Here is a 72,089-nt window from a genome sequence, read left to right as displayed (position 1 = left end):
CAATAATAATGAGACCTCAACATCACCCTATAAACCTTTAATAGGTCAAGACTGAAACTCAAAGAGAATATATTATCTCTGAAAGGAGAAATAAAAAAAAGTGGCCTAGTATACATATGCATATAGATGATGATGATGATGATGATAGATAGATAGATAGATAGATAGATAGATAGATAGATAGATAGATAGATGGATGGATGGATATGCACTTCTCAAATGCACATGGTTCATTCTCCAGGATAGACCAAATGCTGGCCTATAAAACATGCCTCCATAAAATAAGGAGGATATATATTGTATAGACAACCTTCTCAGTTCACAATGTACTGAAATAAGAAGTGAACTACAAAGGGATACCAAGAAAAACATGGAAATTAAATAGTTTACTACTGAACAACCAATGGGTCAGAGAGGAAATAAAAAAAATTCCTGAAAACAAATGCAAATAAAGATAAATTATCAGAATTTGTGGAACACAGAAAAAGCATTACTAGGAGAAATATTTATGGCTTTGTTAGCACACATCAGGAAAGAAGGGATGTACCTTGTTTAATGACACTGCTTATAAAATTAGAAAATCATCAACAGGGGCCAGGAAGGTGGTGCTAGAGGTAAGGTGTCTGCCTTACAAGCGCTAGCCAAGGAAGGACCGAGGTTCGATCCCCGGCATCCCATATGGTCCCCCCCAAGTCAGGGGCAATTTCTGAGCGCATAGCCAGGAGTAACCCCTGAGCGTCAAACGGGTGTGGCCCAAAAAACAAAAAAAAAAACACACACACACACACAAAAAAAAAAAATCATCAACAAAAGGACCCAAAAAAATATGTAGGCAGAAGGAAATAACAAAGCTTAGAGCAGAAATCATTGAAGTGGAAATCAAAAAAAAAAAAAAAAAAAAGAAAAAACAATTTGAAAGATAAACGAAAGAAAAAGTTAGTTATTTGAAAAAAAATAAGCAAGATTTATAAACCACTAGAAAAACTCACAAAAAAGGTGTGAAAAGGACACTTAATAAACTGAATTAGAAATGTAAAGGGGGTTTCGGAGCCAGAGAGACAGCATGGATGTAGGGCATTTGCCTTGCATGCAGAAGGATGGTGGTTCAAATCCCTGCATTCCATATGGTCCCCAGAACCTGCCAGGAGCGATTTTGAGTGCCGAGCCAGGAGAACCCCTGAGCGCTACCGAGAAAGAAAGAAAGAAAGAAAGAAAGAAAGAAAGAAAGAAAGAAAGAAGAGAAAGAAAGAAAGAAAGAAAGAAAGAAAGAAAGAAAGAAAGAAAGAAAGAAAGAAAGAAAGAAAGAAAGAAAGAAAGAAAGAAAGAAAGAAAGAAAGAAAGAAAGAAAGAAAGAAAGAAAGAAAGAAAGAAAGAAAGAAAGAAAAGAAAGAAAGAAAGAAAGAAAGAAAGAAGAAAGAAAGAAAGAAAGAAAGAAAGAAAGGAAGGAAGAAGGAAGGAAGGAAGGAAGGAAGGAAGGAAGGAAGGAAGGAAGGAAGGAGGAAGGAAGGAAGGAAGGAAGGAAGGAAGGAAGGAAGGAAGGAAGGAAGGAAGGAAGGAAGGAAGGAAGGAAGGAAGAAAGAAAGAAAGAAAGAAAGAAAGAAAGAAAGAAAGAAAGAAAGAAAGAAAGAAAGAAAGAAAGAAAGAAAGAAAGAAAGAAAGAAAGAAAGAAAGAAAGAAAGAGAAAGAAAGAAAGAAAGAAAGAAAGAAAGAGAGAGAGAGAGAGAAAGAAAGACAAAAAGAAGAGAAAGAAAGAAAGAAAGAAAGAAAGAAAGAAAGAAAGAAAGACAGACAGAAAGAAAGAAAGAAAGAAAGAAAGAAAGAAAGAGAGAAAGAGAGAGAAAAAGAAAGAAAGAAAGAAAGAAAGAAAGAAAGAAAGAAAGAAAGAAAGAAAGAAAGAAAGAAAGAAAGAAAGAAAGAAAGAAATGAAAAGGGGGAGATGATTACATCTACTACAGAGATTTAAAGGGTAATGAGAAACTACTTTGAGAAACTATGCCCAAAAAATTGAGAACCTAAAATAATAGATAAATTCTTGGACTCATAATATTTTATAGTTGTAGCAGGATGATCTAGAATATCTAAACAGATCATCACTATTGAGGAAATCAAGTCTTCCCTAAAACAAACGCTCAGGCCCATGTTGATTCACTGAAGAATTCTTTCAAATATTTCAATAAGAATTACTACCAATCTTTTACAAGGAGGAAGATTTGGGACATTAGTGGTGGGAATGTTGCACCAGTGAAAGGGGATGTTCTTTACATAACTGAAACCCAACTACAATCATATTTGTAATCAAGGTGCTAAAATAAAGATATTAATATGAAAAAAAACATTGTAATGCTATAAAAATAACAATATAACAGTAACAGACATATATATATACTTCATTAAATTAAATTTGAGAGCAAAACTGGATAAAGTAGCTTATGAGGGCTACAGTACACTGAGAATGCATAATTCTATATAAAAATATATTTATTGAGAATTCATTATGTATCAAAAAGTAAATTTATAATTAATATGTAAACATTATCAAATTTCAATTAGAAGCATAATAATGGAAAGTTAGATAACTTACCTACAGTAATTTAACTAAATTATATATACATATATATGAATATAATATCTATACGGTAGTCAAAGCCTGTTCAGTGTAAAACTAAACTCCATTCTCTTTTCGTTTTCAGAAAAATTATTTTACTAAAGGCTTCTGGAGAATTGATTTGAGAAGAAACTTAAGAAGCTGTGACTACAACTAAAGTGAGGGAACACAGACAGGCAGACTTATAAAAACAAAACTGTCTTAGTTGTGATTCCACAAATAACAACTCAATTTTGCACATCTTCATACACAGAAGAAATAAATCGACCACCATAATTTCTGCTTAGATATTTGTTTATATTGCTATAACGTATTAGAGATAGTTTATTTCTCCCCTATTAAAGAGAAGAAAGAAGAAAGGATAAGGAAAAGAACAAAAGACAGAACAAAGAAATTAAAAAAATAAAATAGACATAAACAAGATGAAAAAAGAAAAATTGATTTCTTGCTAATGAAAGCAAATGGTGTGAAAATACTTCCAGAAAGATGAAGTCAATATATTTTTTTTACCAACTTTCTACTAAATACAAAAGCTGCAGTATATATTATAAAATACAACAAGAATATTTGAAATGTTGAAGAGAAAAATGAAAAACTGGAAAGCGTGGTATCTAAGAAAATACATGGTGGTATTTCTTTTTGCTTGCAAATTGCATACTTAGAGCTAAAAAAGATAAATAATCTAGAAATGGCAATGGGCTCACAACCAAAAAGAAATATACGAATAAAGTGTGTGTAGGTATACTTTCAAGCAGAAAGACTAGAAAAAAAATGTCTAAAAAGATGGAAAACTTTCACATAGCAACTGGACTTACCTCAACCTAACATCAACACAAAAGAACTCTGGCTTCATAACCACCGAAGCCAAGAAAAGCTGACAGGAGAGCCAAACTTGCACCTTTGTTTGGCTGTAGCAAGTTGTCCCAATCTCCCCAATTGGTTATTTTAGAAAAAAACTGAGTGGAAAATCTTTACATTCACACTTACCTGGTAATTATGAAATCTTACACACGCTCTCCATTGGATAGATGCCTAAGAAGTCCTAGGAAAATTGAGGACATTAATTATTACCCTAAGAGAATAAGACTCTAGGCCTTACAGTATAAACCGTGAGTTATCAATGGAAGTCAATTGGGAAGAAAAAATTCACAAACTATTGGACATGAACAAAAAACATGGTATTGAAAAAAATTATGTACCAACTACATTTATTAGAAATGAATAAAGAGTTGCCGGAGATATAGCATGGAGGCAAGGCGTTTGCCTTTCATGCAGGAGGTCATCGGTTCGAATCCCGGCGTCCCATATGGTCCCCCGTGCCTGCCAGGAGCAATTTCTGAGCCTGGAGCCAGACACACTGCTGGGTGTGACCCAAAAACCACAAAAAAATTAAATAAATAAAAGAAAGAAATGAATAAGAATTCAAATTATTTTTAATGTATATATCTTTATTTAAGCACCATGATTACAAGCATGTTTGTACTTGGGTTTCAGTCATAAACAAAATACCCCCCTTCATCAGTGCAACATTCCCACCAGCAATGCCCCCCCCTTTCTCCCCCAACCCTGTCTATATTAGCAACAGGCATTCTACTTCTCTCATTCTTTAACATTGTCATGTTAGTTGTTAGTGTAGTTATTTCTCTAACAGAGTTCACCACTCTTTGTGGTGAGCTTCAAATTGCGAGCCGGTCCAAATTGTTAATCTAAACTACTCTTCACAAACCTGAAGAACTAAAATAAAGTGAACACAAAACAAGCAGAAGCATGCAATACTAAAGAAGAGAGAGAAAATATATTCAGAATATAAAATAGGAATGCCAGTAAAACAGCTGTTTTTTTAAATAAAATATTATTGACGTAAATTTAATGTTTTAAAGAAAACAAAGGAAAAATTATATACCCAAGAGCCAAATAATGATTGTTGTTATTCACCCTTAAAATATCAAAGAATAATGTGTAAAAGAAATGAATGTTACTACTTATAAATTAAATGATGTAGATAAAGTGATTATTTAACACCCATTTTTGATAAAAATAATATTCAGTGCGGAGTAGTGAGTATATTTCTCAACTTTATAAACAAGAGTATCAAAAATTTATAGCTAACAAGTTCATAATAATAAAAAAATGAATCACGTTTTTGAGATTAGACAATAACAAGATGGAGCCAGAAATATAGCATGGAGGTAGGGTGTTTGCCTCGCATGCAGAAGGCCGGTGGTTCAAATCCCAGCATCCTATAAGGTCCCTGAGCCTGCCAGGAGTGATTTCTGAAAGTAGAGGCAGGAGTAACCCCTGAGTGCTGCTGGGTGTGACACCCCCCCAAAAAAAAAAAAGAAATAACAGCCTCACCCACTGTACACAAAAATTTAAAATGGCTCTTTTGTAAGTGGCATCATTTAAAAATATTTTATTTAATCATTGTTATTTAAAAAGTTATTCACAATAAAAATTAATAATAAAAATTGTTTTAAAAAGGACAGAACTGTCACAAAAAAAGTTATTCATAGTTAGGTTTTAAATATATAATATTTCAAGACCAGTCTCACCACCAGTGTCAGCCACCCACCACCAATATTTCCAGAATCTATTTCATGCCCTCATCCCCAAACCCTAGCTTGACAGCATAACAGACCCATTTTTATTTATTTATATATTTTTCTTTTTGTTTTTTGGGTCACACCTGGCAGCTCTCAGGGGTTATTCCTGGCTCTAAGCTCAAAAATTGCTCCTGGCAGGCTCGGGGGACCCTATGGGATGCCAGGATTCAAACCACCAGTCTTAAGCATACAAGGAGAATGCCCTATCTCCATGCTATCTCTTCTTACCACCCCCCTCATTTTTAATTTTGGTGTTAAAAGTTTGGGTCCCATGATTTCATTATTGTTGACTCTGGCTTGGATATTTAGTTCTGTTCTTTCTATTTTTATTATTATTTTTTATATTTTATTTAAACACCTTGATTACATACATGATTGTATTTGGGTTTCGGTCATGTGAAGAACACCACCCATCACCAGTGCAACATTCCCATCACCAATGTCCCAAATCTCCCTCCTCCCCTCTGAACCCCACCTGTACTCTAAACAGGCTTTCCATTTCCCTCATACACTCTCATTATTAGGACAGTTCAAAATGTAGTTATTTCTCTAACTAAACTCATCACTCTTTGTGGTGAGCTTCCTGAGGTGAGCTGGAACTTCCAGCTCTTTTCTCTTTTGTGTCTGAAAATTATTATTGCAAGAATGTCTTTCATTTTTCTTAAAACCCATAGATGAGTGAGACCATTCTGCATTTTTCTCTCTCTCTCTCTCTGACTTATTTCACTCAGCATAATAGATTCCGTTCTTTCTTAATACCAATAATGCCCTTTAGCTCCTGTCCCCTTTTCTTGTTTATTTATTTTTTGTTTTTTTTTAATTATAATAATAATTTTTATTTTGTCAAAGTGGATTACATATCTTTCACAATAATATTTTAGGTATGTATTGACATTGAATCAGGGGAATTATCACCAATGTTGTCCTCCCTCCATCCCTGTTCCCAGCATGCATCCCAAATCCCCCTCTTTTACCCCTTGGGCTGCTAGTATAAGTGGTCCCCTCTGTGTCTAGCTTCTAGATTGGGTATCGATTCTGTTGTCATTGGCTTTGAGTTTGGTGTTCAAGTAAAGAAATATTTCAATGATAACAGCAAAATACTGAAGTTTCTAGAACTATGTTTTTTTAATTCATGCTCAACTTAATAATGATTCAAAAAGACCATGGCGATCCATTCACAGCCTCTGCCATATAAATGTTTCCACTTCACTACTAGAAACCAAACAGATGAAATTCTCAGGTACACCAGTCTTTGGTGTCTCATGATTACAGTGTTGTTTACTTTAGCTTAGGTGTTTATTTTTTTCTTAACACCACTAAAGCACATGAGACCCTTTAATTCCTATCTCCCATTATTTCATATGTGCTTTTCTCCTCTCCACTCAATATCTTTCCTTCTCTTCACTATATGTTGAGGGCAAGGTTGTTCTCAACAAGCCCCATTTAAGTTGCTGCATTTTTCATGAGTTAATTCTAAATTCCACATGTAAGTGATATCATTCAGTATTTATCATTTTTCTGGCTTACTTCATTTAACATGACATCTTTCAGTTTCATCCATGTTGCAGTGAATTGCATGATGACATCATTCTTTAGAACTATATAGTATTCCAGTGTATAAATATAACAAATATTCATGATCCACTCATCAGTTGTTTGTTTGTCTTCAGATTGTTTTCTATTATAATCTATTGTACTGAGTTTTGCTATAAATAATGGTGTGCATAAACACTTTGGATGAGTTTTTTTTCTGGGGATACCCAAAAGTGAGATTTCTGGGTTATATGGCAGTTTTATTTTGAGTTTACTCAGAATACTGTTTCTATAGAGGATGGACCAGACAGCATTTTCAGCAGAGGTAGATGAGAGTTTCTTTTTCACCACGGCTCTAGCAACACAAGTTATTCCCAGTATGTTTTATATGTGCCATCTCACTGGGGCAAGATGATATCTCATTATTGTCTTGATTTGGATTTCCTTAATGATAAATGATGATGATCATTTTATCCTGTACCTGTTGGCCCTCTGTTGATCTTACTCAGAGGGAATTCTATTCATTAATTCTCTCCATTTTGAATTTTATTTTTTTAGATTTTGTGGAATTGACCTTTGTGAGTACTTTGTATATCTTAGATATCAACCTTTTATCTGATATGTTGAATTAAAATATTTTTCCTACTTGGTCAGTTATTTTTAGTTTTAGCCCATGTTTCTTTTGGCATACAGAAAGATTGAGTGTGGGGCCGGGAAGGTGGCGCTAGAGGTAAGGTGTCTGCCTTGCAAGCGCTAGCGTAGGACGGACTGTGGTTTGATCCCCCGGCATCCCATATGGTCCCCCCAAGCCAGGGGCGATTTCTGAGCTCATAGCCAGGAGTAACTCCTGAGCATCAAATGGGTGTGACCCAAAAACCAAAAAAAAAAAAAAAAGAAAGTTTGAGTGTATGCTCGAGCTCTTGCCATTGGCATTCTATTATTGAGGACTCCGTTGAGGTCTAGGTCTTTGATTGTTCAGCCTATGTTTTCCTCTGTGTCCTTTACGGAGTCAGATCTAATCTCAAGGTTTTTAATACATTTTGAATTGACTCTAAGGTGTGAGATATGGATCCAGGTTTAATTTCTTACATGTGGTTATACATTTTCCCAACACCATTTAATGAAGTGACTATCCCATTTCAAGTTCTTGGCTCCTTTGTCAAAGATACATTGACCATACACTTGGGGGTTTGTGACTAAATATTCTATTCTGTTTTGATCACTGGCTTTGTACTAGAGCTTCAACATAGGTAATGAGATGCATCCCAAATTTTTGGTTTTATTGTATGGTTTGGTCTATCAATGGTATTTTATAGTTTCACACAAACTTTATAATTGACCATTTTAAGTCCCTTGAAGAGTGCTGTCTGAATTTAGATTCAGGAATTGCATTGAATCTGCATAGTATTTTTAGGTAAGATGATCATTTTGATACTACTGATTCTGCCGGTCCATGAACATGGAATGTTTTTTATTTACATAGTTCTTCATTTCTTAAGTGTTTTGAAGTTTTCATGATATAAAATAGGTATATCACCTCTTTTGTTAAGTTGATTCCTGGCTACTTGATAGTTTTGACACTATTTTCAATGGGGTAGTCTCTTTGATCTTTTTCTCCTCTGAAGCATTTGTATAAAGGAATGCAAACAATTGTTCTGTATTGAGTTTGTAGCTGGCCACTATGCTGTGTAGTTTATTGTTTCTAGAGATTTCTGTTATGAACTTTTTAGGTACTTCAATATATATCATCATGTCATCTTCAAATAGAGATAGTTTGACATCCTCTTTTCCAATTGAATCCCTTTGATTGCCTTATTGTTGTTTCTAGGTCTTCTAAAACTATGTTGAATAAAAGTGGAGACAATGTACTGTGTTCCTCATAGCACTATTTACAATAGAATCTGGAAGCAATCCAGATGCCCTTCAACAATTACATGGCTAAAGAATCTGTGGTGTAGCTACACAATGGAATACTACGCAGTTGTTGGGAAAAATGGAGTCATAAAAATTTGCTTCTACGTGAATGGTCATGTGAATTATTATGCTGAGTGAAATAAAACAGTGGGAGAGAGATAAACATAAAATAATCTCACTCAGCTCTGAAATATAAGTAAAAAAAAAAGAGTGTGGGGATCATATCCGGAGACAATAGAGATGAGAATTAGGAGTATCAGTCCATGGAAGGAAGTTTGACACAAAGAGCACAGAGTTCAGTTAGAGCCGAGAAGGTACTACTATGAAAGTGACATGCATTGCACCCCTTCCTTATCAGCAGTGCAAATCACAGTGTCAAAAATAAAAGAGAGAGAAGTTAAATGCCGTCCCCAGAAGCAAGCAGGGGCAGGTGGTGGGAGAGCAGATGGAATCAGGGAGATTGAGACAGAAACTTGAAAATTGGTGGCCGGAAATGAGCACCGATGAAGGTTGTTGTACGTTGTAGGACTGCAACTCAATCATGAACAATTTTATCTGTGGAAAAAAAAATTATAGTAACAACCTTGGAACCCTGTTGTTTAAATAAAAATTAAAAAAAGACGTTAGGACAAATGATAATGGCAAAAAAAAAACATTTTATCAAAGTAGAATTGGATTGCTGCCACAGTTTAGCTGTTATTGTAAATATTTAATCCAGAAAATCAGAAGGTCAAACACAGAAAGTGAGTTTTTACTATGCTTAAGGGACATTGTCACCTCTGTGTGGGTCATCCAGAAAAGAATCCCTACAGACAGAATACTTTCCTTAAGAAGATACACTAGGGGCCCGGAGAGATAGCACAGTGGCATTTGCTTTGCAAGCAGCCGATCCAGGACCAAAGGTGGTTGGTTCGAATCCCGGTGTCCCATATGGTCCCGCATGCTTGCCAGGAGCTATTTCTGAGTAGATAGCCAGGAGTAACCCCTGAGCACTGCCGGGTGTGGCTCAAAACCAAAAAAAAAAAAAGAAGATACACTGGTTTGCCTGGAGCCTAGAGTTGTTCTTAGACCAGGAAACTTCAGGGCTAAGGTCTCCTTGTATTTAGGCCAAGGCTTTTCCTTTCCATGTCCCTCATATTTTGGTGGGCCTATGCAAACAATAACTGCCACTCTAACACTGTTTTTACTGTGCTCCTTGGACTCTAATCCTTTAGAAAAACAACCCACTTAAACTTTTTAGGTTAACTTAAACTAATATGCATGTGCTTGGAAATGTAAAAAAGTACTTTGCCTTCAACATTTAAGGAGTTACATAAGTTTTATGGCTTTAGATTGCTTTGTGTGCTAAGAAATATTATGTACTACAATCTGGGGACTTGAGGGACAAAGTAATTGTATATGGGTTCTGTTTTATTTTTCTTAATGTTCATTAGCTGAAAGTTCAAAGTTAAGATATCAGCAATGGAACTACTGAGATTCTGTTTATGGGTGATTGTCTTTCCATTGTAGCTTTACGTTGTCCTCTTTCTTTGCTTCTTTGTTCTCATAATTAAAAATAAAAAATTAAAAAAAAAGAAAATATATTACTCTAAAAAAAAAGAAGGTACACAGCCTGCACTCTGGTCAGAACATTTGAATTTCACCACATTATTGTTTCACTTTTTCTTCAGTGACTGTTTATTTTGGTTCTATGCCAGGGACCCAGAACCATTGATCAGTAGTAATCAGTGGTCTTTGATAGGTGGCCAAGATCAACCAAGGATTTGCTATGGATGTCTTGCTTTAGGAGTACAATTTATGAATGAAGTTTTTTCTTTTTAAGAAGGCTTCCACTTAATCTTCCTTTTGGTCTGTGAATAGGAACTACACCGTGGAGGGAAAGAGCAATAACATATTTAATCAAAAATACATATTTGGGTAGAGTATAATGTTTATAAAAGGATCGATGATTCTATATTTCATCTAATCCTCTCTCTAGTTCTATTACTACCATATTCAGTCTGAAACTCATACTTAATAGTGAACATCTAATCGAAGCTTCCTAGGTAGATTGTGCTATACAATTTTACCATGCTTTGGTTTGCACTCTGAATGAAATAGTTTTTCTTTCTCTCTACTTAGGTTTGACTTGAAGTCTGAAAATTTCCCTTTTTCTCTCTTTTAAAGCAAGAAAATATCTTCTTCCTTATACAGTCCAAGGTATTTTTTTATTGGAATCATCCTTGCATCTTCTTTTTTTGTTTTGGCTTTGGTTTTGGGGCTACATTTAGTGACACTCAGGGGTTACTCCCGGTTATCTAGTCAGAAATAGTCCCTGGCTTGAGGGACCAGATGGGAAGCCAGAGAATTGAAACACAGTCAGTCCTAGGTTAGTGCATGCAAGGCAAGTGTCCTATGGCCTGAACCACGAATCTGGCTCCATCCTTGCTTCTTCTTCTTTTTCTTCTTCTTCTTCTTCTTCTTCTTCTTCTTCTTCTTCTTCTCCTTCTTCTTCTTCTTCTTCTTCTTCTTCTTCTTCTTCTTCTTCTTCTTCTTCTTCTTCTTCTTCTTCTTCTTCTTCTTCTTCTTCTTCTTCCTTCTGTTTGTTTTTGGGACGCACCAGTGATGCTCATAGGTTTCTCCTGGTTATGTACTCAGAAATTACTCCTGGCTTAGGGGACCATATGGGATGCCAGGGGATCAAACCGCATCTATCCTAGGCTATCCTGGATGTAACAGACGCCTTACCCACTTGCGCCACTGCTCTAACCCCAGGCCCCCATCCTTGCTTCTTAAGCTTTGTCTGTGTATCTATAGAATCCATGTGAGAATCAGGGCATATACTTCTTCATTAGTAATACTCAACAATCTTTATAGTAGGTGGAAAGAGCAATATAAATTAGGACAAAAAGATTTATTTTCTTAAAGCATGAAACATCCTTTCTTAAGAGGTATTGGTGCCTTTGGTTGCCTATTACAGATCCTATGGGTCCTTTTAGGTTAGGGAATCTTTCTCTAAAAAGGTTGAACACTGCTGCAATTCCACAGCTCAACTTATGATGCATTATTAAATTAAACCAAAATGAATCAAATAAGAGTTCCTCATTCAACGTGAAAACTAATATCAGATCTTTTCACTAATAAGCCTGTTCTGTGAAGTGCTAAATATATAGCATAGAATAGGAACAGACAAATCTGTTCAGTTTCTGCAAAGTAATTTAGATGAATCAATATTTCATTGATAAGCAACTTCAGAACAATTTATAAAGCATTAAATAGAGGTCACATTTTATTAAATCTTCTGAAGAAACCTTTAGAACTAGACATGGTATATCAAATTATTTGGGCTGAGAATAGTAAATGCACAATTATATGTGTCAACTTTTCATTTCCTAAGACCCCGGCCAACATCATTCATGAAACTAAGACTCATTTTGATATGAACCTACCTACATATACAGCAATATTTCTTAATGTTTTAAAAGTACATGCCATGTAGACATATTCAATATTATTGTGAAAAAGAAGAGCAATGTTTTATTAAACAACTCCAAATACAAAGAATGGGCATAAAAGGAATAAGGGGAAAAACTATGGCTAAATCTTAGTGGTAGTTGCTATATTGTTTTACCTATCTCTAAAAACTGTAAATAAATTCACTTCAGGACTATTTACAAAGATTTTTTGTAGCCAGTTAAGTACCACAGATATTTTACTAAATGTCTCAATATAGTTCTTCATTAATAATTTAGATAGAATCTTGGGGCCGGTGAGGTGGTGCTAGAAGTAAGGTGGTGCCTTACAAGTGCTAGCCTTGGAAGGACCGCGGTTCGATCCCCCAGCGTCTCATATGGCCCCCCCAAGCCAGGGGTAATTTCTGAGCCCTTAGCCAGGAGTAACCCCTGAGCATCAAATGGGTGTGGCCCAAAAAATTTTAGATAGGATCTTATATGAAGTATTAAATGTAGGAGTATAAAAGTTTGAAACTGGACTCAACCATGTGGAGATTCCAAATGGGACCATATGGAGATTTGGAATAAACATGTGTCTGATATTATTGGGTTCAATTATTGAGTGGAGAAATCAATGCTATTTAGAGAGGTTGGGAAAGAGAGAAAAACTGTTAATAAAGAGGCAATATTTCTTGTTATTGAAAACTGAGCAAAAACTTATGACTGGGAAGTAAGATTCCACTCAGAGAAAATTAAGAAGACCCAAAGTTAACAAACACTATCAGTCATAAACAAAACACAGCTGGGTAGATGTAGATGAATGAAGCTTTTAACACTGATAGAAAAAAGAGAGATTGAATAGGAGAGAAAGTTAAAAACAGAGGGATTCGGAGACACTAACATAAAAATATTTGTGGGGCCAGAGAGATAGCATGGAAGTAGGGCATTTGCCTTGCATGCAGGACGGTGGTGTGAATCCTAGCATATGGTTCCCCAAGCCTACCAGGAGCGATTTCTGATGGAAGAGCCAGGTGTAAACCCTGAGTGCTGCTGAGAGTGACCCCAAAACAAAACAAAACAAATCAAAAAAATTGTGACTCTCCAGAGTGTTTGTTTCCAACTATCATTGTCATAGTAGGCCCTTCTCTACCTGAACTGCACTTACCGCTTTTTGTGTCAAGCTTCTACTATGACTGGTCCTACTGGCGCTCATCTCTATTATCTTTGGCTATTATACTATTTTTTTATTTTTCTTATATGCTATAAATGAATATGATAGATGCTAAAAGGGGGAATATAGTGATATGCATGGTGCCATTCATTAACAATAGTGCAAACCACAGTGTCAAAAAAAGAGAGAGATTCAGAGAGAGGAGAGATAGAGAAGTAAATGACAGGGGGAGGAAAATTAGGGACATTTTTGGTGAGAAAGGATCACTGGTGAAGGGTAGTATCATTCTCTGACTAAAACTCAGTCATGAACAAGTTTGTAAACATAAAGCTTAAATAATTATAGAGTAACTTAGGAGCTGGAGTCATAAACTACCAGGGAGGGCAATGCCTTGCTTATAACTGAATGGGATTCCCAGAGCCTGAGAAGCGATTTCTGAGTCGAGTCGGGAGTAACGCAGAGTGCTTCCAAGTGTGGTCCCCTAACCAAAAGTATAGAAAAATACATAACTTTAAAAATATATAACTTTGTCCTTTATTTTATTTTATTTTATTTATTTATTTTGTTTTTGGGGCCACACCCCTCATTGCTCAGGGGTTACTCCTGGGCTGTCTGCTCAGAAATAGCTCCTGGCAGGCACGGGGGACCATATGGGACACCGGGATTCGAACCAACCACCTTTGGTCCTGGATCAGCTGCTTGCAAGGCAAACGCCGCTGTGCTATCTCTCCAGGCCCCTATGTCCTTTATATTTTTTTCTAGATAGTTTTAGAAAGAATGTTGAATTGCTCAAAGTCACCAGCTGGAAAGTGATGGATATACCTGGTATTCAAAATACATGTTTCATTTAAAAGCTGGTTCTTATTCTTTGTTGTCAACCAGCACTATGGAGATAAATGAGTGTTTTTTTTAAAGGAACTGATAGTGGTAGGTTCTAATATATTTACTTACTACTTAGCTCTTTGGAAGCACCTTCAGTGTTAGGTGTAGTTTGAAGAAAAAACTCTTCTGACTTTGAATTTTTTTTCCTGATTTGAAACCAAATGAAAGGACTTGTTTAAGAATATGCAACTCAATTGATGTGTATTGCATCCCAGTCTCAACTCTAATTAGACTTATAGACTTTGCAAAATTCTGAGCAATTTATGTCAAGGTTTAATTTAATAGAATTTAATAAAATCAGTGTTAGATAATTCTTAGGTAAGGAACATGTGTTAAAGTATAACAAAGATCTGTTTGAATTAATGCCCTACCACTTTCTCTTGAAATAATTTTACTGTTAACTAATGCTCTGATATATGAATTTTTCATTTATAGAGATGACCTGTTGTTGTCAATAAATTGCTTATATAGAAAACTAATTCACATATTAATAAAATTTAGTCTATAAAGGAAATGTAAAGGGATTTTATGGCTTTGAATAATTCTACAAGAATTTTGGGGTAAAATGATTACTACTTGTCTGAATATAAAATATCAATTCAGAAAAGTTTTTCAAGATTTTAACTAAAGCATTCCTTTTTTTAGTTTCCATGCATCCATGTACAATCATTCTATATGTTCTACTATATATCAGAGACCCCTGCCAGACCTCACTTGCATTTTTGGAGGGAAAACAGGTAGACTTGTTTATCAAATGACAGATCTCTGTTCTAACTTCACAGCCAGACTGTGCAGATCTGATTCACAAATGTTGAAAACTAGCCAGAATCATGGTGGCATACTGAAACTATATAGAGACCAACTAAACAGAATTTTTTATGAGCTGAAAAATAGATATATAATTATGCCTCTTTGAAGACACAACTATCAGTAGTGGCTAGAAAATGATATATATGAAAAGCTTATCTTTGCTTTTATTTTATATACAGAATAAGTTAACAAGGTTATGTAAGTAATAAAATTGCTAGAGGAGATAAATACAACTGCCACCTGGTTTATTAAAAATATGATTTCATATTTAAGTAATATAAAGAGTAAGAAATTGTTCATTAGTATGCCTCAAAAGAGTTGCCTCCTACCATTTGATGAAAGCAAACTCAACTTCAAAGAGAACATGCATTGTAGCTACTCTTATATAAATAAGTATAGATGAAAGAGACTGCAATATTTAAGGTGCTTGCTATATTTTTTCTTTCTGCCACACAAGCCTTCTCTTACCATCTTAATTTGCAAGCACACATCCCTTTTACTCAAATGTGCTTAGTTCTTCTATCTTGCCTATTTAACTTCAGCTCTTTTTTAAACATCAGATTTAAACTTCTTGTAAGATGCTTTCCATCAGGGGTATCAAACTTAATTTACCTGGGGGCCGCAGGAGGCAAAGTCGGGGTGAGGCAGGGCCACATAAGGGATTTCACAAAAAAAAGTCCTCAAACGTTATTATTAACAGTTTTAATTATTTCTTCTGAACATGAATAGAACATGAGTGAAGATCGTGAACAGTTCTTCTGAACATGGCATCTTTTGCCTATTCCTTGCTGCCAGAGACTTGACAGTGCTTCTCACAAATCTGAACCACATTTGGCTTTAGAGAGGAAGCAGTTGAGACCCTAAGTATGGCTTGAAGATGATTATCATTAAGTCTAGACCTGTACTTTGACTTATTGAAGGTCAATGTGGAGAATAACTTTTCACACAAATATGAACTCTTAAAAAAGCACATGGTGCACTTGAACAAGCTCAGGGAAGCAGGGGGGCAATTCTCTCAAAAATTGCCCATGTATGTCTGCTTTTCCACTAATTTCCCTGAACTTGGCTTTGAGATCAGAGTTGCATTGCAGGTCAATGAGCTCCATATGAAGCACAGGAGGGGCATCTTGCACATCAAAGGAAAAGGGGTCCACAAAAATTTGGAAAGTGGCTCTGTACTTTTTGAAGTCTGCAAATCTCTAATCAAATTCTTTCTCTAGCTTAAAAATAGCATCAACATATTTCTCACCACTGAATGGTTTACCTGCATCCACAAGTTCCTCACATGCTGGAAAATGGCAAAGGTTTGTCTGAGAGAGCTGGGATTTCCATAACACAAGTTTTGTGGAGAATGCTCTCACATTGTCATAGGCAGCACTGATATGCTGCCCCGGGCCTTGTAACATCTTGTTTAGTTCATACAGCTTATGTGTGATGTCAACAAGAAAAACTAAGTCCATGAGCCATTTGTGATCACTCAACTCAGAAACAGCATTCCCATCCTTTTCCATGAAGGCTTTCACTTCTTCTCTCAATCTTTTCAGGACATTTCCCCTGCTGAGCCAACATACCTTGGTGAAATAGAGCACATCTCCATATTCTGACTACATTTCCTCTAAAAAAGAACAGAACCTCCTGTGCTTTAAGCCCCTGGATCTAATTTGGTTGATGCATTTCACAACAACAGACAACATATTGTCACACGGCAAGCATTTACTGCAAAGGGCCTGCTGATGGATAATGCAGTGAAGAGCAATGACCTTCTCTACACCCTCCTCTTCAAGTTTTTTTTTTTGAACAAGTGCCACCAGTCCATTTTTCCTCCCTGTCATGGATAGCACTCCATCAGTTATTATTCCAACAAACCTCTTCCATGGCAAACCAGCATTCTCAATGGCATCACACAGACGCCGAAATATCTCATTAGCGCTGGTCTGACCATGCATTGGAATTATTGTGAGCAGCTCCTTTGTCAATTCAAAATTGCAATCCACACCACGGACATAAATTGTGAGCTGCACAGTTTTTGTTATATCTGTGCCCTCATCAAGAGCAACTGAGTATGCATCAAAACATTTGGCTTTCTCACACATTTGATGATAAATGTCATTTAACATGTCTGAAATGCACTCTGCCACAGTGTTGGCAGAAAGGCTGATTTTGCTAAACTGACCTTTCTTTTCTGGACAGATAATACTTGCAGCCTGTAACATGCATTTTTAAACAAACTCTCCTTCTGTGAATGATTTCCCTGCCTTAGCAATCATCTCACTAAGCATACAACTAGTTTCGAATGATGCAACATTCTCTTTGGTTTCTTTCTTGAAGAAATCTTGTTGCCTCATTAGACATGCTTTAAGACTGGCACCCCGCTTGGCTCTCTCATTTCCTTGATATTTTGCACATTCCTCAGCATGTTTAGTTGAATAATGGCTTTTCAAGTTGTATACTTTGTGCACTGCAACTTTCTGAGCAAATAAGACATGTGGGGATGGCCCTGTGCTCAACAAAGAAATACTGCGTCTTCCACATTTCCTGAAATTGTCTGTGCTCGTCATCAATCTTTCTCTTCACTGCAGGCTTTGATGAAGTCATGACGAAGGTATGACAAAATCTAATTCTGTAATAAACTTCTCTTCCTTCTCTCCCTTAGGCCTCCGATAATGCAAGGGACAGCGGGCAGGAGCAGCGGAAATGAGGTCTGTGCTAGGCACAAAGTATTCGTGATTATTTGCTTATCGAATATTTGCAATAAAATAATCGCATTAGTAAGAAAAAAAATCACAAAAAATTATTTAAACATTTGCATACCCCAAACGGAACTGCTCAGGGTATGTGAATGTTTAATGCTATTTTTTCTTACTAATGCAATTTTTATTGCAATTATTTGGTAAGCGAATAATCGCGAATACTGCGATATTTGAAGGCTGGCTGTGGGTCACAAAATGTTGTATGGAGGGCCACAAATGGCCTGCAGGTGACAAGTTTGAGACCCCTGATTTCCATGAACTTCTCAGATATAGTTCATTTTAGTATGCTTTAATTTTTACTTTTAATATCTATCATATTTCTAAAAAAGTAGAAAAAATAGGTACAAATGCTCAATGAGACAAAATCATTTTCCATTTTACATAGCATCCCTTTATAATTCCTGTTTTATAAAAAAATGGTCTAGAGAAAATGACTGAAGTTCCATTAGTAAGTCTGTTATTTAATAAGTTTGTTCATTTGGCTATCTGCAGTACTTGTGGTATATATGACACATTTGCCATAGGTAAAACGTTTTGTAATTTTTTCTGTGTAGATTGGCGGATTTTGTTATATTAAAATTTTCATAACCATCACCACAATCTACTTTTAAGATATTTTATTAGTCAATAAATAAGCCTTTTTTTGATAAAAAAAAATTTTCTTTCCAGCCAGAGAGAAAGCACAAAGGTCTAGTTCCTGTAGATTTTATCTAAAAAGAAACCTGGAGTGATCTCTAGAACTACATAGCCCCCAAACACCACCTGGGGTGACCTCAAATCACTAAGTTAGGAGTAGGTACTTCATACTTTCAGGTATAGCCAATGATATTTTTCTTGAAAGATATCATTTTTCTTGAAAAATTTTGTGTCTTTCTTATAGGCACTGATTTCATTTGTAAATATGTACTTGTCGTTGTTATTTATATTTGTGCCTTATAGTTTAAGCTATAAAATAGAGCAAACCCATTTTCAGGCCAACTATCTGTTACTAAGGCCTCAGCAAAGCACTTAGCATATTTTAAAAGCATGATAAATGTTAAAATATTAGGCTATGATCTTTAATATTACCATTTGTAAAGAAAGAATAAAAATAAATATCACACAAGGAAGCTTTAAGGATCAAATAATGTAATATATGTGGAAGCACCTTTCAGGCTAAAATGCCATATCAACTTAGTTTTTGTTTAATATCTATTTTCAACAAAGTAAAATTTAGGCTAAAAACACATGCATTTGAAGTATGAAAGCAAGATATTATCAATCTCCCTTTTTTCCCTAAGAACAATGGGCAATCATGTTTCCTAGAAAACCTTATATCTATGATACCACTTTTACATCAGAGCTTGAAAAATGTTTTCAAGATCCTCAATTTATATTTTTTTACCTATTTGCATGAAAAAATATCCTAATATATCAGTCACATAAAAAGCCTTGGATATCTTGAATACAAAAATTTTGGGGATGCCACTCACCTGCAGAAAATTTCAGTATGAACAAGAAATAACTTTTTTTAAAATCTTTATTTAAACACTTTGATTAGAAATATGATTGTAATAAAAGTGTATTGGCACTACAGACAATGACCTGGATTGGACAAACTAGTTTGCCTGGAGCCTAGAGTTGGTCTTATGCCAGGAAACTTCAGGGATAGGGTCTTCTTGTATTTAAGCCAAAGCTTTTCCATTCCATGTCCCTCATATTTTGGTGGGCCTATGCAAACAATAATTGCCACTCTAACACCGTTTTTACTGTGCTCCTTTGACTCTAATCCTTAAGAGAAACAAATCACTTAAAATTTTGAGGTTAACTTAAACTAATATGCATGTGCATGAAAATGTAAAAAAGTACTTTGCCTTCAATGTTTAAGGAGTTACATAAGTGTTATGTCTTTAGATTGCTTTGTGTGCTGCTAAGAAATATTATGTACTACAATCTGGGGACTTGAAGGACAAAGCAATTGTACATAGGTTTTGTTTTATTTTTCTTAATGTTCAAAGTTAAGATATCAGCAATAGGACTACTGAGAATTCTGTTTATGGGTGATTGTCCTTCCACTGTAACTTTACCTTGTCCTCTTTCTTTGCATCTTTGTTCTCATAATTAAAAATTAAAAATTAATAAAAAATAAAATAACGGAGAGATAGCACAGCAGAGTTTGCCTTGCAAGCAGCCGATCCAGAACCTAAGGTGGTTGGTTCAAATCCCGGTGTCCCATATGGTCCCCCGTGCCTGCCAGGAGGTATTTCTGAGCAGACAGCCAGGAGTAATCCCTGAGCAATGCTGGGTGTGGCCCAAAAAAACAAAAAAAAATAATAATAATAAATAAAATAATAAAAATAAAAATAATAAAAAAAGAAATATGATTGTAGTTGGGTTTCAGTCTCGTAAAACATCTCCCTTCACAAGTGCAACATATCCATCACCAATGTCCCAAAATTTCCTCCTCCTCACCCACCCCCATCAAGAACTAACTTTTTAAGTAATGAAGATTTATCTTTTTGTTGTTATATGACTTCATATAAAAAACAAAACTTTACATTTAAAGCTATTTAACAAAATATAAAAGTAATTGATATGTATACAGTATTAAGAGATATCTAGTCTTTAAATTCAGAAGACTGGAACAATAGCCCTGTTTATGCCATGTCAAAACATTTGGTTTAAAACTAACTGTGGTTCCTTGGGAAACAGATCACAAACTTAGACAACTAGCAGCTTTAACAGAAAAGCTTGGAAAGTCAGTCCTTGCAGTATGTTTTGGCTGCTATTGGCTGCCTTTGGCAAGATATAAGATATGAGCTCACAGAAGAATTAGATACTCTGCAAGCAGAAAAGAAAGAAGAGAGGAGAAATAACAGAAATCCAAAATCTTTTTAGAGTTGGAGGAGTTTAGTGGTTCTAAATTTCGAAAAGTTAGTTTTGATGTTACTTTGAAATGTGAAGTCTTCAAAAATTTTTCTCAGTTAGTCATAACAATTTAGGGCAATATTCGATCCTACCTAATTCAATTTTTAGATTCAATCTGAGTGCTTTAGAATAAGTAGTCTTATTTCAAAGTGAATGAGAGATTAAAAAAACGGACCCGAAATAAAGCTTGTCTAATAGTGAGAAGGTATTTAGTATATGGTGACAGAAAAGTACATATCTTAGAAATGATTTAACTGATCGAAGATTTATTTCTTGAGGAATCATATACTCTTTCATATAGTGTTTAGCTTTCTGAGAGAAGACAAGCATTGGTGTCCCAGTTAGTTTCAAGCAGTAAGCCAAGCTCAAAGTCTTAAATAATGGTATGCTTTCAACAATTACTTCAGATAGTCCAGAAAAGATTGCTAGAGAAAGTAAAAATCTGCAGGGATGAAATCATAGTCTTAGACAACAAGGAATAAAGGATCTATTTCACCACAGAGCAAAATTCAAGTTTAAAGAGCAACTTCTATGCTCTTTGACTAGGTGCACTTCATTCAGTGGTAGGCATCCTTTTTTTTTTCAACTGAGCCAAATCTCGCCAAAACCATAATTAAAATTTATTTTGAGAGCCACACAGGGCGCGCACTGACAGAGGCCAGGAGCAGAGTCCTGACTCCTGGAGAGGCCTCCCAGCCCGGCACACAGAAGAGCCAAATGAAAAGTAGAAAGAGCCACATGTGGCTCCCAAGCCGCAGGTTGCCGACCACTGAACAGTATGTAATTGGCCTCTGGAATTCAGTTTTGTAACTCAGGTTGCCCAGTTAACAGACTGAGGGAATCTGAGATTATACAGGCATGAAGTTATTTAAAGAGTGTTACTGGAAAGCACTTCTAGAATGGAAGAAAATGGGATTTGTATGAAGTGAAAAGTTGAACCAGTAAAGTAGTTGCAAAAGTCAATGGAGTAGTTACAAGCCAATCCAACAGAATCTCATCCCACCTCAGGAACTCCCAACTGCCGTCACAAAGGCCCCAAGCCATCTCAGAACTGAAAGGCCAGTGAGAACAGCCCAATCCTCCCCCAAACCCTATCCTCACTGACCCTAGCTCAATGGGGATGGAGAGCAGAGCCCTGTTAGGTTACCCTGTAAATCAGAGCACGCAAAACAGCTCCTTTTTCACCCTTCCACCTCTGGAACTTCCAGCCTCCATCACAAAAGACCCAGGCCTACACAGAAAATATATAGCCCCCAAACTAGAACAGCCTATCAAACTAGTACACAACATTTTTTCATACTTGGGCAAGCACGCTTATCTGAATAAAAGCCCAAAACTAATATACCTCCAAATTCCTCTTACACAAATAAACAAACCACTTTTTTAAATCACCCTGAAACTGCAGTATTTCAACCCATACAATGCAAAGATCAATGGGGGAAACTAAGGAAAACACCAGCAGCTGGGGATATGGAGAGAAATCCTAGCAAATTTTCAAGTCCTCCAATGTGTATAAACTCTATAGACGAGGACATAAAATCGGCATTTAATGTCTTAGAAATGAAATTCAAGGAATCACTATCCAAAGAATTTAAGAAATCCGTAGATGAACAGTTCAACCAACTCAAAGAAAAATTCTATTAGAAGAATAGACTTCATACAAACAAAAAAAACATACATACAAAAAAAACCACACACACAATTAGAGCCACTCTCTTATCAGTTGCAGAACATAAATTTTCTAGTTAATAGTTAGTATTAGAGAGATTTGGGCTATGCTATTAGAATAGAACATTACATCATCCTTGAAACATAGTAATTCCAGGTAGGGATGCTGATCAAAAACAACAGTAAAAGTATCATCACCTCCAACTGGCAGACTCCCCAAGACAGTATACTCAGTGCTACACTACCTATTTAAAATATAATTACTCAAAATATCACTTTTGTTCAAAAATATAAAACTGGATGTTTCTATTAATTTAAAATTAATTGCTCAGAGTGAGATAATGGAGAAAATTAAAATTGTACATCATAATTTTATAATTTAACATGACTATAACTGGGGTGCAGCACAAAATTCTCCTCTAACCACCAGAAGAAAAGAAAAAGGATCTTGAGAGTATTTTTAGAATAATAAGCGATTGTGCAGTTATATATAGATTCTGTTTTATTTCTTCCAACTGTGTATGTGATTGTATTCATATGGTTGGTAAATTTACATATAATGTATATTATTTGTCTGCTAGCCAAATCACTTTAATTCAACTTTAAACTGCTCCCAGGATAGGGACTGAAACCCACTGAGATAAATATACTTATCTTTCGTTTTTAAATCCAATTCATGGGTATCTTCCCTTTTCTTCAATCTTACTTAGCTGGCAAGTTTAACAATAATCATTATGTTCTCATGTTAGGAAATCAGCAGCTGGAATAAGCATCAAAAACTATAGTCTGTGGTCCAGAAGCAAAGAAAAGACTAAAGCCAGCAAAGTGACAAAATATACAGCAGGAAGTGTGGTGGTAATGGGTAGTGTTCAGTCAGAAAGCTTAAGTAGCAGAGGACATATTTAGCATGTCTGAGGCTCTGATTTCAACCCCTAATACTACATGACTCTTGATCACCACACAGTACAATTTCTCTAGAGGACCCAACACTAAACCACCAAGCTGAGTGTCTCTGTGAATGGCATCAGGAAACCCAGGTGCCACTAAAAGCATTCCCTATATTTTTTAAGCTGGGAGCTTTCTGCTATATTCCCAAATTATATGGCCAGAGAGATAGTACAGTGGTTAAAGAACATGTCTTGCATGCAGTCAACCCTGATTAAATTTATGATGCTGTGTAGTTACCAGAATACCACCTGATCTAACCTCAACACTACCAAGATGGCCTAAGTAATCCTATCACCACGGGACTGAGAAGAACTGAATCCTAAGGTCCTTGTATTGAATCATTGGTCTAGCTGACAGACTCACTATAGGAGCACTGGACCCCTTGAGCATTACTAGAAGATCCCTTGAAAAATAGTAAGAAGAGGAGCTTTTTACAGGGGGACAGAGTGCTTGGCTTATAAGGGTCAACCCTTGTTAGATTCCTAGTATCCCTTATTATGTCCCCTGAGTCCACCAGGAGTGATTTTTGAGTGCAGAGCCAGGAGTTAACCTCTGAACACCACCTGGTGTGTACCTCCCCACCAAATCAAATTAAAAAAATAAATTAAAAATAAAACCAGTAAGATCAATTTAAACAACAGTTGTGAAATTTTAGTGTTTTCAGTAAGAAGGGCCTTATCATTTTTTATAAATATTTAACTCATATCCATATAGTCAAGATACAAAAATTTGTTTTTAGTAGAGTTGCACAGTGTGCAATAATCAGGATGAACTGTAGAATATTTTTCAAAAAAAGACCACTGGGTCCAATCTGTGGAGTGACGAAAGAACTTACTAGGAATGAGACAGTGTGGCAGAGCAGAGTCTTTTAATTGAAAAGAAAGCCCATTGGTTTAGTTGACATAATGGAGGCCTCCAAAGACAAACCTGGCTTGCATTCTTAGGCAGCACATTTTTGGGTCTGCTTCAGGTGGATAACTTCTTTCTGTAGATTAGTTAGTCCTGGGAAGGAGCAAACAGAATATCTGTATATAATTTATTTTATTTTATTTTTTATTTTATGAAGATAAAGATGCAAAGAATATGTATACAATTTTTGAGGAGAAAGTGAATTTCCCATACAATATTTTAATGTAATCACATTAAAAGTATAACAAATAGGGCTGAAGTGATAGCAGAGTGGTAGGGTGTTTGCCTTGAATGTGGCTGACCCTGGATGGATGCGATTTTGATCCCTAGCATCCCATATGGTCCCTTGAGCCAGGAGCGATTTCTGAAAACAGAGCCAGGAGTAACCCCTGAGTACCACCAGATGTGGCCCAAAAATTAAAAAAATAGTATAATAAATATATTTAATAATTTGGATCAACTATTAAATCTTTTGACCCAGTCATAAAATATTTTAGCTTATCTCAGAAATGGAGTATTATGGGTGATTCTAGGAATATTGGTGGTAAGTGCATTGAATGTATAACTTATTGAATCGTGTTGATAAACCAAGAATACCTAGACCCAGTCTAGGGGAAGTATGAGAAATGGCAGGCCCTCTAGTCTGGGTATAACTTATCAACCTAGCAAGGAGGATCTTAGCCTGCCAGTAACTTTTAAATAGAGCCTTAAATTGTGCATCTTTTTTTTTTCTTTGCATCTTTTTAGGGAGCTTTTGCCAAACTACAATTAAGTCACTTATTCTTTCGCACTCTTCAGACTCTGGAAAGGACTAATCAAATTATTATGTGGGAATCTGCATTTTTACATATGTCATAAAAGTAGCATCAGACAAGCTCTCCTAATGTCTGCTTCTTCCTGTAGCCTTTTTGAGATTCTTAGATAAATAATTTAATATGAATATGACATTAAGATATAATTGTATTCCTTAACATTCAAGTAGTTTAGAAGCAACATGTTACAGAAATACAATAGTGGGCCAGAGGTTAAAGTACTTGCCTTGCACATGGTCAACCCCATGTGCAAAGCAAGTGCCTCCAATACCATATATGGTCCTTCAATTATGATCAGTAGTAATTTCTGTGCACCTAGTTAATTATAGTGCATACCAGGTATATACTGACCGCTTCCTCTAAAAATTCAATCCAGAAATTTAGTCCTTTTTTAGTTGTTGTTTACTTTTTATAATACCTTGAATGTTTTTTTTTCTTTTTTTAAAATTTTTTTATTTTGAATTATGAGAACAAAAGATGCAAAGAAAGAGGACAAGGTAAAGTTACAGTGGAAGGACAATCACCCATAGCATAATTCTCAGAAGAAGTCCCCTTGTTGATATCTTAACTTTGAACTTTCAGCCAAAGAACGTTAAGATAAATAAAACAGAATCCATGTACAATTACTTTGTCCCTCAAGTCCCCAGATTGTAACACATTATAATATTTCTTAACAGCACACAAGGCAATCGAAAGCCATAACACATACATAACTCCTTAAACATTAGAGGCATAGTATTTTTTACATTTCCATGTACATGCATATTAGCTTAAGTTAACCTCAAATTTTAAGTGGGTGCATTTTAAGGATTAGAGTCAAAGGAGCACAGTAAAAACGGTGTTAGAGTGGCAATTGTTGTTTGCATAGGCCCAACAAAATATGAGAGGCATGAAAAGGAATAACCTTGGCCTAAATACAAAGAGATCCTACCCCTGAAGTTTCCTGGCATAAGACCAACTCTAGGCTTCAGGCAAGTTATCGTCCAATCCAAGACATTTTCCGTAGTGCCAACACACTTTTCAAACAGTCTCTGTTGTTGGTATCATGTTTCTGTATTAAAGATTCTGGAATCTGCATATCCTACATTGAAGTCATGATGTGGAGTGTCTTCTCGTTTCACCTCACCATGAAAGGGCAATGCAGTAAGCCCTGTCCTGTAAGCAGGTTGTTGTTGTTAAGTCTTCTCAGTGTTAAGGGAAGTCTCTTTTGAGCTGGTCGATGTCTGAGCAGTGATAGGGTCTTCCGTGGTAGAGGATTGCTTCCAGGTAATGTTATAGACAAACCTCACAATTAAGGGGCAATACAGAAAGCCCTGTCCAGTAAGCAGAATACCTTGAATGTTTATTAAGGGAAACAGTACTGGACTGAGAAATAAGAACCAGTTCTGTCAACCACTAAATTATTATTATCTACAGTGCATTTTATTATAACAATTTCTACAATCATGCTGACAATTTATGTTTTTTAAATGTTGTTCTTGCAGAGAGTTAAAATATAAATGTCTACGTGATCTCAGATATCAAATTAGTGGATTCTAACGAATGAGATCTCCATAAATGATTCTCCCTACAGTTAATTAATTCTTTAGTTCAGTAGCACTCATTCATCTTTCTGAGTTGTTTTTACTCTTAAAAAATCCATTTGTGCAAACTACAGTACAAAAAAGGAAAAGGAGGAGAGTGGAGAGAGAAAGAGAGAGCAAAAGATAAAGAAAGTGTCTCCCATAGAGACGATCTTGGGTGGGGTGGGGACATGGAAAGGAAATTAGAGAGATTGATAGTGGGAAATGAATGCTGGGGAAGTGTTAGATTGAAGTTGTATGACTGAAATTCAGTTAGCCACAATTTTTAACTCTGTATCTCAAAGCTTTTTGATAATTTTTACTCTTTTCAGTACATCATTAAATCATGATTGAAGATTATAAAAATTAGCAAAGCTAGCCACATGGGAACACTTTCAGTCTATCTCCAATTAAGCTGCATAAGCCTTTTCAAGAGTTTCTGACGCAATGTTCTCCATTAAGCACAACTACCTCTATAGAGATGCCTACATTCTGTTTGCCTTCCAATATGGCCCTAGGATTAAAGAAAAGTATGAATAGTTCTTACATCTTGCTGAAAGGTGTGATGAATAACTGAGTTTCCCTTCTTTTCTTTATTCCAATGTTTTCTCCCTTAGAAATACTTTTGGTGGTGTAAATTTTTAGTCATTCAGTGTCAGTCTTCCCTCTTTTGTGCACAATGTTCTAAGATGAAAAACAATGTATTTCACTCTAAATTTTCTTTAAGTCTTATAGGCACATAAAATTGTGACAAATCAAGTCAAATACCCCTTCAGTCAAGGTACGTATTGCTTTTTTTGTATTTAGTGACACCTTTCTCTGGAATAACTCTTCCTCCTTTTTGTACATTTAATAGGGCATTCTTTCCAAAGCCAAGCACATAATGCTTTCTCTTAAAAAGTCTTTCTTGACCCTGCTGACTTTCCATCTTCGGGATGAAATCTTCAAAATAAGATTTTCTTATAATGGCCTCAGATTAAGTTTATGGCCTTGTTCATATTCTTTGAAATGATCATACATCTTTTTACTTGAAAGCAATTTGTTTATTTACAAGTCTTATTTTCTTGTAGTATATGAACTACTTAGAGATGAAAGTACAATCTTTAATCAATTTTTTTTTCAAAATATAGCACAAAACTTCAGACATCATAGGCTCTCAATAATATTTGTTGATAGAAAGTGCATTAAACTGATTTAAATTGCATTGGGTTCAGATTTATAAAGGGAATCTATTCTACTTTGAAAGGTTTATAAGTATAACTGATCTAGTCCAGTAAAATGAATAAATTACAAAAGTTTTATAGTTAACGTTTCCTTTGGGAGGTTTTATAAGTGATTTGCACCATTTGAACTTAATTGACAGAAATATTATTCAGAATTTTCTGCTCCTGGTGATTGCTCTCTGCAGTACTAAAAACATCATTGGTCTCTAGAAAGATTAGTGTATTAGAAATAGAAAAGTAATGATTATTCAATTTTTGATTCCCATAATAAAATATAAAAGTTAAAAGATGATAATAGGTAAGTTTTGTGGAGAAATAAAGATGTCCACAATCTAGAATTTCTACTTTGTGTGGCCAAAGTAAGTTAAAACAGTTTGAAAGTGAAGCTTAACTGTAAGCTATGAGTAAAGAAAATTCAGAGTATGACCAAAAATTTATCTTTTGTTTGTTTGTTTGTTTTGTTTTGGTTTTTGGGCCACACCCATTTGATGCTCAGGGGTTACTCCTGTCTAAGAGCTCAGAAATTGCCCCTGGCTTGGGGGGACCATATGGGACGCCGGGGGATCGAACCGCTGTCCTTCCTTGGCTAGCGCTTTCAAGGCAGACACCTTACCTCTAGCGCCACCTCGCCAGCCCCCCAAAATCTATCTTGATTAAAAAAAAAGACTGATGAAGAGAAACATTGCCTTTATTGAATCTGAAAATTGAATTCATACATTATTTATTAAATTAACAGAAAAACAAATAATTTTTTGTTTAGGGCCACACCTAAACAGGGGGTGCTCAGGAGTTACCCCTGGATCTGCACACAGAAGTTACTCATGGCAGATTTAGGGGAGCATATGGAATCTTTTGGATAGAACCTTGGTCGGCTGTGTGTAAGGCAAAGGCCCTATTCACTGTGCTATTACTCTAGCCTGGAAAAATAAATTTTTAAATGAAAAAAGAATAGAGAGTCAAAATATCAAACCCAATTTGCTCTGTCATCAAAAAGAATGGGACCCCAGAACAATATGGGATAAGTTTTGAAAAATATAATAGCTTTATAATTTAATTTTGTATTTGGCGTAACACGAATGCTTGGATCTCCTGACTACTGGAAATGTTATATAGAAGCAGTTACAACCTGATGACTAGTGAACTATTATTAGAAAGCTATTCCTCTTAAATGACTGGACAATACACTTTGTGCATCTGATTGGGCCATCTATTTTCTTTTTGTTTTATTTTTCTGTTTCTTCTATATTTTATTTATTGAAGGACACTTTTCTGTATTAAGAAATAATACAGAAAAACTGCTACTGGATCTGTTTTAGGGATCCTTCCTTGCAGTGCTTAGGGTTCCAAATGTGGTGGCAGGAATTAAACTGGTTAACTACTCCTGTACTCTCTCCTAGGGTGACTTTTCTTATGACTACTTCCCAAATATCTAAAGGAAAACAAGAGAAGTTTAGTATTTTTTTTTCAAGAAATGAAAAAAGTATCTCAAGGAATTCAGTGTTGTGGCTAATTTCGTGTTCCAGTTACTGCATATACCTTATAAGTCTAATTGGTCATCCAGAAATTTTATATATTAGGCATGATTATTCAGAGATATCCAAAGAATCATAACCAAGAAATTGATTTTTTGTAAGCTTAGACAATGATGAAGAAAATGATGAGAAGCCCCCAAATCCTTTGGCAGAAACCCCTGCCAGTGGCAGAGTTCCAATTCAAATCTGACCTGACACCAAACAGATCTGATGATATATAAATTTTATCAGAAAACAAGTTAATTACAGTGTTTTATCTTATCATCCAGAGACGAAGATTTCATTCTTTTTTGCTTTTTGTTTTATCTTTACTCATAATAGACTGCATGATACTAATATACTAGAATAATAGTCACTTTTACCCAGTCTCTCATCTCAAAAGTTAAGTTCTTCCTGAAACACCATTGTGAGGATCCTCTATATGTAGCCTGATACAGGGACTAAGGTCTAGTCAATCTGGCACAGAAAATTAAATATCATATAATCAATGTCAAGTCTTAGAAAATCACTAACCTTGGGATGGGATTGATAGCAGAGCTGTAGGGCACTTGCCTTGCATGCAGCCGACCTGGACTCAATTCCCAGCATCTCATATGGTCCCCAGAGCCTGCCAGGAGCAATTTCTGAGCACACTGCCAGGAGTAACTCCTGAGCACCACTGGGTGTGTCCCCAAAACAAACAAACAAACAAATGAAAAGAAAATCACTAATCTTATGATGTTTAGTGGAGAAAAAGATAACTGTGGTGGTTCCTCCAAGTTGCTCTCAAATCTATTATTGGGAGTGCAAGTAAATCATTCCTCAAAAAGAAATGTTTTTACCCAACATTACATGGTAGATTTTAGTAAAAACACTCACCTTCTTATTGACAAATAATAACATCAGTATATGCAGGATTTCTTTGCTGTCAGATTAGGAAGTGCCTTGTTAAAACAACAGCTTTCACTGCCAAATCAGTTCTCATCTATAATTTGCTGTTTGCTGTATTGTCATGTGGAACTGAGGTCTCATCAAAAGACCATGATTCTCAAGAATGGTACCTTATTTGCCAATAAAGGTACATTTTTTTTTTTTTTTTTGGTTTTTGGGCCACACCCTGTGACGCTCAGGGGTTACTCCTGACTATGCGCTCAGAAGTTGCTCCTGGCTTCTTGGGGGACCATATGGGACGCCGGGGGATCGAACCGCGGTCCGTCCTAAGCTAGCGCAGGCAAGGCAGGCACCTTACCTCCAGCGCCACCGCCCGGCCCCAAAGGTAAATCTTTGAATAAAAAAAAATAGACAAAGTGTAGAGTCATAAACTCACATCAATTTCTTGTTTTGAGTGCATTCATTTACTTTTGAGTGCACTTGTTCTCATTGTTGCTTTTCTGAAACTTTGGAAGATAGCTCACATAAGTTCTAATGCCTCCTATATTACTTCCTAAATAAAAAATAGTTTAGTACCTTACGTTTTGTGGCTACTGTTTATAAGGACTATCAGCACACCAGTGGTGGTACTAGATTAAAATAATAAAAAGAATACCATCTCACACCACAGAGATTGGTGCACATCACAAAGAATGAGAACAAGCAGTGCTGACAGGGATGTGGAGAGAAAGAAACTCTTATTCACTGCTGGTGGGAATGCCATCTAGTCCAAACTTTATGGAAAGTGATATGAAAATTCCTCCAAAACCTGGAAATTGAGCTCCCATCCGATCCAGCTATACCACTACTAGGGATATACCTATGGCCTACAAACACAAAAATACAATATAAAAATTCCTTCCTCACACCTATATTCATTGCAGTGCTATTTACAATAACCAGAGTGGAAACAAAAAGATGCCTTTCAAAAGATGAATGGCTAAAGAAACTGTGGTACATATACACAATGGATGTTATGCAGCAATCAGGAGAGATGAAGTCATGAAAATTTCCTATACCTGGATGTACATGAAATCTATTATGCTGAGTGAAATAAGTCAGAGGGAGAGAGATAGACGCAGAATAGTCACACTCATCTATGGGTTTTAAGAAAAATAAGAGACATTTTTGCAATAATCCTCAGAGACAGAGGTGGGCTGGAAGGTCCAGCTCACGACATGAAGCTCACTACAAAGAGTGATGAGTGCAATTAGATAAATAACTACATTGAGAATTGTCATAACAATGTGAAAGAATGAGGGAAGTGGAAAGCCAGTCTACAGTGCAGGTGGGGTTGGGGTGGGGAGGAGGGAGATTTGGGACATTGGTGATGAAAGTGTCACACTGGTGAAGGGGGGTGTTCTTTACATGACTGAAACCCAACTAGAATCATATTTGTAATCAAGGTGTTTAAATAAAGATATTAATAAGAAAAAAAGAATAAGACATAGTGCTTACTATTGAGCATCTTGGAGATTAGGTGAGAAGTTGGTAAAATTTTTATCATTAGCCACAAAATCCTGTGATGAATGCTAATTAATGGATACTAATCTAGTCACACTTCTTTATTGTCTAACCCACATGGTTGTAGAAGTAACTAACTGTAGTGGTTCTTTCTCAGGCAGAGAGTGTTGATTTTCCTATGGATGAGACTACGACATTTGCTCTGGAATATTATCAAAAATGCTCTAATTCTAAAACCATGAGAAAAAAAATTTAGTCTTTTAGGGAGGAAATTTTATAATTTTTTTTTGAATTTTGTGTTTCTCTCACCAAACAGGAAAATAAAATGTGTATGTATATGTGCTAATTCCCCTACTCAGTTATTCCAAAAGTTATGTTAGTTTTTAGATGCAAAAGTGAATGGAGCATGCAAGGCCCTTGTTATCAATGAGCTTACACTAACATGAAGGATTAAGAAAAATTAACTAGTAAAAAAAGAGATAGAAATAGACAATAGAAACAAGAATTAGAAGGACTGACCCATGGTAGGAAGCTTCTACAAAGAGTGGGAGAGTTGTAGTAAAGGCAGAGAAGGGACCACTATGACAATAACTTTTGGAAATGAAGAACTCTAGATAAGAATTGGGTGCTGAAAGAAGAGAGTGATATGCATGATATTCCTTCAGGAACCATATTGTAATCTAGTGTTTAAAAGGAAGATCGGTGAGAGAGAAAGAGTGAGAGAGAAAAGAAAAATGTATTCCATAGAGATAGGTCATGGAGGGAGAGCAGTAAGCAAATGGGGAGAGGACATTGGTGGCGAAAAATATACACTTGTGAATGTATGGGTGTTAGACATTGTCTAACTGAATCTCAATAACTGCAATTCAAAATAAATTTAAAAAATAATGCACCCGCGTGACAAATATACATTTTAAGCATTATCTAAAAATGTTCTTCAAGACGGTTCCTAGGAAAGGAAACGGAATACCAAAAATTTGGATGATAACACTCAAATAGATCTTTAAAGTCAGTCTTTATGGACGTGACTTTCTGTACTGACTCCAAGCCGAAATCACATACAATTCATATTGTGCGTGTGTGTGTGTGTGTGTGTGTGTGTGTGTGTGTATAGTATATATATTGTATATAGCCCCTGTCATGTATTGTCTCTCCCCTACCCCTGAGTCTCCTCTATCCCCTCACTTTTCAATCCTGATCCATTATCTTCCTCTAATTTAACCCTCTTTACCCTCAGTTCCTAACTCGGTAGGCACCAAGACTGACCTCCTGCCCCAACAGACCACCTTCTAGCTCCTCAGTGAAAGACACCCTCTGGATCCCCGTTCTCCTGCATCGGCAAAGAACTACAATCAGCAATGCCTGCTGACTCATGCTTGATGGCCCCTCTCTCCCCCACCAAATCGTGGACAGTTGCAGGATACAGGAATCAGCCTCAGCAAAACTCCCAGCTCAAAGACACTATATGGTCTCGTAATGCAGCAAAGCATCTCTCAAACTCAATTCCAAGGCCTGTGAATCGAAAAGTACCTTGGCTTTTACTCCCCACAAGAATATATCAAAAGACTTAATTGGGAGTCTTATATTGCCTATACAAAAATAAAAAGAAAGAAAGAAAGTGGGGGGAACGCCAAACCCTACCACTCCAGCACCCATATTTTTTCTTGTTTTGTTTTGATTTGTTAGTTTTTGACTTTATTTTCCTTCTTTTTTTTCTTCCACTTTTCTCATTCTTTTTCACTCTTGTGGTTATTATTTAGAGATTTATTTTTATTTTTATTTGCCAGGTCCATTTTTTTCTTTTTTCTTCCATTTTTCTTTTCTTTTTTTCCTCTCTAAAATTTTTTTGGTAGTTGTCACCAAATTTTTTTCTTTCCTTTTTCTTATCATTTTTATCTCCAATGACGGTGGAATGTATGCTCAATCTACAACAAGCTATAAAGTGGAGACCAGTTGCACTAGCATACTGGGGGGTAGAGGAGGGAGATATGGGATGCATACTGGGAACAGGGGCGGAGGGAGGACAGCACTGGTGGTGGGAATGCCCCTCATTCGTTGTCACTATGTGCCATAAATGATGCAGTGAAAGATTTGTAATACACTTTGGTCACAATAAAAATTAAAAAAATATAGGGGGAGGCGGGGGAGAAATCCCGCCCTTTGCATCCCAAAACTGCAGAGGCACGGCTGGGCTCAGACCACTCCACATGCCAGGATTTCTGGGTGTTTGACTGGTATGTGGGGGGCTCTGGGCAGGACAGCTAGCCACAGGTCCCCTGGGCTGAACTCCTAGTCCAGGGGGCCAAGATCCCCCCAAACCTGGTGGGTCTTCAGGGCCACGCCTGGTTAATCGGGCCCTGGGGGGAGGCGGGGGAGAAATCCCGCCCTTTGCATCCCAAAACTGCAGAGGCACGGCTGGGCTCAGACCACTCCACATGCCAGGATTTCTGGGTGTTTGACTGGTATGTGGGGGGCTCTGGGCAGGACAGCTAGCCACAGGTCCCCTGGGCTGAACTCCTAGTCCAGGGGGCCAAGATCCCCCCAAACCTGGTGGGTCTTCAGGGCCACGCCTGGTTAATCGGGCCCTGGGGGGAGGCGGGGGAGAAATCCCGCCCTTTGCATCCCAAAACTGCAGAGGCACGGCTGGGCTCAGACCACTCCACATGCCAGGATTTCTGGGTGTTTGACTGGTATGTGGGGGGCTCTGGGCAGGACAGCTAGCCACAGGTCCCCTGGGCTGAACTCCTAGTCCAGGGGGCCAAGATCCCCCCAAACCTGGTGGGTCTTCAGGGCCACGCCTGGTTAATCGGGCCCTGGGGGGAGGCGGGGGAGAAATCCCGCCCTTTGCATCCCAAAACTGCAGAGGCACGGCTGGGCTCAGACCACTCCACATGCCAGGATTTCTGGGTGTTTGACTGGTATGTGGGGGGCTCTGGGCAGGACAGCTAGCCACAGGTCCCCTGGGCTGAACTCCTAGTCCAGGGGGCCAAGATCCCCCCAAACCTGGTGGGTCTTCAGGGCCACGCCTGGTTAATCGGGCCCTGGGGGGAGGCGGGGGAGAAATCCCGCCCTTTGCATCCCAAAACTGCAGAGGCACGGCTGGGCTCAGACCACTCCACATGCCAGGATTTCTGGGTGTTTGACTGGTATGTGGGGGGCTCTGGGCAGGACAGCTAGCCACAGGTCCCCTGGGCTGAACTCCTAGTCCAGGGGGCCAAGATCCCCCCAAACCTGGTGGGTCTTCAGGGCCACGCCTGGTTAATCGGGCCCTGGGGGGAGGCGGGGGAGAAATCCCGCCCTTTGCATCCCAAAACTGCAGAACCGCGCGGGGGGCTAGCGCCCCCGCGCGTACTTCATATATTAAGTGCATTCCTACTGTTATGTTACTTTTTACGTATCCAGAATCTTTATTATGTATCGTGCCCTTTCCCACATCCCTACAAAGCTCTTTTTTATTCCTTTACTCTCTATCCCCCCCAAACATCTCTAATCTACATTACTCTTTTTAATCAGTAGTGTACAAGCGTTATCACAGACCAAAGCCGTGCATTGTGTGTAACAACCCCAAACTGTTTCAAGATACATAAAATGGACACGTATTTCTTTAGAATATTTTGGGTTTTTTTCTCTGACAGCTATAATTCTTACTAAATGTTGTCTTATATAGTGACGATTCTAACCGCTTTTCTTCTTCTCTTTTTGAGCTGTTTAACAAGGAATCTTAGAGAAAGAGTCCCCCAAATTAATTCTTATGATTGAACCATAATTGTTCTTATCACCCCCTTATGCGCCAAGAACACCACGTGGCATTGCTCCTTTTTTGCATAGGCACATTAAAATGGGAAAATACTATACATATAAATAAGATCCTATCTAATAGAGATTGGTACAGACTAATCTTATAGTGCAAAGGGACCTTACACCCTGAACATTGACATAACGACCTGGCACAGACCTCAGAAGAAAGGACATTCCCCTGAACCAGGGAAGCCATCCACAAAACATCCAGGCTGGTCTATAGCATCACCTGGAAGCAATCCTCTACCAAGGAAGACTCTACACTGCTCAGACATTGTCCTGCTCAAAAGAGACTTCCATTAACACTGAGAAGACTTAACAACAACAACGATTTGCTTACAGGACAGGGCTCCCTGCATTGCCCTTTGATTGTAAGGTGAAACCAGAGGACGCTCCACATCCTGACTTCAATGTTGGATATACAGATTCCAGGATCTTAAATACAGAAGCTTGATACCAACAACAGAGACTGTGTGAAAAATATAAGTGTGTTGGCACTACAGACAATGTCTTGGATTGGACGATCTAGCTTGCCTGGAGCCTAGAGTTGGTCTTGTGCCAGGAACCTTCAGGGGTCGGGTCTTTTTGTATTTAGGCCAAGGTTATTTCTTTCCATGTCCCTCATATTTTGGTGGGCCTATGCAAACAACAATTGCCACTCTAACACCATTTTTGCTGTGCTCCTTTGACTCTAATCCTTAAAAAGAACCCAGTTAAGATTTGAGGTCAACTTAAGCTAATATGCATGAATATGGAAATGTAAAAAAAAAATGCTATGCCTGTAATGTTTAAGGAGTTATGTAAGTTTTATGGCTTTAGATTGCCTTGTGTGCTGTTAAGAAATATTATAGTGTGTTACAATCTTAATGTTCTTTGGATGAAATTTCAAAGTTGGGATATCAGCAAGGGGACTTCTGAGAATTATGTTATGTATTGTCCTTCCACTGTAACTTTACCTTGTCCTCTTTCTTTGCATCCTTGTTCTCATCATTACAAATAAAAAATTTAAAAAAAAAAAATTAAAAAAATATAAATATATATTTTTAGTTACCACAAAATGTATTTGAGGAAACTAAACTCCAAGGTCATGTCTTATGACCAGGGAGGTGGTATATGAGCTTCCTTTTTCTTCAGAAGAAAAATATGTGATCAAATTAAAGTCAACCTAATTTTGTAATTGCAATGTTGCTAAGGGGAAGGAAAAAGAGGATATCAAAGATCACAAATAAATTTGATGGAGAACAATAGGATAAAAAGAATAAAGGAGAGAGAAAAGAAGGGAATACAGGATAGAAAGGAAGAGAAGAGTAATAATTTATTTATTTATTTGTTTGTTTTATTTTATATGAGTCAAACATGAATAAAATAAAATAAAGTTGGGGCCAGGAAGGTGGCGCTAGAGGTAAGGTGTCTGCCTTGCAAGCACTAGTGTAGGACGAACTGAGGTTCGATCCCCCGACATTCCATATGTCCCCCCCAAGCTAAGGGTGATTTCCGAGCACATAGCCAGGAGTAACCCCTGAGCGTCAAACAAATGTGGCCAAAAATAAAAATAAAATAAAATAAAGTTTATATTTCTGTACAAAATAAAAGAAAGACGACTGTTATTCTGGTGTATGCAACTTAAAACACTATGCTAAATGTGATGACAGATCAAAATAGAACCCAAAATTACTCAATTATAAAATAGGCTCTAAAGGATGTGACAAGATATTTTGATAGTGATAGAGGACCACATTATTTGAGCACTTAATCATTCCTCTCTATGATTTCATGAGGATGGAAGGGAAGATTTATCTTGAAAGAGGTGGGAGTCAAAGATGACAAAGTAGAGAACTCTATTTCAGATAGGGTGAACAGCATGCACTAATAATTGGAGACAAGAACAGCCTGGTACGTGCTTGCCAATCTGTAAGCATTTTAGCAAAAACTAGATAATAAAGTGAAGTGTTTGGAGATGGAAATGGAAAGACAGTAGTAAGTTATCCTGTTTTATATGTTGAAAAGTCAGCTAATGCTTCTAAATTTCTAGCTCTGTTGAGCTGACCATTCCTCAAATAAACCATTGCAATAATTCACATCTTTAGTGACCTCTTCCTTTGCATATTTCATATGTCTGGTACCTTCCCACAAAACATTAATTAAATCTCAGCACTCCTATAACCTTCACATGAGTGATATCTCTTCCAACTTAGTTTAAAATTAATTTAATTATTTCTTCCTGTCACATGTTTGTTTACTACCCAGTGTTTTCTTCAGTGGCATCATTATGGCCATTATGTGCTTACCTATCAGAAGATAAAAATCTTCTTTCACTGGGATAAAATTTTAATGATACCTGTGGCATTTTCTGTTTAATTTACTGCTTAATTCCCAGCTCCTATAGCAGTAAAGTTTTATCCATCCATTAAATATTTGTAGAATATGACACATATTAGTCTGAGAAAGAATTTATTAGTAAGAGCTATAACTCAACTTGCCCTTTTGAATATCATTTTGGGTGCATTGTCAGAGGAATGCATATTTCTGAAGTATAAAATCCTAAAGATTATGAGATAAGTGACTACACACAATCAAAATAGACTTGAAATGAATTAGAAAATTCTAATGCTACATTGAAGACTGGCATTCATTTTTATGCACTGTAGATATAGCATCTCTAATATAAGTTGTTCAATTTTCCCAGTAAAGAAGACATGTACTTTTTAATATTTGATGATCCATGTATCGCTCTGAATTAGTTTAACACAATGCTATGTTTAGTGTACAAGTAGAAAACCCTGAAATATGTAGTTTTCTATGAAAAATGTGTGTTGCTGAATTTATAGAATTTACTTTAATAAGACATTATTGTATGGAAAGTGTAAGGAAGAAGCATAAATTTGGAGGCTAATATAGATCATTGTAAAATAATATTTAATTAGTTAAGAATTTTTGTCTTTTTCAAGCACATAAAAATAAATTAAAATTTAAGTATTTGACTTTTTTAATACTTAACTGAAACATATTTTCATTGTGTTTAATTCTGCCTTTTTAGTCTATCCACGGTTTGAGTATCAGTATATAATTTAAAATGAAACGGCCACAGTGAATTTACATATTCTACTGATTTGTGATTAGGCATCCACTAACAAGTCCTCTTGTCTTTCACTGCTACTTAATTAAATGAATAGTTTTTAAAGTAATGTTAATAAGCACTTATTAATGTGAAATTAATAAATTTCCAATTCTGATATATAGTTTAATCTTACTCATAGAATAATGATATTAAAAATAGCTTAAATATTGTGAACTTCAAGAATTAGCTCTGAACAATACAGTACTCATCCTTTCTTTTTTCATCTTAACAAAATATTTATAATTGTTGGATGCATGAACACAAGGTTAGAAAGGTAAAGTTTGCCTTCCAGTTTGAAATTAGGGTGATCTGCTAGGATTGCAGTTCCTGGTTCTCAACTCCTAAACTCTAGGCAAGTTAAACTTAGCAGCCTCATTTTTAATATGGGTATTAAGGTTAACAAGAGACTTTATGTCATTGGTTTTTATTGGGTATATTTTGAGTCTGTTATGTTTTTGTTTAATAGACATAACCTGGAAGGAATGATAAGGATGGTTGATGTTGAGAAAAAAATCTCGTTTTCTATGTTTGAACATAAATTATCAATTATATGTAGTGATTTGTCTAAAGATACAAAGCATCCTAAATCTTTCAGTGCAATGTTCTAAGCTCCAACCCTATACAGTGTGGAATTCCTGGGGACTGAAGATGAAATTAGGGCTAGTTGTTCTATATGCATGAGACTCTAAGAATTCCACTGCTGAACCTTTTAAAAATGAGTTTAAGAGTATCCAGCTCTTCTCCATTTTTGTACCTGTGAGGAAATAAAAATCAAGTGTATATTACAAGCTTAATTTACAAGGATTTGACAGGAGGAGCCTCTTGGACTATTTGAGTTACTAATGGGATAGCAAACAGTGCCTGTAATTTACTTTTTACTTTGATAATGTCTGGGCTGAAAGGGTCACACAGACCTTTCCAAACATTAACTTATTTCCCCCTCTTTGTGCTTCTAAAAGATCAGAAAAGGTTAGCACTCCCTTTGTTTTATAGATGAGAAAACTGAGATCTAAGGGTAAGCATCCTACCAAGGTCGCTCTGTAAGTCAAGGTCACTCACTAGGGACAGCCCTAGAAGTTACTCAGGGTATTTATTGAAAGATTCCATCCTGAACTGGAACTAACACAAAATTTCATTCCTGTTAATTATATATATAATTATATATATATATATATATATGTCAAGCAATAACTAAAACAACAATAATAATATTTTATCTCTGAGCTTCTTCATGCCTGTAAATCAAAAGAGAGGAATGAATCAAAGCAAGCCTCAGTGAAAAATGCAAATATAATTCTTCCCATTAAGGGAAAGTGGTGAAGGTTGATTTTTTTTTTTAAGTTAGAGAAAACAATGTAAAAAAATGTTACAGGTGTCAAGCAAATTTAGCACCTCATCTGATACAGGGAATAGTCAGGTTCATTGTTAGGAACCAATATTCCCTGAGTTTTGGGCACTCCTTAGAGGTTATAATTTTTTTTTAGTTTTATATAAGATCTTTATTTAAATTATTACACAATTACTTATTATATACCTGTATCAAGGGATTATGTTGTATGCCTTTAAGAGGTTATAATTTTGAGAGTTCTCTTTTCATCACTACCCCAGTCCTGGTTTCTGTACATTGGGATGCCTGTTTTGTGATATAAAGGCAAGATCTCTTTCTCTAAATAGATCTCTTTCTCACATATTCAAGCACAAAATTATTTTCTAGTGAGTCCTTTTCGGAATTAATTTACCAAAACCATAATCTTTTTGATACTTCTTTCTCTGCTTATTTATTAACATCTAATTAATAATTATCTTAATTATCATTTATATATTTCCTTCAGCATGAAATTATATAGAGCAGAAATATTTGCTATTTTTCTTGTTACACGTGGCGCTTATCAGATGGCGCATGGTACGTATAGAGCTCAAAAAATAATTGTTGAATAAATGAATGAATGTATTCATAGTTTGAAGAGTGTTCTAGCTTTCTTAGTCTCAAAAATTATGATTGCAATTTTACAATACTTTCACTTCTAACTCATTCTGACTTTTACATTTCTAGTTGAGCAGTCATAGGTTCTAATTTAGTGACTTCTTAACTGATATCTCTATCTTCACATTTCTTTTCCCAAACTCGAGATTAAAAATTGGGCTAAGAAAATTATTGTTGGCAAACAAATTAATGAAACAATGCATGAGAGGGTATAGCTCTTTTATTTGCATAAAATTAAAATTGCAATAAGCTCAATATTATACTCTAGATTGTTTTCCACTTGATCATAAAGTATATCCTGCTGTTTAGCCTTATGACTGGAAAATAGTAGTTCTTAATAAATATTTTGTAAGAAAATAAATATAGCAATGTGATTGCATTTAAGTACTACCCTCATGGAGCTTGCTGTCAAGTGAGACTTTTTTAAACTAACCTTATTACAACTTTGTTATGAAATTAGCATTTAAGTCAAGAGTGTATTTGTTGTAATTTAATATGCAATTATTTGTTTACGCATGGTAATTTATAATACTCTTGTAACAGTGAAGGATAAAAGGAAAAAAATTCTCTTCTCATGCTCTTTAAGTTTTTGATAGAATCAAGAAGAAAATCAAAGTTTTGTATTAGAATTCCAAGTTGATAAGTGAATAAACAATATAGTGTGTCATATGGTGTTATATTTAGAGAAGGACTCTTCCTTTATTCAATTATTCCCTTTCAGCATGATAAAAATACACTTTAAACACTTGAAACAAGGAACCACTTAAAGTCTTTACCATTTCCTAGAATGTGTTTCCTTCAATTCATTGATAGCTTCTGTGTCTCTTTTTCTTTTAACTAACACATCAACCACTGGTAATATCTGAATTAAAGATTCTTGTTTACATATTTTTATGAAAAATTTTATAAATGCTTGTGATATTTATTAGCCCATAAACTATTTAAACTTATGTTATTTATAGCCAGTCTGTAGAATAGTAAGCATAGCATAATATATTTATGATATATTTGAAATAAAATAAATCAAGACGTGTTTAATCCTGCCATTGGCTTTCCTTATGATACTGTAAGTTAGTAGAATATTCCAGGCAAAGGAACTGTCCAAATCAGTGTGTAATTGCAGGGGAGGTAGAAATGAGACAGATCTCATATATATGAATTCTGAACACAAAAATATCTGAGCCCTATTAGTGTAACCAACTATTGTAGGGCAAATAAATTACCCTGAAGTCATTCTTGGCAAAACTGAGCATATTTGTATACAGAAAGAAGTTTTAATTTACTTGCTATAATCCATATCATGACTTCATAAGACTCAGAGTTTGCAAAATCTAATATGTAATTATAGAAAGCTATGAAAATAATGCCTAACAGTTAACATTTCTTTATTGTATAAGAGATCAAAAATCTAATCAGCAAAATTTTCTCCCATATTCACCTATTTTAAAAAATGGGGACATTATGGTGAATTTGGAATAGTTGGAAAATGCGATTATTCAAATATGTAATTACCTGCTACAATTCCTTAAGAGCTAATCATCACTAATCTAGTTTTTTTCTGATTTAAAACCATTTATAAGAAATCATCTCATATTTGGATAGTTTTTAAAAATAGACTGTGCTGAAAGGGTTTGTAGCAGATTATCAGGGAAAAATGAATTTTTTAACAGATAACAAATACTTAGAAAATAGTCTTCAATACTAAGTATTTGCATGACAACCATCTAAGACTGTGTTTCTCCACGCCTCATTTCCTCGTTTGTCTTTTTCTCTTTCTAACCTGGTATCCCACTAACTGTGTTTTAATTTGTCATCACAATTTTTAAAAGCATCCATATACTCTACTAAACCTTGCCCTGCAGTTGAAATATTAGCAGAATTCTATGCTCTGTGATTGTTGACATACTGTCACACACAAATACTGTTACAGGAACCAAGCTGGTATGTGTGACTTGCTTTTAGACCGGAAGTGATATAATCATATTCATAGCACTCTCCCACTCAACCTACTTTTATGCTGATGACACAGATGGTCTGATGCTGCTCACTGATAATTCTCTGCATATGCTTAAATGTGGGTAATCATAGCTACTAACCCTTGCTTTCACACACTCAGAGACTATGATCAAATTTCTTTAGTTATGTCCAGGTGAATTGTTAGGCATGGTTTGAGCCTTTGAAATATAAATCTGATTGAAATGTAGAGATGATAGTGGAATGAATTCTGGGGTGATTTGCATAAAGCTGACACTTGTTCACTTGTTGCATTGCACTACAGCACTTTCAAGCCTATGACAATCTGAGGCAATGTTGAAGTTGGGTGAAAGAGTCTATTTCTGAGAAGAGATAAAATTAGAGTCAACAAGGGGAACTGAAAGCAACAAACGCAACAACTGCAATAATAATAAAGGTGAAAGCTATATTGAAATCTAAAATGTTACAGATATAGGGCTAAGAGTTTTACAAACATTATCTCATGTTGTCCTCTCAACAGCCTTATGAGAAGGGATATCATTCATTTCTCATACATACTATCATACATTTTATAGAGGATAGAATGAGTGATTCGATACATTTTGTAACTGGCTTCAATAAACTCATATTTTTCTAAGTCTTGATTATGTACTTTTAAACATACTATGCTCTCTAACAATTTTTCTTTACGTTACTAATAAAAACCAGGAAATTAGCTGCCTACGATAATAGGAAAGGTGCCTTCCAAATACCACATAATTCCATCCCCCTTTGCCTATTGCTATAAGGATACAATGCACAACAGTCTCAGTTGGGATAATTTTAGTCACTTTAGGTATCTACCAAACACTGGTATTGTTTGCACTTCATTTGTTCCTTGATAGAATGAGTCACAGTCCTGAAGGCCAAAATATGTCATAAAGTAGAACAGAACCAAGGAGTTGGTTGAGTCAATTCCTTTGAAGATTACTGAAAACCGACAAAACGTTAACAATACAAAAAGTGCCTCCTGAATGACTGGTTGACCAGTCTAGTCGAGATTGTTTGGTAAATTGTAGCGAGATGCTAAATACTTGTATATTTACACCATATATGTATATTTTCTGTTAAACTGTTGATAGTTTACTATAAAGACATTGATTATTTATAGAAAAAAGACACAAAACTGAGTGATTAGAGAGTTTATTCAAGGCTACAAACTTTGTGGAAGAGTTCATAGTGGAAGAGCCTTTTATAGAACCATTGTGAGGGTATTTTGTTTGCTTGTGGGACACAACCAGGGGTGTTCAGGAGTTAATCCTGACTCTGTGAGAAAGAATCATTTCTGAGGGTGCTCTGGGAGACCATATGGAATGCCAAGGATCCAATCCATCTTGGCTGGGTGCAAGGCAGACATCCTACCAGCCATGTTATTGCTCTGAGTCTACAATTGTGAATTTCAACTAGTCCCTCTGGAAAGGAATATAATAATGCCTGTCATCAGGAGTCTTTAAAGAGTTTACATCAGATTTTCTCTAGACCTGGCACAAAGCTTTGTTTTAGGACATATATGCTAAAATAATTTTGGTTCTATAAGTTCCCCAGTATATCTTCATGTGGATGGACACTGAGAAATAATTTATAGAATGCCTTGTCATTTTGAGGTATGAAAATGTAGCTAAATTGTGATAGCATACACTGCTGGAATGGTTTATCTCTGACAAATACAGAATTTAGACTATAGCTTGTCACTTTAATTGCAGTTTAATTGCAAAACAATATCTACCACCACTTGGCATGAGCTCTTTGAAGTTCAGACATTACCACCCTGCCTGATGGGAAAGTGTGTTGTTACTACCAGCCTAATTATGGAAGCAACTGACAGATATCCAGCAGCAGAAATTTCATCAGGTAGAGAAGATAGATTAGAATAGATTTTGATCTTGCTGACTTATGGTGAAAAGCAGAGTTCTATGAGATACAAGTACACAGACAAATAAATCATATTAAAAATCTACCATGAAAGCTTCCGTAAATATGAGTGGAGGAAGAAGCAGTGAAAAAAAGTATTATTTTCAATTTAACTGAAAAAGAAATTTGTCCTTTGATTCCTAACATAATATGACATGAAAAGAAAGCACACAAATTATCCAGTATGGTAATTTTCTTGTTGAAAATTTTCTATGACAATCTAAGTGCCATTGCATGAAAAAATTCATCCACTTTGTTCATCCTACAAACATTAAAATACTGCTTAAAATGCACTACACATTATGTTAGACTTATGGAATGTTTCACTCTACATTTCACGGTATTACTGAAGATTGGAGAGGAAAAAATTTTCTGATCACAGTGCTCTCTTCTAGGCATAAATTAGGTAGGAAAGGGTGCCTTTGTCACAGGGAAGGAGAGCACTAGAACAGATTTGTGGGTAGTGAATGATGAGGTCAGAGTTAGCTTCCTGGAGTGAGAGCCATTTGATCAGAGAAGCAAATAGGATTCAGCTGTATTCATTGGAAAAGGTTGTTTTCTCTGGGGAAGGAGCTTAGGGAAAGTCCTAGAGGCATGAGGAAACTGAGAGAACAGAACGAATTTTAATGCAACACTATGTTGAATTAGGTGGTAGAGTTGAGAGAAAGGAAGAGAGATGTGTCAGAACAGTGACGTTAATTTACTAAAGGATTTTTATTAGCCTAAGGGAATAATAAATCTTTAAGTGAAGTTATATAATCATATTTGTATATTTAAACATCATCATACTCATTGATTTATCAAATTGAAGAGGATAATTCTGATAAAAATGTTATTTGGGATAATGTTGCAAGCACCGGGAAAGAAGAGCCAATGATCTTAACAAAGATAGTCAAAGAAACTGTGCAAATTGAAAGGGCAGACAAAAATCCATTCTGTTATTAGCTCAATTTATTAAATAATTAGTTAAAATATAACATTTTAACTCAAAAAATATATAACATTTTAAGAAGTAAAGGTTTGTGGTTAGTGTAAATGTAAAGCAATCATGACTAATTTTATGTGATACGCTTTTGAAAATATTTTGTAGGTAGATTAGATTTCTCTAAGGTAAGTTACATTTGTATATAGGAAGATTATTATTTAAATAATTACATTTTAATTGATTAGAATAGAATATAATGTCTCTCTAGGCTGTTTCTTTATATATATACACATATATATATACATACATATATATAAAATCTTCAAGCACCATAATTACAAGCATGATTGTAGTTGGGTTTCAGACTTAAACACACCCCCTTTCACCAGTGCAACCTTCCCGCCACCAGTGCCCCCAACCTCTTCCCTGACACCTGCCTGTGTTTGAGACAGGCATTCTATTTCACTCACTCATTAACATTTTCATACTAGCTGTTAGTGTAGTTATTTCCCTAACAGCATTGACCACTCTTTGTGTTGTGCTTCATATTGTGAGCCAGTTCTTCCAGCTCTTGAACTCTAATGTCTCTGGCCTTATTACAATAATGTTATTAATGTTTTAAGACTCATAGATGAGGGAGACTATTCTGCACCTATCTCTGTCCCTCTGATTTATTTCACTCAGCGTAATAGATTCCATGTACATCCATATATAGGAAAATTTCATGACTTCATCTCTCTTGACGGCTGTATAATATTTCATTGTGTATATGTACCACAATTTCTTTAGCCATTCCTCTATTGAAGGGCATTTCAATTGTTTTGGGTCTGGTTATTGTAAATAGTGCTGCAATGAATATAGGTGTGAGGAAGAAATTTTTGAATTGTATTTTTGTGTTCATAGTGTATATCCCTAGGAGTGGTATAGCTGGATCATATGGGAGCTCAGTTTTGAGATTTTTGAGGAATCTCCATATTGTTTTTCATAAATGCTGGACTAGATGGCATTCCCACCAGCAGTGATTAAGTTTCTTTCTCTCCACAACCCTGTCAGCATTGACTGTACTTGTTCTTTGTGATGTGTGCCAGTCTCAGTGGCGTGAGGTGGTATCTCATAGATGTTTTGATTTGCATCTCCCTGATGATTAGTGATGTGGAGCAATTTTTCATATGTCTTTTGGCCATTTTATTTCTTCTTTGAGGAAGTGTCTGTTCATTTCTTCTCCCCATTTTTTTGATAGGGTTAGATGTTATTTTCTTGTAAAGTTCTGTCAGCACCTTGTATATTCTGGATATTAGCCCCTTATCTGATGGGTATTGGGTGAATAGTTCCTCCCATTCACTGTGTAGCTCTTGTATCCTAGGCACTATTTCCTTTGAAGTGCAGAAACATCTCAGCTTAATATACTCCTATTTATTTCTGCTTTCCCTTGTTTGGAGAGTTTTGTTTCCTCCTTGAAGATGCCTTTAGTCTCAATGTCATGAAGTGTTATACCTATGTATTGTTCTATATACCTTATGGTTTCAGGTTTGATTTCAAGATCTTTAATCCATTTGGATTCTACTTCAGCATGGAGTTAGCTGGGGGTCTGAGTTCACTTTTTTTGCAAGTGGCTAACCATTTGTGCCAGCACCACTTGTTGAAGAGGCTTTCCTTGCTCCACTTTGGATTTCTTGCCCCTTTATCAAAAATTAATTGATTATATATTTGGAGAACATTCTCTAAATACTCAAGTCTATTCCACTGAGGGTCAATTTTTATTCCAATACCATGTTGTTTTAATAGCTATTGCTTTGTAGTACAATATAATATTGGGGAAAGTAATGCCTCCCATATTCCTTTTTCCCAAGAATTGATTTAGCTATTCGTGGGTGTTTATTGTTCCAAATGAATTTCAGAAGTGTTTTGTCCAATTCTTTGAAGAATGTCATGGGTATCTTTAGAGGGATCACATTAAATTTGTATAATGACTTGGGGAGTATTGCCATTTTAATATGTTAATCCTGCCAATCCAAAAACAAGGTATGTTTTTTCATTTCCACGTGTTCTCTCTTATTTCTTGGAGCAAGGTTTTATAGTTTTCTTTGTATAGATCCTTCACCTCTTTAGTTAAGTTGATTCCAAGATATTTAAGTTTGGTGTCACTAATGTGAATGGGATTGTTTTATAATATCAATTTCTTCTCTGTCATTATTGGTATATAAGAAGGTCATTGATTTTTGCATGTTAATTTTGTAGCCTGCCACTTTACTATATGAATCTATTGTTTCTTGAAGCTTTTTGGTAGAGTCTTTAGGGTTTTCTAAGTAGATTATCATGTCATCTGCAGTGAGAGCTTGACTTCTTCCTTTCCTATCTATATGCTCTTGATATCTTTTTCTTGTCTAATCACTATAGCTAGTACTTGCAATACTATGCTGAATAGGAGTAGTGAGAGAGGGCAGCCTTGTCTTGTACCAGACTTTAGAGGAAGAGCTTTTAATTTTTTTTCCATTGAGGATAATGTTTGTCATTGAATTGTGGTAGATGGCTTGACTATTTTGAGAAAAGTTCCTTTCATTCCCATCTTTGTGAGAGTTTTGATCAAGATTGGGTGTTGGACCTTATCAATTGCTTTTTTCTGCATCTATTGATATAATCATATAATTTTTATTTTTCTTACTGTTGGTAATGTGTATTATGTTGATAGATTTATGGATGTTAAACCATCCTTGCATTTCTGGAATAAAATCTACTTGATCATGGTGAATGACCTTTTTGATGAGGCATTGTATCCTATTTGCCAGAATTTTGTTGAGGATCTTTGCATCTGTGTTTATCAGGATTATTGGTCAGTAATTTTCTTTTTTGGAAGCATCTCTATCTGGCTTTGGTATCAAGCTGATGTTGGCTTCATAAAAGCTTTATGGAAGTATTCCTGTTTTTTCAATTTCATGAAAGAGCCTGATAAGAATTGGTAGTAGATCCTCTTGAAAGTTTTGAAAGAATTCATAATTAAATCCATTTTGACCTGGGCTTTTGTTTTTGGGAAGACAATTGATTACCACTTTAATTTCCTCAATAGTTATGGGGGTGTTTAAATATGCTACATCCTGATTCAACCATGGAATGTTATAAATCCAATAATTTATCCATTTCTTCCAGATTCTCATGTTTTGTGGCATAGAGTTGCTCAAAGTAGTCTCTGATTACCCTTTGAATCTCTGCAATATCCGTAGAGATCTCCCCTTTTCATTTCTAATATGGGTTATCAAGTTTCTCTCTCTTTCTTTTTTTGTGAGTTTTGCCAATGGTCTATCAATCTTGTTATTTTTTTTTCTTTTTCAAAGAACCAACTTCTGCTTTTGTTGATCTTTTGGACTGTTTTTAGATTTCTACTTCATTGATTTCTGCCGAAAGCTTTGTTATTTCCTCTGTCTACCTATTTTTGGTTCCTTTTGCTGATCATTTTCTAATATTATAAACTGTGTCATTAAGCTATTCAGGTAGTAAGCTGTTTGTTAGTTATATATATTTTCATATTTAGGTTAACTATAATCTCTTTGATAACAAAATTCAATCATCATGTCAGATAGTAAGCTTTGGTATTAATGATATATAATTATGTTGTATAGCATAGTTTGCATAATTTAATTGCTTACCTACCATCTTAAATTAACATAAAAGATTAATTTAACACAAAAATGTAAGTTTGTGAATAGTGAAAATATTTTGTGATATACTTATGGAATATACTTATACTTATGGAATACAGTGAATTGTAGTTAAGTAATATACATTTGTATTATTACACTGTCAATAAACATCTGTGAGAAAACTGTAAATCAGAAATACTAAATAACCAAGCCTCGTCAATGAAATGGAATTCAAATAACATAGTAACTTATTAACACTCATTCACATAAGACTGTTTGACAAGACAGACAATAAAAAATAGATAAATATTAAAGTAATTTCATGTGTCTATAAAAAGCCAGATATAATGGCAAAGGGATATGAAATAAAAAGAACAGAAGCTCCATTAATATTCCACAAAATATTGATTTTGAAATTTTAAGAAAATTACTTTAAATTAAAGAGTATTATTTATATGTTCATGTCCCACTTAATCTTTATAATTTAGTAGATATTATTTATTTTTCCTTAACAATGAGTAAACAAAAATCACAGTAGTGAAACGGCATAGTTATCATTATTAATTCTAAACATTAAAAAGAGAATAAATCTAAGTCTTCACAACTCATATGGCTTTTTCTTAATATGTCTCACTGAATTTAAGATGATGTAACTCAATTCTTACTGCTACTCTCAAGCAGACTCAATGAAAAGTTTCTGTTTGCCTTCATAGAATTGTTCATAAACTACTTTCCAGGGAACATTGGGTCTTTTTGGTGAAGTTGCTTCTTTAGTACTTTGTAGATAACAATGTTCTAGTAATTATAAATTTCAGTGCTTTAAACAGTTCAAAGTCTGTGTGGATATTTACTGAAATCTCTCAATTACTTAATCAAGTTACCGTGAATGAACACAGAAAGGAAACAGACGGGTCAAATCAGTGGCCCATTTTGCCCAGTATATAGCACTAATGTTGACATGAAAAGGGTCATTTGTCATTTGTGCTCCATAATGTCAACTTCAAAAGATTCAACAACTGCCCAGACAGGTCAGACTTGTTCTAATTTCAAATTAAAATGCAGCCATTTATCTTACTAGCATAACATTTCTAGAATGTATTGGTATAGTGATATTATTCATCTGTATTTTAAATAAAACTATTTTGAACATCTTATGTGTCCCAGTCAATTTTAATGTATCGTATAATGGATATAGAGATGAATAAAAACATCAGGCAAATAGATAACTGCTATGTAATTCTAATGGAGAATAGCACGAAATAATAGAGAATTACATAATGGGAACTCTATTTTCCTGACATAAGAAGTGAGGATGGTTACATTGCTTCGGGTAAAACATTATTACTCCAGAATAAACCAGCACAAAGGCCTTAAATATGACTCTTAGAGTCAAGCCAAACAGGCTCATAGCCTGAAGGCCTACTCCCTGCCAAACCCAGCTTGGATCAGCCAAATGGCAGTCAAATCCCATGACTGACTGTGAAAACAAATGCTGATCATTCAAAGGGTCTTTGTTTGGTCTTTTTTTTAAATGTAAGACTATTTTAGAAATAGAAAATTAATATCAAATATAGATATTGCCCTGATAGTTGAAATATGTTCAATAAATGCTACTTATGACTATTCTGGTCCATTTACTTCTGGTATCAAGGATCTTTTGAAAATAAAATAACAAAGTAAATCTACATCTACACTATATGAAAATATTCTATTGTCTCATCACCAGAATATCTAATTCCACCTTTTAAGAAAATAATTGAGACTTTGAGATTTAAAATGGCTACCTTAGATTCATGGAAACATGTAAGATATACAGGGTGTTGTGTCTCAGCCACACATCTAAAAGCTGGCAATCTCAGTAGGAGAGGGAGGGTCAAGTTCCTACCCTGCTAGAGCCACTCCTACTGTACCCATCACCCACATTTGCTGCCCTACATCACCAGTCCTCTTTGGCTCTCTACAAACACCAATCTAACCAAAAGTCCAGGAATGCTGGTATTTGGACTGACATCACTAGGACTTTTTTGGAGTGAGTACATATATCTTCCTTCAACCTTCTCTTACTTACAGAAGATCTGGCGGTCTAAACCATACCCCATAAAAAACCTCAGTATCAGCAATAATGCTTGGAATTCCTGGACCTCACAGTCATATTAAGGGCCATGTGACAATCCCATTTTTTATTGTCACCTCTATACTCACACAGCAATTTATATATTAATGTATATCTGAATCAACATAATGTTCAGAAACAAATTAAGTAACATATACAGGGTATTATATGTACAGTATTATATGTAAAGCTCTATTACCCATCATGGAATAAAAATGTATATATTTTACTTAAATTTTTTACCTTTTATAATTTTTTTATTTTTTTTTTTATTTTTGGTTTTTGGGCCACACCCGGTGGTGCTCAGGGATTACTCCTGGCTGTCTGCTCAGAAATAGCTCCTGGCAGGTATGAGGGACCATATGGGACACCGGGATTCGAACCAACCACCTTAGGTCCTGGATCTGCTGATTGCAAGGCAAACGCTGCTGTGCTATCTCTCCGGGTCTACCTTTTATAATTTTTAAAGAAAATGCATCACATAGTTGACATAGTTGACCATAGAATATTTGTTTCTAGATAAATGAGAGTAGAGTTATTTAAAAAGGATAAAAAGAAAAAAGAAAAAATAGAGTTGGGGGCAGAGTGATAGCACAGTAGTAGGGGTTTGCATTGCAAGCGGCTGAAGCAGGATGGACTTGAGTTTGATTTCTGGCATCCCTTATGGTCCATCGAACCTGCCGGGAATGATTTCTGAGCGCAAAGGCAGAAGTAACCACTGAGCACCACTGGGTGTGGCCCCCAAACCACATAAAAATGCAGAAAAGAAAGAAAATTTAACAAAAAGGAAATACAGTAGCAAGCACATTTCTAAGAAGTTTAAACAACTGTAATGTACAAATACAATATTATCTCTGATTCAATTTTTTATGTTTCACAAAGAAATTTGCAGGAGTTTATTACTACATATATTATCAAACCTTATAAAATTAGAATAAAATACAAAAAAATTACAGTGGTAAAGGGAAAAGGGGAGTTAAAGTTTGGTTCCTTAGAAACACCTATGTCAAGAAATTTTGTTATTAAAGGAAAAATTCTCTGGAAAGTAAGATACCTCATTTATGAGCTCATTCTTTTCATCAGTCAGCAATATGTATTGAGTAGCATGACGTGCTTCACACAATGTTAGCGAATTATGATAGTGGTAAAAATTAATGGGGTGGTCTTATCTATTGCAATTCTTACTGAATTGAGAAAAAGGTCATTACTAAGTATAACATTTTAAGTGAGAATAAATATTGAAAACTTAAGGTGATAAAAGTTAAATCATAGTCATAAATACCAGAATACTTATAGGACTAAGGATTTTAGATGGAGTGGTAAATATTAGCTCTTAAGACGAGGTACCATTTAAGATTATCAAAGAAGAGGTGTTTTGTAAGGATATCTAGAGAGAGAGGATAGTTCAAGATGTGGAAATAGTTCAAGAAAACCATTGAGGAGGGAATAGGTCTACTACAAATAAAGAAATTCTATACAGCCTAATTTAGAATCTATATGCCCCTGGGTATAATCTTTCAGAGGAAGTGTCCCTGATCCAAGTTTAGAATGATTCAAAATGTTATCATTGAATGCTTATAAGTTTAGAGAGCAAGAGGAAATAGTAAGAAAGGTGACTGGCAAAGTCAACTCAAAATGTCATTGAAAGAGCAGGACAGCTAAAAGGAAACATCCTGGAATGTTGATTCAGAAATGATTGCTCATGACAATGATCCTATGCCAAATCATGCTCTACTTTGTACCTCAATATATACCTCAATACCTATTTTAATGTACCAGACCATCTCACCCTGAATTTCAACCCCTTCAAACACTCATGATTGTATGCCCTTATTAACATGCAATTTAAGTAGATATCTTAGAACTCCAGACCCTGGAAATGCCAGCAGCTAATCCCATCCTGTGATGTTTCATTTTGTTTGTTTAAAACAAAATAATTAAATGAATTATCTTTTACGCAACAGCCAACATGCAATTTTTTAACAGGATGAGTAAGGAGAATTGGAGACCAAGCATGATGGAAAGAGAGATAGAGAATGGGTGTGGGTCATCTGCCATGGATCAAGAACTAAGTCCACATGTGTCTTAAGACATGGTTATGGTTGACTACATAATTTTCTGGTTTTTAAGAATTTTTATTGTTTATTGTTTTTAGGAATCACTTATAGATTATTAATCATTTTAAGTAAGGCCGATAAAGACAAGATAAGCTGTGTTCAAAATATTCCTTCAATGATGAACATATCTATATCATCAGAGTACTAAAGAAATATACTTTCATTTAGCTAGTCAGATTATATTGAAGCTAATCTTTTTATTCTACAAGTGAACAAATAATAGCCTAGGATAGAGAAAATTGCCTAAATTTGTGGACTTCTTGAAAACAGGGACTAGAACTGGGTTTCAGCACTTTTACTTTAAAATAAGCATAATCTCCATATAATATTATCACCATTTAATAATGCAACATTTAGGAATGATTTTACAGAACGCAAAATTCTTTTACTGCCTTCATTTGTTTATTAGCAAAAACAATCTTTTTTATGTCAATGAGCAAAAGAAAATAAAGCAGTATTTTACTGGGGTATAGAATTCGGTCAGCAGCCTTAAAGAAAACTGCAGATCCTCGTCATTCCAATGTGCCAAGTTCACAGTTAAATATGACCATCCTTAAATATATTCTCTACTTGCTTTGTTTTTGGAAGGAGGGTGAATTTTATTCTTTTGTACAAAATCAAAAGAGGCAAATTTAGAGTAAATGTTACATATATTTTTTTTGTGCTTTCAATATACTGAATGCAATATTTTAACTAAAAGATGGAGAAAACTTCTGAGATTATTTTTCTATTAACAATTTTATTATGACCAAAGTGGTTTACAAATCATTCACAGTAGTATTTCAGGTACATAGTGACATTGAATCAGAGGCACTCCCAACACCACTGTTGTCCTCCCTTTACCCCTATTTCTAGCCTGTATCCCATGTAGCCCCTCCTTTGCCTCCCGGGCTGCTATAAGTGGTCCCTTCTGTGTCTAGCCTGTTGTAGATTGGGTATCGTTTCTGTTGTAGTTGGCTTTGGATTTGGTGTTCAAGTCTGATCATTTTTTATTTCTACTCAATGTTCATATGACTGTTTGGTCTTGGTGCCCTCCCTTATTTCCCCCTCAATTTGAGAGGCAGAACAAGATGGTTCAAGTTATGTTTTTTCTGTTTGAAGGTAAGAGGAAAAAGGAAAAAAGAAAAAGGGGGAGGGGCAAAATTCAAACGAGCAAAAAAAGAGAGAGGGGTCCTTCTGGAGACTATAAATCTCATTTTAAGAAAAGAAAGGGAAAAAGGAAGGCAAACAAAAATAATACAAGAAAAAATCAAACCCAAAATAAAACAAAACAAAAACAAACTAAAAACCTGAGAAGCACCACAGTACTACTGACAACTTCTGAGATTATTAAGTTAAATAAAATTAATATCCCCGATTGATTAGTTGTAGTGCTAAAGCATACCTATAAATAAATCTTATCCCAAAACATCAAGTAACAAATTTAATAATTTTTCTACTGAATTTTAGTAGAGAAAAGTAAGCCTGAACATTTTTATGCCTTTAGTTTGCTGTTGTTTTGTTGTTGGTGTTTGTTGTGATTTTTTCTGCAATGCATATAACTCCTGGAAAAAGAGTTAAATGTGTAATGTCTTGGGAAAGTAATAAAAATAAATGCTAAAAAGACCTTTATGATCTTTGGTTTTTTTTTTAAACCCTTGTTTTTTCAAGAAATCATTATAAACTATTGAGTTGAACCAATTAGTTTCTATACCTAAGTGGTCTACAAGCAGGAAAATATGGAGAATCAGTTTAATAATTTTTTAGTTATTTAAGGCTCAACCATTTCCAGCTGAAGAAAATATTACTTATGAAATTCATTACTTATGAGATGCTTACATATAATTGAAAAACAAAAACAATTATGGTAATTAAAAGAATTGCTCAAATTTTGGAACACAATAAAAGAGTTTTAAAAGTTAGAATAATTTCACCAAAACTAGCTGTTATTTTTAAGAAACAAAACTTAGCCACACTCTGTATTGTTTCTATAGCGTCCCACAAACATTATCTAATATTGCTTTTTCATTTTGAGTTCCTTGAATTGGCTTTATGAGAAAGACAAGAGACATGTACCCACGTTTCTGAGTGAAGGGCAAGTTAATTAGAACAGTGCATCTCACTATAGAAAATACTGGGCGATGAAAGGGGAAGTTCTGCTTAACAAAGAATTGCTAATGGAAGATTCATCTCCTTACAGAAGATTGTCAGCTTAAAGTATTTTCTAATATTCTTTTCTTCTTAATTTTATAGAAAAAATGCATAAGTATTAGGTAAAACAAAGGAATTCATGTTCCAAGGTTCTATGAAAAAGGTGGGAGCCCTATTTAAAAAATAAAAAGAAAAAAATAATAAAGAATTAAAGAAAGGAAAAAGGGTGGCTTGTTTATTTATACACAGCAAAAGATGGGGAAAACAAAAAGGAAAAAACCCTTGGCCTAAAAACACAAAGACCCATGAAGAATTCTGTCATAAGACCAAATACAGGCTCTGGGCATACTCGGATGTCTAACCTCAAATTCTTTCTTCATAATCCCAGTAAAATTTCTGCCAAATCATAGTTGTGGCAGTTATGTTTTTGTAATTAGAAATCTTGGTTTTTGCACAGATTCTAAGTCGAAGTCAGGGTGTTATGAGCATCTTCTGGTTTCAGCTCACTGTTAGGTGGCCTTGCAGAGAAACCTGCCCTGAAAGCAAGTTGTTGCTGTCAACAAGTCATCATGATGTCATATAAACCCACTCTGGAGCAAGTTGCTGCCAGGCAGCATTAGGGCTTTCTCCAGTAGAAGTTTGATTCCTAGGCGGGGAAAATCCGCGAAAGTACACCGGCCCAGTGGGGCTCAGCTGTGAAAGACTGTGAGTGTGACCTGTCTATGTCTGTCTACTGTCCTCTTGCGTGAAACTCTTGTGAGTGGGGCAAAAAGAGCCTCCAGAAACCTCGCTCGCCCAGACGCCATTTTCAGGGAGGGACTTCAGAGCATAAAAACCGGCTATCCTTTGCAAAAGCTGGCTCACTGTGTGTGACACCAGGTGGGGAAAATCCACGAAAGTACACCGGCCCAGTGGGGCTCAGCTGTGAAAGACTGTGAGTGTGACCTGTCTATGTCTGTCTACTGTCCTCTTGCGTGAAACTCTTGTGAGTGGGGCAAAAAGAGCCTCCAGAAACCTCCCTCGCCCAGACGCCATTTTCAGGGAGGGACTTCAGAGCATAAAAACCGGCTATCCTTTGCAAAAGCTGGCTCCCTGTGTGTGACACCAGGCGGGGAAAATCCGCGAAAGTACACCAGCCCAGTGGGGCTCAGCTGTGAAAGACTGTGAGTGTGACCTGTCTATGTCTGTCTACTGTCCTCTTGCATGAAACTCTTGCGAGTGGGGCAAAAAAGAGCCTCCAGAAACCTCGCTCGCCCAGACGCCATTTTCAGGGAGGGACTTCAGAGCATAAAAACCGGCTATCCTTTGCAAAAGCTGGCTCCCTGTGTATGACACCAGGCGGGGAAAATCCGCGAAAGTACACCAGCCCAGTGGGGCTCAGCTGTGAAAGACTGTGAGTGTGACCTGTCTATGTCTGTCTACTGTCCTCTTGCGTGAAACTCTTGCGAGTGGGGCAAAAGAGGCTCCAGAGGAGCACGGCCGCTCCGCTTCGCTAAGCGGCCGTGCACTCTTTCTAAGGAAAGAACTCCATTGCAACCAGAAGGAAAAATCACACTAAGAACGGCGCTATATCACAGAAGCAAACATTTCTCTCTGGACTGTCTTCTCTGTTGCATGCTCGGGCCTAAGATTTGACCCAGTGTGAGGCTTCATCCACGGAGGACTCCCCTCCCTTAGAGGCAAGTCAGCCCATCCAGAAAGGGAGGAGCCAGAGGAGTGTGCTGCCTACATCATATAGACAATGAATACCACCACAACACGTAGAAAAACCCACAATACAAGTGTGACAATGGGGAAACAACGCAGGCCAGCTTCAGACATAGAGAATGAAGATGACAATTCTGAGGACCAGATAATGACTGACCAACTAATCAACCTCTCAGATAAGGACTTTAGTCTAGCAATATGGAAGGTGCTCAACAGACTCCAAGAAACCATGGATCGAGTTGAACAGAACACTAATAAGAACCAAGAAAATATGAAGGCAGAAATGACAAAACTCCAAACTGAAATAACATGTCAACTAACAGGACTGAAAAAGTCAGTAAACGAAGTGAATGACAAAATGGTAAGCTCTGGGACAGGGTATCAGAAGCTGAGAATAGACTTGGTGCTGTGGAAGATGAGATACATAACAATTCCATACAGCAGGAGAGATTGGACAAAAAACTTAAAGCAAATGAGCAGACAATGGAAAAATTAGTCAAAGAATGGGAACAGATGAAAATAGAGTCTATGATAAGATCAACAGAAACAACTTAAGAATCATTGGAGTCCCAGAGACCCAGGAAGAAAATTTCCAGGAAGAATCAATGGTCAAGAACATCATTAAAGAGAAACTTCCAGAGCTAAAGAATATATGTGATCAAATCCTGCATGCCCGAAGAGTACCAACCAAAAGAGACCCCAGAAAAACCACCCCAAGACACATCCTAGTCACAATGACAAATCCCACAGATAGAGACAGAATTCTGAAAACAGCAAGATCAAAAGGGGAAATCATGTTCAAGCAAGCTTCCCTGAGATTTACAGCAGACCTGTCACCAGAAACGCTCAATGCCAGAAAGCAGTGGTGGGATATTGTGACAAGACTGAATGAAATGAATGCTTCACCCAGAATACTATACCCAGCAAAACTCACTTTCCGGTTTGATGGAAGAATACATGGTTTCACAGACAAAAAACAGCTCAGAAACTTCACAGACACAAAACCAGTCTTAAGAGAAAAACTGAAAGACCTAATCTAAGACAAGACTACCCAAAAGACACACCAAATTTTGAAATAAAGATGGCGTTAATCCCAGGACAATTCTTTCTCTCAACGTCAATGGACTAATGCACCAGTTAAGAGACACAGAGTGGCTAAATGGATCAAAAAACTCAATCCAACCTTCTGCTGCCTACAAGAAACGCACCTGAATAGTCAGAACAAACATAGACTCAAAAATAAAAGGCTGGAGAAAAGTTATCCAAGCAAACAACACCCATAAAAAAAGCTGGAGTGGCCATACTAATATCAGATAATGCAAACTTTATACTCAGGAAGGTTGTAAGGGACAAAGACGGACATTTTATATTAATCAAGGGGTACGTAGAGCAGGAAGAATTCACTCTCCTAAACATATATGCACCGAATGAGGGGCCAGCAAATATTTAATACAACTGTTGACAAATCTGAAAAATAATATCAACAACAACACAATAATTGTGGGGGACCTTAACACGGCTTTGTCAACACTGGACAGGTCAACCAGACTGAAACCCAACAAGAATATACTAGACCTGAGGAGAGAAATGGAAGAAAGAGGCCTAGTGGATATATATAGACACTCCATCCCCAGAAACCTGGATACACATTCTTCTCCAATGTACATGGGACATTCTCCAGGATAGACTACATGCTGGCACATAAAACATACCTCCATAAGATCAAGAGGATAGAAATTTTGCAGACTACCTTCGCTGACCACAAGGCTCTGAAATTATTTGTGAACTCCAAAGGGACTCAGAAGAAACACTTTAACACCTGGAAGTTAAACAGCCTCATGCTCAATAACCAGTGGGTCCGAGATGAAATCAAGGAGGAAATAAAAAGGTTCCTGGAAACAAATGACAATAAAGACACAAACTCTCAGAACTTATGGGACACAGCAAAAGCAGTACTGAGAGGAAAATTTATAGCTTTGCAAGCACACATCAGGAAGGAAGAAGGAGCTTACCTGAGTAGCTTAATGACTCAGCTAATAGAACTAGAAAATGCTCAACAAAAGGACCCAAGAATAGGAAGACAGAAGGAAATAACAAAGTTGAGAGCAGAAATCAACGAAGTGGAAACTCAAAAAACAATCCGAAAGATCAACGAAAGCAGAAGTTGGTTCTTTGAAAAAATAAACAAGATTGATAGACCACATGCAAACCTAACAAAGAAAGAGAGAGAGAGAAACTTGATAACTCGTATCAGGAATGAAAAAGGAGAGATCACTACTGATATGACAGAGATTCAAAGGGTAATCAGAAACTACTTTGAAAAACTCTACGCCACTAAAAATGAGAACCTGGAAGAAATGGATAAATTCTTGGACTCTTATAATCTTCCACGGTTGAAGGAAGAGGATGTAGCATATCTAAACACCCCCCATCACCATTGATGAAAATAAAACAGTAATCAAATGTCTGCCGAAAACCAAAAGCCCAGGTCCAGATGGATTCACTACTGAATTCTATCAAACTTTCCAAGAGGAACTACTGCCAATCTTGGCAAGACTCTTTCATGAAATTGAACAAACAGAAACACTTCCAAATAGCTTTTATGAAGCCAACATCACCTTGATACCTAAACCAGACAGAGACGCTACCAAAAAAGAAAATTACAGACCAATATCACTGATGAATGCAGATGCAAAGATCCTCAACAAAATCCTGGCAAATAGGATTCAATGCCTCGTTAAGAAGATCATCCACTACGATCAAGTAGGTTTCATCCCAGGAATGCAAGGCTGGTTTAACATCCGTAAATCTATCAACATAATACACAACATCAATAACAAGAAAAATAAAAACCACATGATCATATCAATAGATGCAGAGAAAGCATTTGATAAGGTCCAACACCCATTCTTGATCAAAACTCTCAGCAAGATGGGAATGGAGGGAACCTTTCTCAATATAGTGAAGGCCATCTACCACAAGCCAGTGGCAAATATTATCCTCAATGGAGAAAAACTGAAAGCCTTCCCTCTAAATTCTGGCACAAGACAAGGCTGTCCTCTCTCACCACTCCTATTCAACATAGCACTGGAAGTACTTGCTTATAGCGATTAGGCAAGAAAAGGATATCAAGGGAATCCAGATAGGAAAGGAAGAAGTCAAGCTCTCACTGTTTGCAGATGACATCATACTCTACTTAGAAAACCCTAAAGACTCTATCAAAAAGCTTCTAGAAACAATAGACTCATATAGCAAGGTGGCAGGCTACAAAATTAACACACAAAAATCAATGGCCTTTCTATATACCAATAGTAATAAGGATGAAATGGACATTAAGAAAACAACCCCATTCACAATAGTACCACACAAACTCAAATATCTTGGAATCAACTTGACTAAATATGTGAAGGACCTATACAAAGAAAACTATAAAACTCTGCTCCAAGACATAAGAGAGGACACACAGAATTGGAAACACATACCCTGCTCATGGATTGGCAGGATTAACATCATCAAAATGTCAATACTCCCCAAGGCATTATACAGATTTAATGCCATCCCTCTAAAGATACCCATGACATTCTTCAAAGAAGTGGATCAGACACTTTTGAAATTCATTTGGAACAATAAACACCCTCGAATAGCTAAAGCAATCATTGGGAAAAAGAATATGGGAGGAATTACTTTTCCCAACTTTAAACTGTACTACAAAGCAACAGTTATCAAAACAGCATGGTATTGGAATAAGGATAGGTCCTCAGATCAGTGGAATAGGCTTGAATACTCAGAAAATGTTCCCCAGACATACAACCATCTAATTTTTGATAAAGGAGCAGGAAATCCTAAATGGAGCAGGGAAAGCCTCTTCAACAAGTGGTGTTGGCACAATTGGATAGCCACTTGCAAAAAATTAAACTTAGACCCCCAGCTAACATCATGTACAAAAGTAAAATCCAAATGGATTAAAGACCTCGATATCAGCCCCAAAACCATAAGATATATAGAACAGCACATAGGCAAAACACTACAGGACATTACAGGCATCTTCAAGGAGGAAACTGCACTCTCCAAGCAAGTGAAAGCAGAGATTAACAGATGGGAATATATTAAGCTGAGAAGCTTCTGCACCTCAAAGGAAATAGTGCCCAGGATACAAGAGCCACCCACTGAGTGGGAGAAACTATTCACCCAATACCCATCAGATAAGGGGCTAATCTCCAAAATATACAAGGCACTGACAGAACTTTACAAGAAAAAAACATCTAACCCCATCAAAAAATGGGGAGAAGAAATGAACAGACACTTTGACAAAGAAGAAATACGCATGGCCAAAAGACACATGAAAAAATGTTCCACATCACTAATCATCAGGGAGATGCAAATCAAAACAACGATGAGATACCACCTCACACCACAGAGAATGGCACACATCACAAAGAATGAGAATAAACAGTGTTGGCGGGGATGTGGAGAGAAAGGAACTCTTATCCACTGCTGGTGGGAATGCTGTCTAGTTCAACCTTTATGGAAAGCGATATGGAGATTCCTCCAAAAACTGGAAATCGAGCTCCCATACGATCCAGCTATACCACTCCTAGGAATATACCCTAGGAACACAAAAATACAATACAAAAACCCCTTCCTTACACCTATATTCATTGCAGCTCTATTTACCATAGCAAGACTCTGGAAACAACCAAGATGCCCTTCAACAGACGAATGGCTAAAGAAACTGTGGTACATATACACAATGGAATATTATGCAGCTGTCAGGAGAGATGAAGTCATGAAATTTTCCTATACATGGATGTACATGGAATCTATTATGCTGAGTGAAATAAGTCAGAGAGAGAGAGAAAAACGCAGAATGGTCTCACTCATCTATGGGTTTTAAGAAAAATGAAAGACACCCTTGTAATAATAATTTTCAGACACAAAAGAGAAAAGAGCTGGAAGTTCCAGCTCACCTCAGGAAGCTCACCACAATGAGTGATGAGTTTAGTTAGAGAAATAACTACATTTTGAACTGTCCTAATATTGAGAATGTATGAGGGAAATGTAGAGCTTGTTTAGGGTACAGGCGGGGGTTGGGTGGGGAGGAGGGAGATTTGGGACTTGGGTGATGGGAATGTTGCACTGGTGATGGGTGGTGTTTCTTTTATGACTGAAACCCAAACACAATCATGTACGTAATCAAGGTGTTTAAATAAAAAAAAATTATGCATTAAAAAAAAAAAAAAAAGAAGTTTGATTCCTGGTGCTGGTGTAAAAAACCATGCTGGTTCCAAAGATGGGATTCAAGAATTGGGGGTAAGCTGCCAATGTCTGATTGAAGCCTAATTCAAATAACTATGACAAATGTTCAAGGTGAAAGGTCCACTTGTAATATAAAATGTATGAGTTTCTATCCTTGTTGCAGGTCAGTCCTGGATGGGGCTGGACAATGGTGGGATGGAGGAAGAGGTCTTTCTCCTCCAGCTCGGACCACATATCTGCCACCCTGTTCAGCCTGCGGGTCTGAGGGTTCAATATAGCTTCAGGCAGAAAATTCACAGGCAGTCAGGCTTCAGGAGATATCAGCTTTATTCAGTGGATAAGGCTGAAGAAAAAGCCCTAGCCTTCTTCAGACCCTTGCTTTTATACACAAGAATCAGGTACTACCCTGGGGTGGGAGCCGAATATATAGTAAGGAATAATCCAATATACTATCACCAGGTCACACCCTAGGGTGGGGCACAATTATTGATTAGGGTAAGGTCAGTAATCCAGCAATCCCTATTAGATAAGAAATTCTTTCTATACCTAAGATTTCTCCATTTTAATGTGCTTTGCAAAAAGGAGGATTACCTCATGATACTACTGGTGCATAAGGGGTTAAAATAAAAATTTAAACAATTGCTATAACCTGTTTCTAATATGAGCCCAAGAGAAACTTACCTACTAGAATTTTCTAGTAAACAAACCTAGAAATGGAATGGGGAAAACTACATTTACATAAGGAAATACAAAAAAAGAGGAAATACATTGAAGGATATATACATATCTCCTTTAAGTCTTTTGAAATAGTCTGGGAAGAGGCTAATGGTATGGTCTTGTGGAGTCTGAGAAAAGACTCCCTTGAGCTGAGGGTTCTCAAAAACTGAGCCCTGAAAAGAGCAAGAGTCAGAGCAAAGGAAGGTGGGAGAAAAAGAGGTGCTGATAGCAAATCAGCAGCAGCAGCAGTGATAGCATCTTCTGGGCTGAGGTAAGGCCTGATGGGAATCTGACTTTTTGCTTTGGGAGCTGTTGGCAGCTGTTTGGGGGATGGAATTTTTGAGGAGTTAAGAACTGAGAGTAAAAGAAGGGGGGTTAAATAGGAAGAAATAGCAGGTCAAGGGTGGGAGAGTGAAAGAATAAAAAAGAATTTGCAAGTGGTAATCAGGGGAGTAGGAAAAGAAAGGGCTATTTAAAAGAGGAGGAAGGACTTCTATACAATATATATAGACATTAGATAGACATATATGTGGCCAACATGTACACTTAAGCACACACAGAGAAAGACGATGAAGATTGATCCATAGGGTTGCAATTGAGAAGCTGACCTAAGTGGAGAAGGTCAGAACGCTAGAAAAATATAAAGCTGGCAAGTCAATTGGAAAGATTTTCCATTTCCTAAGCAAATCATCATTGGTGAGGGTAAACTCTACTGAAAAAGGCTTCCTGGGTAAGATTGTGCATAGAGTGTTCTTAAAAGAATCATAATTTTTCAAGTCTAGACTACTAAGCAATTATTAATGAGCACTGTAAAAGGAGTCTACACCATAAGTACTATCTATCACATCTTGAGCATTCAGGTTCATTTCTGAAAGCAAAATGAATACATGGGCATTATGTTATAATAGTAAGCAGCTTAAATTAAAAAATAAACTACAAGAGTCTATGACATGTATTAGCCTATTCCAATTATATATTTGGGTATTTAAACATTAGATCATATTATCAGGCTTAATCAAATGGAAAACAAATAAATTAGAATATTTGTCAATATTTTTTAATTAGTGCTATGTTTTAGTCTAATATAATACAGCACTTGCAGTGCAAAACTATGGTGGCCAACCTATATCTTTAAGAATCCCTGTGAAAATAAAGATTAAAGAGTTATCATAGTCATATTAAAACTCAGACACTAGAGAGCATAAAAACCGGCTAAGCTTTGCAAAAGCCGGCTCCCTGTGTGTGACACCAGGTGGGGAAAATCTGCGAAAGTACACCGGCCCAGTGGGGCTCAACTGTGAAAGACTGTGAGTGTGACGTGTCTATGTCTGTCTACTGTCCTCTTGCATGAAACTCTTGCGAGTGGGGCAAGGAGAGGCTCCAGAAACCTCGCTCGCCCAGACGCCATTTTCAGGGAGGGACTTCAGAGCATAAAAACCTGCTAAGCTTTGCAAAAGCTGGCTCCCTGTGTGTGACACCAGGCAGGGAAAATCCGCGAAAGTACACCGGCCCAGTGGGGCTCAGCTGTGAAAGACTGTGAGTGTGACCTGTCTATGTCTGTCTACTGTCCTCTTGCGTGAAACTCTTGCGAGTGGGCAAAAAGAGGATCCAGAGGAGCACAGCCGCTCCGCTTCGCTAAGCGGCCGTGCACTCTTTCTAAGGAAAGAACTCCATTGCAAGAAGAAGGAAAAATCACACTAAGAACGGCGCTATATCAAGGAAGCAAACATTTCTCTCTGGACTGTCGTCTCTGTTGCATGCTCGGGCCTAAGATTTGACCCAGTGTGAGGCTTCATCCACGGAGGACTCCCCTCCCTTAGAGGCAAGTCAGCCCATCCAGAAAGGGAGGAGCCAGAGGAGTGTGCTGCCTACAACATATAGACAATGAATACCACCACAACACGTAGAAAAAACCACAATACAAGTGTGACAATGGGGAAACAACACAGGCCAGCATCAGACATAGAGAATGAAGATGACAATTCTGAGGACCAGATAATGACTGACCAACTAATCAACCTCTCAGATAAGGACTTTAGACTAGCAATATGGAAGATGCTCAACAGACTCCAAGAAACCATGGATCGAGTTGAACAGAACACTAATAAGAACCAAGAAAATATGAAGGCAGAAATCACAAAACTCCAAACTGAAATAACATGTCAACTAACAGGACTGAAAAAGTCAGTAAACGAAGTGAATGACAAAATGGATAAGCTCTGGGACAGGGTATCAGAAGCTGAGAATAGACTTGGTGCTGTGGAAGATGAGATACATAACAATTCCATACAACAGGAGAGATTGGACAAAAAACATAAAGCAAATGAGCAGACAATGGAAAAATTAGTCAAAGAATGGGAACAGACGAAAATAGAAGTCTATGATAAGATCAACAGAAACAACTTAAGAATCATTGGAGTCCCAGAGACCCAGGAAGAAAATTTCCAGGAAGAATCAATGGTCAAGAACATCATTAAAGAGAAACTTCCAGAGCTAAAGAATATATGTGATCAAATCCTGCATGCCCGAAGAGTACCAACCAAAAGAGACCCCAGAAAAACCACCCCAAGACACATCCTAGTCACAATGACAAATCCCACAGATAGAGACAGAATTCTGAAAACAGCAAGATCAAAAGGGGAAATCACGTTCAAGCAAGCTTCCCTGAGATTTACAGCAGACCTGTCACCAGAAACGCTCAATGCCAGAAAGCAGTGGTGGGATATTGTGACAAGACTGAATGAAATGAATGCTTCACCCAGAATACTGTACCCAGCGAAACTCACTTTCCGGTTTGATGGAAGAATACATGGTTTCACAGACAAAAAACAGCTCAGAAACTTCACAGACACAAAACCAGTCTTAAGAGAAAAACTGAAAGACCTAATCTAAGACAAGACTACCCAAAAGACACACCAAATTTTGAAATAAAGATGGCGTTAAATCCCAGGACAATTCTTTCTCTCAACGTCAATGGACTAAATGCACCAGTTAAGAGACACAGAGTGGCTAAATGGATCAAAAAACTCAATCCAACCTTCTGCTGCCTACAAGAAACACACCTGAATAGTCAGAACAAACATAGACTCAAAATAAAAGGCTGGAGAAAAATTATCCAAGCAAACAACACCCATAAAAAGCTGGAGTGGCCATACTAATATCAGATAATGCAAACTTTATACTCAGGAAGATTGTAAGGGACAAAGACGGACATTTTATATTAATCAAGTGGTACGTAGAGCAGGAAGAATTCACTCTCTTAAACATATATGCACCAAATGAGGGGCCAACAAAATATTTAATACAACTGTTGACAAATCTGAAAAATAATATCAACAACAACACAATAATTGTGGGGGACCTTAACACGGCTTTGTCAACACTGGACAGGTCAACCAGACTGAAACCCAACAAGAATATACTAGACCTGTGGAGAGAAATGGAAGAAAGAGGCCTAGTGGATATATATAGGACACCCCATCCCCAGAAACCTGGATACACATTCTTCTCCAATGTACATGGGACATTCTCCAGGATAGACTACATGCTGGCACATAAAACATACCTCCATAAGATCAAGAGGATAGAAATTTTGCAGACTACCTTCGCTGACCACAAGGCTCTGAAATTATTTGTGAACTCCAAAGGGACTCAGAAGAAACACTTTAACACCTGGAAGTTAAACAGCCTCATGCTCAATAACCAGTGGGTCCGAGATGAAATCAAGGAGGAAATAAAAAGGTTCCTGGAAACAAATGACAATAAAGACACAAACTCTCAGAACTTATGGGACACAGCAAAAGCAGTACTGAGAGGAAAATTTATAGCTTTGCAAGCACACATCAGGAAGGAAGAAGGAGCTTACCTGAGTAGCTTAATGACACAGCTAATAGAACTAGAAAATGCTCAACAAAAGGACCCAAGAATAGGAAGACAGAAGGAAATAACAAAGCTGAAAGCAGAAATCAACGAAGTGGAAACTCAAAAAACAATCCGAAAGATCAACGAAAGCAGAAGTTGGTTCTTTGAAAAAATAAACAAGATTGATAGACCACATGCAAACCTAACAAAGAAAGAGAGAGAGAGAAACTTGATAACTCGTATCAGGAATGAAAAAGGAGAGATCACTACTGATATGACAGAGATTCAAAGGGTAATCAGAAACTACTTTGAAAAACTCTACGCCACTAAAAATGAGAACCTGGAAGAAATGGATAAATTCTTGGACTCCTGTAATCTTCCACGGTTGAAGGAAGAGAATGTAGCATACCTAAACACCCCCATCACCACTGATGAAATTAAAACAGTAATCAAATGTCTGCCTAAAAACGAAAGCCCAGGTCCAGATGGATTCACTAATGAATTCTATCAAACTTTCCAAGAGGAACTACTGCCAATCTTGGCAAGACTCTTTCATGAAATTGAACAAACAGAAACACTTCCAAATAGCTTTTATGAGGCCAACATCACCTTGATATCTAAACCAGACAGAGACGCTACCAAAAAAAAATTACAGACCAATATCACTGATGAATGCAGATGCAAAGATCCTCAACAAAATCCTGGCAAATAGGATTCAATGCCTCGTTAAGAAGATCATCCACTACGATCAAGTAGGTTTCATCCCAGGAATGCAAGGCTGGTTTAACATCCGTAAATCTATCAACATATTACACAACATCAATAACAAGAAAAATAAAAACCACATGATCATATCAATAGATGCAGAGAAAGCATTTGATGAGGTCCAACACCCATTCTTGATCAAAACTCTCAGCAAGATGGGAATGGAGGGAACCTTTCTCAATATAGTGAAGGCCATCTACCACAAGCCAGTGGCAAATATTATCCTCAATGGAGAAAAACTGAAAGCCTTCCCTCTAAATTCTGGCACAAGACAAGGCTGTCCTCTCTCACCACTCCTATTCAACATAGCACTGGAAGTACTTGCTATAGCGATTAGGCAAGAAAAGGATATCAAGGGAATCCAGATAGGAAAGGAAGAAGTCAAGCTCTCACTGTTTGCAGATGACATGATACTCTACTTAGAAAACCCTAAAGACTCTATCAAAAAGCTTCTAGAAACAATAGACTCATATAGCAAGGTGGCAGGCTACAAAATTAACACACAAAAATCAATGGCCTTTCTATATACCAATAGTAATAAGGATGAAATGGACATTAAGAAAACAACCCCATTCACAATAGTGCCACACAAACTCAAGTATCTTGGAATCAACTTGACTAAATATGTGAAGGACCTATACAAAGAAAACTATAAAACTCTGCTCCAAGAAAGAAGAGAGGACACACGGAAATGGAAACGCATACCCTGCTCATGGATTGGCAGGATTAACATCATCAAAATGGCAATACTCCCCAAGGCATTATACAGATTTAATGCCATCCCTCTAAAGATACCCATGACATTCTTCAAAGAAGTGGATCAGACACTTTTGAAATTCATTTGGAACAATAAACACCCTCGAATAGCTAAAGCAATCATTGGGAAAAAAGAATATGGGAGGAATTACTTTCCCCAACTTTAAACTGTACTACAAAGCAACAGTTATCAAAACAGCATGGTATTGGAATAAGGATAGGTCCTCAGATCAGTGGAATAGGCTTGATTACTCAGAAAATGTTCCCCAGAGATACAACCATCTAATTTTTGATAAAGGAGCAGGAAATCCTAAATGGAGCAGGGAAAGCCTCTTCAACAAGTGGTGTTGGCACAATTGGATAGCCACTTGCAAAAAATTAAACTTAGACCCCCAGCTAACATCATGTACAAAGGTAAAATCCAAATGGATTAAATACCTCGATATCAGCCCCAAAACCATAAGATATATAGAACAGCACATAGGCAAAACACTCCAGGACATTACAGGCATCTTCAAGGAGGAAACTGCACTCTCCAAGCAAGTGAAAGCAGAGATTAACAGATGGGAATATATTAAGCTGAGAAGCTTCTGCACCTCAAAGGAAATAGTGCCCAGGATACAAGAGCCACCCACTGAGTGGGAGAAACTATTCACCCAATACCCATCAGATAAGGGGCTAATCTCCAAAATATACAAGGCACTGACAGAACTTTACAAGAAAAAAACATCTAACCCCATCAAAAAATGGGGAGAAGAAATGAACAGACACTTTGACAAAGAAGAAATACGCATGGCCAAAAGACACATGAAAAAATGTTCCACATCACTAATCATCAGGGAGATGCAAATCAAAACAACGATGAGATACCACCTCACACCCCAGAGAATGGCACACATCACAAAGAATGAGAATAAACAGTGTTGGCGGGGATGTGGAGAGAAAGGAACTCTTATCCACTGCTGGTGGGAATGCTGTCTAGTTCAACCTTTATGGAAAGCGATACGGAGATTCCTCCAAAAACTGGAAATCGAGCTCCCATACGATCCAGCTATACCACTCCTAGGAATATACCCTAGGAACACAAAAATACAATACAAAAACCCCTTCCTTACACCTATATTCATTGCAGCTCTATTTACCATAGCAAGACTCTGGAAACAACCAAGATGCCCTTCAACAGAGGAATGTCTAAAGAAACTGTGGTACATATACACAATGGAATATTATGCAGCTGTCAGGAGAGATGAAGTCATGAAATTTTCCTATACATGGATGTACACAGAATCTATTATGCTGAGTGAAATAAGTCAGAGAGAGAGAGAAAAACGCAGAATGATCTCACTCATCTATGGGTTTTAAGAAAAATGAAAGACACCCTTGTAATAATAATTTTCAGACACAAAAGAGAAAAGAGCTGGAAGTTTCAGCTCACCTCAGGAAGCTCACCACAAAGAGTGATGAGTTTAGTTAGGGAAATAACTACATTTTGAACTGTCCTAATAATGAGAATGTATGAGGAAAATGGAGAGCCTGTCTAGAGTACAGGCGGGGGTCGGGTGGGGCGAAGGGAGACTTGGGACATTGGTGATGGGAATGTTGCACTGGTGATGGGTGGTGTTCTTTACATGACTGAAACCCAAACACAATCATGTATGTAATTAAGGTGTTTAAATAAATTTAAAAAAATGGTGATTAAAAAAAAAAAAACTCAGACACTAAACATTCTTATAGTGAGCACAGTGGAGGAAGTCCATTGTTTCCAGAAACATTCTGCACCTGTCTCTGTGGATAAAAACATTAGAACATTATTTTAGGCATCTATAAAGAGCATCTGATGAACACCAGTTCAATCTAAAGAGCAGTATCTTTAGATACAACTGTAGGTCTATTTGAAATATAGAAGTGAATATAAACTTTTGTGTTTCTTGTCTTACACTCAGTTTCTTCCCTTCTCTTTACTATACTCTGGGCCAATGGTGTTCGAGACAACTACCATTTAGACCACTGTGGTTCTTCGTGTCTTTATTCTAAATACCACATATAAGTGATATCATTTATCCTTCTTCTGGCTCACTTCATTTAACATATCTTTTAGTCCCATCCATGTTGTTGCAAATTGCATAATTGCGTCATTTTTTAATTTTCAAAACCATATTATTGGAATTACTCCCATATTTCTTTAGAATATTTTTTTAGAATTACCCCCACATTTCTGGCTAATCCTTCCTACCAAATATCTTGTTTTGCTTCTTGACATCCCTCCATTTAATTAGCAGTCCAGTTCCCAGTCCTGCACTTGCAATTTTGGTTCTGATACCTAAATTATTCTCTTCCAGTCAAAGGTTTTTGTGCCTCAACTGGCATAGATATCATTGCTATTTTGAGAAGTCACTGAGTCTTTTTTATTTTAAGAATATGGGTTAAAATACCAGTATACTTTTTTCCAGAGGTAAATCAGAATATTAAAAGAGAAAAAAATTGTTCCATACCTGCTTGCACTCAGGGGTTACTTCGGGCTCTGCTGGCTCTGGACTCAGAAATCTCCTAGAAGGCTAGAGAGACCAGATGGGATGCCAAGAGCAAAATCGGGTTCGTCCTGGATCAGCAGTATGCAAGGCAAACTCCCTACCCAAAAGAGGAAGTTTGTTTTGGGTGAGGTGTCCACTCCTAGCATAGCTCAAGTGTTACTTCTGGTTCCCCTGGATATGCTCAGGCAACAATATGGGATGCCAGAGGTCAAACCAGGGTCAAGGACAAGCAAGAAAATCACCCTACTAGCTGTACTATCACTCTGACCTCTAAAGAGTATGTATTTTTAGATTAAGCAATAAGAAATATCTAACTAAATTTCTATGATATAAACCTATTTTGAAAAGAATTTTTTTGTATTCTCTTAGGTCTTGAAAATGATTATATCACTAAGACATGGGTGTTTTTGCTCAGTGTGAGTAAATACACAGATGTATGACTATATTTTATTTAAATAAATTCTTTAAATGAATCACCATGAGATAAGACAGTTACAAAGTTGTTCAGGATTGAATCTCAGTAAAAAGTATCCAATATCCAACGTAGCTTTATTTTAATAAAGACCAGAAAAATATCACTGCGAAGGAACAAAACTCCCTTGTTTTTGTACAAATTTCAGGGACAGAAAAACTCCATGAGCTATCACAAAATGAGTTAGGGTGACTTACTTTATTAAAAATTTAGTGTCACTTTATTAGTAAAATTAATACTTAAAATGATTATAATACATTAAAGCATATGTAAAATATTTTGTTTTAGGAGGCTCAAATCTGGCAGTACTCATGGTTTCCTCCTGACTCTGGGCTAAGATCCTCCTGAAAAACCGTGGGAATCATGGAGGGTGCCCAGATGGGACCAAGGTCAGTGACATTGAAGACAAACAACCTAAACTTTGTACTATATTTCCAGCCCCAGGAAATTGTTCTTTTTTTACATCCAACGCTTAAGATTCCTATTTTAAGTGTACTATTTATTTATTTATTTATTTATTTATTTATTTATTTATTTATTTATTTATTTGGTTTTTGGATCACACCCGGCATCAGTCAGGGGTTACTCCTGGTTCTCTGCTCAGAAATCGCTCCTGGCAGGCTCAGGAGATGATATGGGATGCCAGG

This window comes from Suncus etruscus, chromosome 19 (genome assembly GCF_024139225.1).
Source record: "Suncus etruscus isolate mSunEtr1 chromosome 19, mSunEtr1.pri.cur, whole genome shotgun sequence".
In the NCBI taxonomy this organism is placed as follows: domain Eukaryota; kingdom Metazoa; phylum Chordata; class Mammalia; order Eulipotyphla; family Soricidae; genus Suncus; species Suncus etruscus.
The sequence above is the reverse complement of the archived record's forward strand: the minus strand, read 5'-3'. Positions refer to the sequence as shown.